This window comes from Oncorhynchus mykiss, chromosome 8 (assembly GCF_013265735.2).
Source record: "Oncorhynchus mykiss isolate Arlee chromosome 8, USDA_OmykA_1.1, whole genome shotgun sequence".
NCBI classification, from domain to species: domain Eukaryota; kingdom Metazoa; phylum Chordata; class Actinopteri; order Salmoniformes; family Salmonidae; genus Oncorhynchus; species Oncorhynchus mykiss.
Window position 1 is genome coordinate 5,125,637 of NC_048572.1, and position 61,460 is coordinate 5,187,096.

The 61,460-nt window shown below is 42.6% G+C and overlaps 1 protein-coding gene across 1 annotated transcript; it reads left to right on the forward strand.

Moving 5' to 3' along the window:
* Window positions 1-3,326: 3,326 nt before the first annotated feature.
* On the forward strand, window positions 3,327-59,157 carry LOC110529279 (YLP motif-containing protein 1). The gene is made up of 26 exons (XM_036986814.1): window positions 3,327-4,124; window positions 7,145-7,372; window positions 7,817-8,008; window positions 8,499-8,699; window positions 9,173-9,335; window positions 9,367-9,509; window positions 14,316-14,495; window positions 14,575-15,223; window positions 15,280-15,301; window positions 15,424-18,390; window positions 23,660-23,804; window positions 24,417-24,546; window positions 25,488-25,589; window positions 25,931-26,111; window positions 26,840-27,021; window positions 29,245-29,405; window positions 31,465-31,527; window positions 34,377-34,496; window positions 36,282-36,458; window positions 38,437-38,520; window positions 38,787-38,870; window positions 39,305-39,388; window positions 53,181-53,232; window positions 54,013-54,119; window positions 54,619-54,809; window positions 56,404-59,157. Exons 1-25 carry the CDS (start codon window positions 3,585-3,587, stop codon window positions 54,763-54,765), a joined length of 7,104 nt encoding a protein of 2,367 aa, XP_036842709.1. The 5' UTR covers window positions 3,327-3,584; the 3' UTR covers window positions 54,766-54,809; window positions 56,404-59,157.
* The last annotated feature ends 2,303 nt before the right edge of the window (window positions 59,158-61,460 follow it).

A 61,460-nucleotide genomic window follows, 5' to 3' on the forward strand; every position in this document is an offset into this window, starting at 1 on the left:
CAGGGAACAGCCAGACGGGGAACAGCCAGACAGCCGGGGAACATCCAGCCAGGGAACATCCAGCCAGCCAGGGAACATCCGGCCAGGGAACATCCAGCCAGGGAACATCCGGCCAGGGAACATCCAGCCAGGGAACATCCAGCCAGGGAACATCCAGCCAGGGATTTCCTATGATCTTCTATGTAGAAGAACCCCTTACAGTATTATAGACACTATGTCCTGGGATTTCCTATGATCTATGTAGAAAAACCCCTTACAGTATTATAGACACTATGACCTGGGATCTCCTATGATCTTCTATGTAGAAAAACCCTTGACTCTCGTGTAGATCGTGAGGGTCATAGAGCAAAACGTGTGCGTGTTTGTGAGTCTCAACTTTTCACAGATGCCTTTTAATAGTTTGTAGCTCAAAACATTCGGACACTACATATGTTTTTGGTTTAAAAAAAAAAATACCTTCAGGATCCATCCCTTGTCTTCCAAACACAGCTCCAGCTCAGCTCCAGTTAATCACACTTGACTAATGATTAGTATGTTGGTTAGGATGAAATCTGATTTTAGGACTTTGTGGCTGTGCCAACTAGCGACCTCTCTGCAGAGCTGCCTCCAGAACAAGAATCATGACGAAAAAACGCTAACCTTCGTAATATTCAGTTCAATAATACGATACACTGGTAGACGTTTTGTTTTGTTGTCCCTGACCTAACTCGAACACGCAACCTTTGTATTGCTAGACTATCGCGGATTACGTCCAACCATCCTCCCTGACCAACCTCCCTACTTTATTTCTGTCTCAAGTAACTAGACCAGTAAGTATCATACGTCTTGGAGGTGCTCCGAAATACATAAAGTATGTTTTGTACGGCTCTGAGTCCAGGCTGCTGTGTCACATTGTGCCAATCATGCTTTATAAAGGAAAGAGCGCAGAGCTCCTCTATAGGGACTCCTCCACCCTCCTCTCCCATCCCTTGATAATGTATCTGCATCTCTCCCTGACTTGTCCTTGCGTCGGGAAGGTCGTCCCGTCATGAGAGTAGAAAGAGCTACATCCCAAATATAACACTAGTCCTTCTATTGTGCATTGTCCCCCACAGGGCTGGTCAACAATAGTGCACTATATAGGGGAATTGTCCCCCACAGGGCTGGTCAACAATAGTGCACTATATAGGGGAATTGTCCCCCACAGGGCTGGTCAACAATAGTGCACTATGTAGGGGAATTGTCCCCCACAGTGCTGGTCAACAGTAGTGCACTATGTAGGGGAATTGTCCCCTACAGTGCTGGTCAACAGTAGTGCACTATGTAGGGGAATTGTCCCCCACAGGGCTGGTCAACAATAGTGCACTATGTAGGGGAATTCTCCCCCACAGAGCTGGTCAACAGTAGTGCACTATGTAGGGGAATTGTCCCCCATAGGGCTAGTCAACAGTAGTGCACTATATAGGGGAATTGTCCCCCACAGTGCTGGTCAACAGTAGTGCACTATGTAGGGGAATTCTCCCCCACAGAGCTGGTCAACAGTAGTGCACTATGTAGGGGAATTGTCCCCCATAGGGCTAGTCAACAGTAGTGCACTATATAGGGGAATTGTCCCCCACAGTGCTGGTCAACAGTAGTGCACTATGTAGGGGAATTCTCCCCCACAGGGCTGGTCAACAATAGTGCACTATGTAGGGGAATTGTCCCCCACAGGGCTGGTCAACAATAGTGCACTATGTAGGGGAATTGTCCCCCACAGAGCTGGTCAACAATAGTGCACTATGTAGGGGAATTGTCCCCCATAGGGCTGGTCAACAGTAGTGCACTATATAGGGGAATTCTCCTCCACAGTGCTGGTCAACAGTAGTGCACTATGTAGGGGAATTGTCCCCCACAGGGCTGGTCAACAGTAGTGCACTATGCAGGGGAATAGGGTGTCATTGGGGGGATCCTTGGATCCTGAATGGGCCATTTCTTCTCCAACACCCCTTTAATGTCATCACTAAAATACGAGGTCATTAGGAGATATTAAAACACTGCTGACAAACTCATTAAGGTGAGACATTAAACGGGGCGGGGGGGTTGATTAATCCTCTTTAACGATTATTTTTAAGTGGTTCTGCTTAGAATTAATACAGATTTACTGGTGGAGCTAATTCTAACTGAGGGCAAAACAGTAACACTGGGTGAAGGGTAGGGTGAAAGTCTGCGGCCGTGCCCCCCCCGTCCTTCCCCGTCCTTCCCCGTCCTTCCCTCTCTCTCTGATGAACTTAAAAAGGCTCAAGGGGAAAACCAAAAGGATTCCCAAACCGTCACAAAGCTCCTATAATTTGTTCATGGTTCAGACTTTTGTGATGGTCATAACAACATAGGCCTGTTATAAAGAAATGCAGGCGTCATGCCCGTTGGTGGCAAAGGGGCACATGCCCCCTCAGATTTGTCCTGTTAAATGTTTTGTTGTCGGTTCTCTGTAATACTAATAGCCATTTAGCAATTTTATGAAGTTAGTTTTACCCAGATTTTAGCAGAGATGCAGAGAAGCATATTTAGTTTCCTAAAAAAAAAACACAGACAGCTCAAGATGTATACTCAGACATGTAGAAAAAGAAACATGTTATTTATTATTACTATTTTTTTTATACATAAAATTATGCAAATTATTATGGCTCTATATTGCAGGGAAAATAGGTTTCAGGTGTTTGAAAAAAATACAAAATTCTCCAATTTACGGCCTGGGGAGGGGGCAAAGTTGTGCCTGTTGTCATAGATTGAGGACTCATCGCGGATATGGATATTGCCAGAGGCTTTCCACCATTTTAAAGTAGTCAACTGGATGGGGATTCCTATGAGTTTGGCACAATCAGCCAATGAAGAAGAAGATAACCGAGGCTTTAAAATGAATATAGCCACAATGTCTTTTATTTATATATGTTTTGCAAATGTTTCTTACTTTTTAACTCTGCATTGTTGGGAACGGGCTCGTAAGTAAGCATTTCAATGTGACAAATATAATTGTATTTTATCCTTCACAGATGCTATAACGGCACAGATACAAAGATGCCTATCTCTACCGCCTGTTGTTCACTGTTATCTGCCCTCTCATCTGCTAGAATGGTCCCATCTGATCTCGCCTTCCATCTTTGGGGACATATTGCCATTGTTAGTGCGGTCACTTGACTATCTTGTCAAATATAATAGACAATCATTGGTTGGACTACTGAAATCTGGCTGTGGCGTATGAGGCTTGTAAATTTATAAAGAAATGTCACCCTCTTGTGGAATGGAAAAATAACCATTTGGGCGAACCGGAAATGATGTGTACAAGACTACATGCCAACCAATCAGCGTTTACGTTTCCCTCCACGACCAGATAGCTTTGTAGCTAAATGATACGGAACCCGAAAACCCACACGAACAACGCATTTAATTTAATTTGTTAGTATTTATTGATACATCAAACGACATCAATAATCAACGTTTGTTTACGGATAACACGCGTGGTAACGTACCACTATCGAGGATAAAGTAGCTTTAAATTGGTATTTTTAACTGCACCATCTTTATGTGAGGACAAAGGCCTACACATTGCTCGCTGCTTCCAAAGCATGTATCCCTCTTGGGGTAGTAACTATGGTGGTGGTGGTGGCGGTGGCGGCCATCAACCACCTTCGCAGCAGCACTTCGGTGCGCCGAGGGGTCAGTCTCCTCAAGGCGAAGGCTTCGGGGGAGGATTCGGGGGCTATGGAGCTGCTACACCCGCAGCTGCACCCGGGTCAACGTTCAACAGCCTGCGGGAGCAGCATCTCCAGCAGATGCAGCAGCTACAACAGCTCCACCATAAACAGCTCCAATCCGTGCTGCACCACGACAGGAACGTAAATGAAAACCCCTATGGCGGCGGCGGTGGTCCTGCGGCCGAGTCGTGGCAAGGCAACTCGGGATATGGGTATGGTTCAACGGGGACCGGTGCCCCTTCCTCATACCAGGAGGAGTATCAGTCCATGCAAGGCCCTTCCCCTTATCAAGATGAGTATCAGTCCATGGAAACCGGGGCGCCAAGCCCACAACTTCAGCCACCGCAGCCCAAAGAGACCCAGCTTCCCCCATCAGAGGAGAACCCACCCCCATCAGAGGCGAACCCACAGGTACCCACTCAGAACAATGGTACACCAGCGACTAAATAGGTAAAGAAGAAAGAATCTTTGGCCCCAAAAGAGTCAAATTTCCGAGATGGAAACTCGGCTCAGGGAGAACGACTACCCCCTCTCATTGAAGCCACGGTGTACTGCAGGCATTGTTAACAGAAAACAGGATCCCCATTATAATTTAATAGAAAAATGGCGATCTTCGTGGTCGTTTTTTTTTTTATTTTTATTAAACGTGTATAATAATAATAACAATTTTCGAAGACAATCATGGTACCAATACTTGTTTCTAATACACGAGATGTATGTCCTTGAACCGTTATTGTAAAATTACACACAAAATAAGTTGTCAAATGTAGTTGCTAATGGCAACCTCCTATACCCCGGTCGGCCTTTAAACTGGGAATGTTATGTCTCCATTGGTGCTGAACAATTAACCAAAATATAGGTTATTTTTCGGTTTTAAAACAACTAATCGACAAAACTTCGATTACATTTTTTTTTTATTCCGTTTTTATTTAGGGTTTTATCTGTGAGCTCAATAAGGATCCAGACTGAACTGTGCGACGTAGCAGGGAGTTGTAGTTTCCAACAAGACAATGTTTTACATAGTTTAGTGTGTGAAACTTGCTAATTAACTACAATGACCATAATCCATTGCACATCTACTTTTCCTGTCCGTGTTTCTTTTATGCAGAGACAGGAATACGCGATCTTGAGGGGATACAGAAAGCAGCTGTTGCTTTAGCTGAATATACATGATCAGTGATTGATAGTTCGCATTCAGAGGTCATAAAAGTTATGCCTTATTTAATTTGAAGAACTACTAAATAGTGATTTTTTGTCAGACAGCAGCTCTATAGAGAGGATGACTTGGAATTAAATAGTCATTCAAATGTAATATACACAACTAAATGATTTATAATTATTTATAATTTATTTAGTGTTGATTACTCTTAATGTTGATCATTTATTATAATAATGCTCATTTTCCTTGATCTCCTTCTTGTTATTATTATAATAATAAGTCATAGCCTACTAATGAGAATGACAAGTAGAGCAGCCTTGTATAACCACCACTGAGCTGTAGGCCTCAGGCTGTAGGCCTCCTGTTTAATCTTAATGCCGCAACTGACTATAGTTTAATACTTATATAGGCTACTGTATCAATCATTAATTTGTTCATGTCATCACACCGCATACGAGTCATTCATGATTTGAAATGCAATCAAGCATTTTAGTTTTAAAATTAAAAATAAAGCGAGCCTTGAATAATCAGCTTAAACCATAAATAAATTGTTCCTTTTTTAGAAATTGCATTCACAAATGAATACGATTGTTCGTATTCTTTGCAGTAATAAAGGCTTAACAAAACAAAAAACGTTACAGCAGACTGGTACGCTTATACTTTATTTAGTGTTTACATTGTTCCGGTCAGAACAATTGTAGTGTAATCTATACCGCACCTGTTTGGCAGACAATAATATACACACAGCACTTGATCCATACCTTCTTTTCCTTGATCTCCAGTATTTTCCACAATTAGTCACAAAATGAATATGCCTTGTCTGTATTTTGTACATGGCAGGAGAGTAACAATTCCAGACAGAATAACCTACACATTTTTTGGGGGGGAGGTGGGGGGGGGGGCGAACTCCAAAAGTCCTCTGATAATATTAGTCTTTTGTGAATCGAGATCCCTGTGGGGTTTTTTTGGAGAGAAATATCTCAGTTTGACAGCTGTTGCTTGCAGTTTGCACAAGAAAACCATAACTGATGGGATGAATTGAACTAAGTGCTGCTCATAAACTATATATGCTATGGACTACAAGCAGCCTATCAACTTTCAGTGAATGCTTTTGTTCATATGTTTTGTGTGTATGAACTGAATATTACCAAAATGCATCAGTAAAAAAAAAAAAAAACATTGAGCCTATTTAATGCAACTGTTGCTGTTAATAGATCGCAAAGCGGCAGCATTCAACTGACCTAAAGGTTTGGAAATGATGCGATGGCTTTCTCATCCATAGGCTTCAAAATGCATCTCAAGTGCAATTGCACTGTTTAGCTCGCATCTGAAGGCTGGGGGACATTTAGGATGTACTGTGGATCGCTAAAATATCCTAAAATCCTGGCTTCTACACCTGCATTGCTTGCGGTTTGGGGTTTTAGGCTGGGTTTCTGTACAGCACTTTGAGATATCAGCTGATGTACGAAGGGCTATATAAATACATTTGATTTGATTTGATGATTATGATCACACTTCCTCAATTCAAATATGATGGCGACACTATATGAACGATGGTTTGGTTTGGTTTAGAAACTTGGGAACCAAGATGTCGTTCTCAGTGTGGCCCCATCACCTTGACATGCTGAAATACAGTATCTTCACACCTAGAATTAAAAACCTGCAGGTTTCTGTCAAAACTGTCAACTTATTGAAAATAAAATAAGAATTACATGGGGGGCAGTTTTGGTGGTGGTGGTGGTGGTGGTGGGGGGGGGGGGGGGGGGGACTAAAATCGTCTTCTGGAATAACGGACATTCTGGAGCAATAATTACATCACCAACCTAGTAATACTAGTCCATTGTGAATAGGTCTTTGGTCGCGTGCATGTGTCACGTAAAGAGAGCACGGCTTGAGGGAATAGGGAATATTTTTCCTAAAATAGTTGATTTGATTAAAACACACCGGATGTGTCTATAGATGGGGGGGGGGGGGGGGGGAAATACCCGTTCTAACATTTTTTTGACCAATCGATTGGTCGAAAGAACAGAAGGCTATTGGTCGACCAAGGTTTTTTGCTGTTGCCGGGGACAGCCCTAGGCCAATGACCATAGATCTTTATGCTGTTCCGTCAACTCCTATCTGCGGCCAAGCTAGTTTCTCACAGTGTTGTGATGAGATCTCGTCTACCTGCACAAGCTGTCATCACGTCTCAAGAGAAGCGCTGTGTCGCCAGAACACCATGCTAACCAGAATGTCTGATGTTGATATGATGCTTGTTGTTGTCGTCCAGGAGCAGCAGCAGTATTGGTACAAGCAGCATCTCCAGAACTTGCAGAGGCTGAAAGCAGAGAAGGCCAAACAGGGCCAGGGTGATGGCCCGGCACCCCCACCTCCCAACCCCCAGCCCCACTCGGCGGCAGCCGCTCCTCCCCCTCCAACGGAACCACCCAAGAACGCCCCTCCACCACCACCTCCAAAAGAGGAGCCCCCACCACCACCTCCACCCGATGACGCAAAGGTATGGAGAAACCTGACTGTTTCACATGTCTGAGATAGACTGTGATTAGTATTGTAGGTGAGCGTCTTGGTCTATCATAGACATAGCTACAATTTACAGGATCTCATGAGAATGAGAAGTTTTCAAACATTCCTGTGCAATATCGTCCGAACATACTCCGATGATGAGCTGTAACAATTCAATGATATGCCAGGTATTCACGTATCGGTTTCTCAATGTCATTGGGGGGGGGGGAGACAACTAAATGAATATATTGGGTAAACCTCTGTCCTTGAAGTGCAGTGTGGAGACAGAAAGATGTGACCTGATGAAGACGTGCCTCTGTGGAAGATCTAAGAACGTAGCCAATAGGCTAACTCAAATGTTTTTGTATTTAACAGTGTCTTTGAGATTCCTGCTGTAATAAAAAGGGCTATACAAATCTAGTATCCTCTCCTCCTGCAGCCTGCCCCCACGACCCAGGACCCAGTAGAGGTGGCCCGCCTGCAGCAGCTTCAGAGTGCAGCGGCCCAGTGGCAGCAGGCCCAGCAGCAGAGAGCGGGCTACCAGTACCAAGCCCTGATGCAGCACCATGCTCAGCTACAGACCATCCTCAACCAGTACCAGCAGTGTATCCAACAACCTGCTCAGCTAGAGGTATCTCTATTGACATTTGTTTTAAGCTTTTTTTTTTTGTTATTTATTTTTTTACTCAACGAAAATGTTCATGATTCAAGATTCTTCCCCTCCTTTTTTAAAATTTTTTAAAATTAATTTTTAAATATCTATTTTTTTTTTTAGAATATGGCTGAAGTTGTGATCAGTTCTGTGCTAATTTCAATCCGTCTCATCATTATAGTAATGAACTTTATTTGCGCAGCGTCTTGCATGGATACAATACAGTTTGCGTGTTTGTAGAACATGTTATCCTAGCATGCTCCTCACAACGTGTGTGTTGTCTGTTTGCTGTCGGGGGTTATTTTTGAAAGCAAAATTCTAATTTCCTTTCGAAAGATGGACAATTTAAATAAGCCGATTCTATTCTCTGAGATGTCCTCTTCTTTATATCAGGCCTATGCACGAGGCAAATTTCCACATTGTTTGGACAACAGTTTTTCTCAAACCCCCCCTCCCCTCCCCCGTGTAGACGATGTCTATGGCCATGCAGCTGAGTCACTATGAGACGCAGCAGAAGCAGTTTGGCCCGGTGTTTGGAGACTGGGGCCGCACCTTCAGCCAATGGCAAGAGCAGTTCCAGTCCTACCCACATAAAGACCAGCTACAGAACTACGAGTTACAGTGGAAACAGTGGCAGGAACAGATGAACTCTACCTCAGCACACCTACAGGTACAACCTGACAAACTCCACCTCAGCACACCTACAGGTACAGTACAACCAGACAAACTCTACCTCAGCACACCTACAGGTACAGTACAACCAGACAAACTCAACCTCAGCACACCTACAGGTACAGTACAACCAGACAAACTCCACCTCAGCACACCTACAGGTACAACCAGACAAACTCTACCTCAGCACACCTACAGGTACAACCTGACAAACTCCACCTCAGCACACCTACAGGTACAGTACAACCAGACAAACTCCACCTCAGCACACCTACAGGTACAGTACAACCAGACAAACTCTACCTCAGCACACCTACAGGTACAGTACAACCAGACAAACTCTACCTCAGCACACCTACAGGTACAACCTGACAAACTCCACCTCAGCACACCTACAGGTACAGTACAACCAGACAAACTCCACCTCAGCACACCTACAGGTACAACCAGACAAACTCTACCTCAGCACAGGTACAGTACAACCAGACAAACTCTACCTCAGCACACCTACAGGTACAGTACAACCAGACAAACTCTACCTCAGCACACCTACAGGTACAACCTGACAAACTCCACCTCAGCACACCTACAGGTACAGTACAACCAGACAAACTCCACCTCAGCACACCTACAGGTACAACCAGACAAACTCTACCTCAGCACAGGTACAGTACAACCAGACAAACTCTACCTCAGCACACCTACAGGTACAGTACAACCAGACAAACTCTACCTCAGCACACCTACAGGTACAGTACAACCAGACAAACTCAACCTCAGCACACCTACAGGTACAGTACAACCAGACAAACTCAACCTCAGCACACCTACAGGTACAGTACAACCAGACAAACTCCACCTCAGCACACCTACAGGTACAGTACAACCAGACAAACTCCACCTCAGCACACCTACAGGTACAGTACAACCAGACAAACTCCACCTCAGCACACCTACAGGTACAGTACAACCAGACAAACTCAACCTCAGCACACCTACAGGTACAGTACAACCAGACAAACTCAACCTCAGCACACCTACAGGTACAGTACAACCAGACAAACTCAACCTCAGCACACCTACAGGTACAGTACAACCAGACAAACTCCACCTCAGCACACCTACAGGTACAGTACAACCTGACAAACTCCACCTCAGCACACCTACAGGTACAACCTGACAAACTCTACCTCAGCACACCTACAGGTACAGTACAACCTGACAAACTCCACCTCAGCACACCTACAGGTACAGTACAACCAGACAAACGCCACCTCAGCACACCTACAGGTACAACCTGACAAACTCCACCTCAGCACACCTACAGGTACAACCTGACAAACTCCACCTCAGCACACCTACAGGTACAGTACAGCCAGACAAACTCCACCTCAGCACACCTACAGGTACAACCAGACAAACTCCACCTCAGCACACCTACAGGTACAGTACAACCAGACAAACTCCACCTCAGCACACCTACAGGTACAGTACAACCAGACAAACTCTACCTCAGCACACCTACAGGTACAGTACAACCAGACAAACTCCACCTCAGCACACCTACAGGTACAGTACAACCAGACAAACTCCACCTCAGCACACCTACAGGTACAGTACAACCAGACAAACTCAACCTCAGCACACCTACAGGTACAGTACAACCAGACAAACTCTACCTCAGCACACCTACAGGTACAGTACAACCAGACAAACTCCACCTCAGCACACCTACAGGTACAGTACAACCAGACAAACTCCACCTCAGCACACCTACAGGTACAGTACAACCAGACAAACTCAACCTCAGCACACCTACAGGTACAGTACAACCAGACAAACTCAACCTCAGCACACCTACAGGTACAGTACAACCAGACAAACTCCACCTCAGCACACCTACAGGTACAACCAGACAAACTCCACCTCAGCACACCTACAGGTACAACCTGACAAACTCCACCTCAGCACACCTACAGGTACAGTACAACCAGACAAACTCCACCTCAGCACACCTACAGGTACAACCAGACAAACTCCACCTCAGCACACCTACAGGTACAACCAGACAAACTCCACCTCAGCACACCTACAGGTACAACCAGACAAACTCCACCTCAGCACACCTACAGGTACAGTACAACCAGACAAACTCCACCTCAGCACACCTACAGGTACAACCAGACAAACTCCACCTCAGCACACCTACAGGTACAGTACAAACAGACAAACTCCACCTCTGTACTGTGTGTGTACCTCCCCTTTGCTTCTATGGCCTTTTCAGTAGGATGTAATGGAACAGGATGTAGAGTAGAACAGGGTTCCCTGACTTGTTCAGTAGGATGTAATGGAACAGGATGTAGAGTAGAACAGGGTTCCCTGACTTGTTCAGTAGGATGTAATGGAACAGGATGTAGAGTAGAACAGGGTTCCCTGACTTGTTCAGTAGGATGTAATGGAACAGGATGTAGAGTAGAACAGGGTTCCCTGACTTGTTCAGTAGGATGTAATGGAACAGGATGTAGAGTAGAACAGGGTTCCCTGACTTGTTCAGTAGGATGTAATGGAACAGGATGTAGAGTAGAACAGGGTTCCCCTGACTTGTTCAGTAGGATGTAATGGAACAGGATGTAGAGTAGAACAGGGTTCCCTGACTTGTTCAGTAGGATGTAATGGAACAGGATGTAGAGTAGAACAGGGTTCCCCTGACTTGTTCAGTAGGATGTAATGGAACAGGATGTAGAGTAGAACAGGGTTCCCTGACTTGTTCAGTAGGATGTAATGGAACAGGATGTAGAGTAGAACAGGGTTCCCTGACTTGTTCAGTAGGATGTAATGGAACAGGATGTAGAGTAGAACAGGGTTCCCTGACTTGTTCAGTAGGATGTAATGGAACAGGATGTAGAGTAGAACAGGGTTCCCTGACTTGTTCAGTAGGATGTAATGGAACAGGATGTAGAGTAGAACAGGGTTCCCTGACTTGTTCAGTAGGATGTAATGGAACAGGATGTAGAGTAGAACAGGGTTCCCTGACTTGTTCAGTAGGATGTAATGGAACAGGATGTAGAGTAGAACAGGGTTCCCCTGACTTGTTCAGTAGGATGTAATGGAACAGGATGTAGAGTAGAACAGGGTTCCCTGACTTGTTCAGTAGGATGTAATGGAACAGGATGTAGAGTAGAACAGGGTTCCCTGACTTGTTCAGTAGGATGTAATGGAACAGGATGTAGAGTAGAACAGGGTTCCCTGACTTGCGGGACGAATTTGGGCCGCAGGTGTTATTTTAATGTCTATCGATGGACATAAAATACCCCAAAAATCAGCTCCAATTGATTTAAATTTGGAAATCTGTTCTGAAATATTACCTCACCTGAAAGAGGAATATAATGTGATTGGATACAAATGTAAGCAAGGTTTTTTTAAATTTTATTTGACCTTTATTTAACCAGGCAAGTCAGTTAAGAACAAATTCTTATTTTCAATGACGGCCTACTGGGGAACAGTGGGTTAACTGCCTTGTTCAGGGGGCAGAACGACAGATTTGTGCCTTGTGTAGTTAATTTTTTTGGGGGGGGGCTGCAGTCTATAAATCATTAGTAATTATGTCCGGCCCCCCTGACCACTCGCTCAAGAAAACATGTGTCCACTGCTGAATCTAGTTCCCTGATGAAGGTGATATCTGTCCTATAGAATAAACACCTGCGTTCAGTCTAGTCGTTGTATTTCCATCTGTGTACGTTGCTGGCTACACCCTAACCAGGTTCATGTAAAAACACTTGATGTAAAATATATATAATTTTTTTTAAATGTGTGTGTGTGTGTATATATATATATACACACAGTGCCTTGCGAAAGTATTCGGCCCCCTTGAACTTTGCGACCTTTTGCCACATTTCAGGCTTCAAACATAAAGAAATAAAACTGTATTTTTTTGTGAAGAATCAACAACAAGTGGGACACAATCATGAAGTGGAACGACATTTATTGGATATTTCAAACTTTTTTAACAAATCAAAAACTGAAAAATTGGGCGTGCAAAATTATTCAGCCCCCTTAAGTTAATACTTTGTAGCGCCACCTTTTGCTGCGATTACAGCTGTAAGTCGCTTGGGGTATGTCTCTATCAGTTTTGCACATCGAGAGACTGACATTTTTTCCCATTCCTCCTTGCAAAACAGCTCGAGCTCAGTGAGGTTGGATGGAGAGCATTTGTGAACAGCAGTTTTCAGTTCTTTCCACATATTCTCGATTGGATTCAGGTCTGGACTTTGACTTGGCCATTCTAACACCTGAATATGTTTATTTTTGAACCATTCCATTGTAGATTTTGCTTTATGTTTTGGATCATTGTCTTGTTGGAAGACAAATCTCCGTCCCAGTCTCAGGTCTTTTGCAGACTCCATCAGGTTTTCTTCCAGAATGGTCCTGTATTTGGCTCCATCCATCTTCCCATCAATTTTAACCATCTTCCCTGTCCCTGCTGAAGAAAAGCAGGCCCAAACCATGATGCTGCCACCACCATGTTTGACAGTGGGGATGGTGTGTTCAGGGTGATGAGCTGTGTTGCTTTTACGCCAAACATAACGTTTTGCATTGTTGCCAAAAAGTTACATTTTGGTTTCATCTGACCAGAGCACCTTCTTCCACATGTTTGGTGTGTCTCCCAGGTTTATGGATATCTTTAAGAAATGGCTTTCTTCTTGCCACTCTTCCATAAAGGCCAGATTTGTGCAATATACGACTGATTGTTGTCCTATGGACAGAGTCTCCCACCTCAGCTGTAGATCTCTGCAGTTCATCCAGAGTGATCATGGGCCTCTTGGCTGCATCTCTGATCAGTCTTCTCCTTGTATGAGCTGAAAGTTTAGAGGGGCGGCCAGGTCTTGGTAGATTTGCAGTGGTCTGATACTCCTTCCATTTCAATATTATCGCTTGCACAGTGCTCCTTGGGATGTTTAAAGCTTGGGAAATCTTTTTGTATCCAAATCCGGCTTTAAACTTCTTCACAACAGTATCTCGGACCTGCCTGGTGTGTTCCTTGTTCTTCATGATGCTCTCTGCGCTTTTAACGGACCTCTGAGACTATCACAGTGCAGGTGCATTTATACGGAGACTTGATTACACACAGGTGGATTGTATTTATCATCATTAGTCATTTAGGTCAACATTGGATCATTCAGAGATCCTCACTGAACTTCTGGAGAGAGTTTGCTGCACTGAAAGTAAAGGGGCTGAATAATTTTGCACGCCCAATTTTTCAGTTTTTGATTTGTTAAAAAAGTTTGAAATATCCAATAAATGTCGTTCCACTTCATGATTGTGTCCCACTTGTTGTTGATTCTTCACAAAAAAATACAGTTTTATATCTTTATGTTTGAAGCCTGAAATGTGGCAAAAAGTCGGCAAGTTCAAGGGGGCCGAATGCTTTCGCAAGGCACTGTGTGTGTGTGTGTGTGTGTGTGTGTGTGTATGTATGTGTATATATATATATATATATATTTATTATATTAAAAAATATATATATTAAATGTATATATATATTTTTTAATATTTTTAAGTGTGTGTATATATATATTATATTTAAAAGGGCTCCTTAAATGTGATTTGATTGCAGGAGAGGGTGACCACCCTGCGAGCCATGCAGCAGCAGTACGGAGGTGGTGGTGGGCAGTACCGCACTGACCAATACAGTAGTAGTGACCGGTATGGTACTGGAGGGTATGGGGACCAGTACAGCCAATATGGTCAGTACCCACACTCTGGACCGGACTCGCAGATTCAACAAGTCCCCATGGTGAGCCCGTCTATGCCGTCCCAGCCAGGTAGCCAGCCCTCGTCCACCTCTGGACCCATGTCCCAGGGCCCTCCACCAGGGCAGCACGGCCCCTCCAACGCCCAACGTGTTGGAACCTCCACAGGAGAATCGCAGCACGGCCTCTCCAATGCCCAACGTGTGGGAACCCCCACAGGAGAACCGCAGCACGACCTCTCCAATGCCCAACGTGTGGGAACCCCCACAGGAGAACCACAGCACGGCCTCTCCAATGCCCAACGTGTGGGAACCCCCACAGGAGAACCGCAGCACGGCCTCTCCAATGCCCAACGTGTGGGAACCCCCACAGGAGAACCACACCACGGCCCTCCACCGGGGCACCAGGGCCCTCCACCAGGGCACCAGGGCCCTCCACCAGGGCACCAGGGTCCTCCACCAGGGCACCAGGGTCCTCCACCAGGGCACCAGGGTCCTCCACCCGGGCACCAGGGCCCTCCACCCGGGCACCAGGGCCCTCCACCCGGGCACCAGGGCCCTCCACCAGGGCACCAGGGCCCTCCACCAGGGCACCAGGGCCCTCCACCAGGGCACCAGGGCCCTCCACCAGGGCACCAGGGCCCTCAGTCAGAGCAGTACAACCTGTCTGGACCCCTTGGTAGAGGGGCAGGCCCAGGAGGGAGAGGGTTGGCCAGACCACCAGGTCCACAAGGAGGACAGCCTCCGTCCTACCAAGGCCCCAGAGGACCAAGGTAACTTGTGTATTCACGACATAATGTTATTAAACCCCCCCCACCCTCTTTACCAGGTCTCCCTTTGGGAGAGATTTTGTTTGTACCTGAAAGTGACAACTTGGATAAAAAAAAATATAAAAAAACACAAGGTTAAATCAAACATTGCCATTTTTCATTTACAGGCTGTTTAAACATTCATGTGTTTTCTTTCCACCCAGGTTTGACGGTCCGAGAGGGAACGGCCCGCGGTTTGACCAGCAGCAGTCCGGTCAACAGCAGAGGTTCAACGCTCCACCGGGTCCCAGGTTCAACCAGCAGCGCCCAAGGTTTGATCAGCTTGGCCCCAGAGGACCAGGGCCTCGGTTCGGACAGCAGGGACCCCACTTCGACCACCCCCCGAGACAGAGCCCCCCAGCCCGCTTTGAAAGGCCCCCGGGTCCCTCGGCACCTTATATCGGCCCACAGCCTAAACCAGACACGGGCAAAGACACCAAACTACCTCAGGGTAAGACTGACATGCCAGCAGGCTCCAAGCCTCCTGGAATTAAACCTACTGGGCCAGCTAAACCAGTAGCAGTCAGTACAACTAAGCAAGGTGCATTGACAGAACCAGGGGATATGTCAGAGGACATGTTGGAGTCCCTTGGGGGCTTCTTCGTCCAAAACGACCCCATCCCTCAGACGAAAGCAGAGGCTGATGCTGCTGCTGCTGCTGCTAGTAAGGACTCCAAAAAGGAAGAGGTGACCCCCCCTGCTGCTGCCGGTGCCAAGCACCCCTCTTCTGTAACCCCGGAAACCGCTTCCCCTGCCAAGAACGCTCTCAAACCAGGTGGACCGGCCGGGCCGTTGAAGACCAACGTCAGTAACAACAACGGGCCTCAGGGACCACAGGGGCCTAAGCCTCACGGACCGGAGCCGCCGAAGACCAACACAATGACCAACCAACCCGCTGGTCTTCTGGGGCTCATGGGCCGTGGTAGAGGGGGACGTGGCCAGCCTCTAGGGCCTGTAAGAGGGGAGGAGGACGGAGGTAGAGGACGAGGGGAGGCGGACGGAGGGATGAGGGGAGGGAGAGGACGAGGGGAGGCGGACGGAGGGATGAGGGGAGGGAGAGGACGAGGGGAGGCGGACGGAGGGATGAGAGGAGGGAGAGGACGAGGGGAGGCGGACGGAGGGATGAGAGGAGGGAGAGGACGAGGGGAGGCGGACGGAGGGATGAGGGGAGGGAGAGGACTAGGAGAGGCGGACGGAGGGATGAGGGGAGGGAGAGGACGAGGGGAGGCGGACGGAGGGATGAGGGGAGGGAGAGGACGAGGGGAGGCGGACGGAGGGTTGAGGGGAGGGAGAGGACGAGGGGAGGCGGACGGAGGGATGAGGGGAGGGCGAGGGGAGGCAGACGGAGGGATGAGGGGAGGGCGAGGGGAGGTGGACGGCGGGATGAGGGGAGGGAGAGGGCGAGGGGAGGCGGACGGAAGGATGAGGGGAGGGAGAGGACGAGGGGAAGCGGACGGCGGGATGAGGGAAGGGAGAGGACGAGGTGGTCTATGGGGACGTGGAGGGAAACAGTCGGGTATCCCAGACTTCAGTCCCAACACAATCCCTCTGGGAGGTGGGAGGACGGAGGACGACATGGAGGGGGTTCCTTACGACTACAGACCTCCTCATGACGAGATGAGATCACAACATGGAGGACCAGAGGAGGACTGGCAGGACTGGCAGCAGGACCCTTCACTGGAGAAACCTGAAGGTCCTCCTCTGCCTGAAGAGGAGATGTGGGTCCCTGAAGAGCACTACTACCCTCCAGAGGACTACTACGAAGACCCAGGGAGAGGAGGTCCCCCTTTGGGGAGAGGAAAGCCTCTAGATGGGCACCACTGGGAGGAAGCAGACCCCCCACCTCCAGAGTACTGGGGAGAGGAAGGAGATCCCTACTGGATGGACCGGAGGCCCCCTCCTCATGGCATGAGAGGAGGCCCCCGAGCCCTGTTCCCCCCTGGGCGTGGTCGCCCCCCACGAGGCAGGCCCGGCTTCATGCACCAGGGTGGTCCCAGACGCCCCCTTCCTCCTCCTCACGGAGCCATAGACCCCCATGAACCTCTCGGATCCCCCATGGATCCTGACGATGACATGGACCCTCTGGGACCCCCGCTGCATCGGGACTACAACCCCAGAGGGCCCATACACCACGATATGATGGAGCGAGACATGAGGGGACGGCCTCCTCCACCTAGAGAGATGATGGACAGAGATCTGATGGGGCCTGGTGGTCATCCTCCATATCACGACATGGAGATGGACCCTGGCTGGCCCCCGGGCCCCGGACGACCCCCCCACCTCGGCAGAGACGGGCCGAGAGGTCCCCCCCCGCCTCCCCATGAGATGATGGAGCGGGGAGGGATGAGGAGGCGTCCGTTGGGACCTCGGGGCGCCCCAATGGGCCGGGGCGTGATGCGGCACCCACCTCGCTCACTCGAGGACTTGGAGGGGTACCCCCATGAGGGGTATGGGGAGGGGTTTGGTGGTCCCGGTGATGATGGGTATGGAAGAACGCTGCCGCCACGTGACTGGCCGGACCACCCCTCACATGAGTACGACTGTGAGGAGGAGTATTATCCCCAGGAGCCTCCTCGTGTTGGGGTGTGGGACAGGGAGAGAGGAGGACCACTACCGGAGAGGGACTATTCTCCCTACCCTTCCCGCGGTCCTCCACCTCCCCCAGACCGTTTCAGAGATGACGAGTGGGCCGATGAGAGAGAGCGAGACCGTCCTCCATACCCCTACGAGGGAGACAGAGAACGTCCTCCATACCCCTACGAGGGAGAAGAGCGTGGAAGAGGAGGAGAGCTTCGAAGTCGAGACTTCCCGGACGACCCTTCGTACAGGCACGATGAACGCTCCTACCCATCCCCTGCTGAATGGGAGAGACCCAGACCACCCCTTCCAGAGAGAAACTACCCCCCAGATTTTGAGGGCCATAGGCCCCATTACGACGGGCGACCCGAGCCCTCTAGATCAGATCAAGGTATCCCTCCATCCACCCCTTCTCAGGTCCCTGCTCCTCCCAGTACTGGACCAGACAGTTCTCAGGAACCAGCTTCACAGGGAACTGGACCGGGCATACTGGCTCTGTCACAACGACAACATGAGATCATCCTGAAAGCTGCCCAGGAGCTGAAGCTTATCAGGTAAATTATAGAGACTCACTGTTTTTCCCCCTAAGATAGAAACTGTCTTTGGGTCTTTCCGTGTACCTGTAATATGTGTGTAATATGTATATATACAGTACCAGTTAAAAGTTTGGACACACCTACTCATTCCAGGGTTTTTCTATATTGTTACTATTTTCTACATTGGAGAATAATAGTGAAGACATCAAAACTATGAAAATTAGCCACCCTCATGTAGTAACCAAAACATTTTTATACAAATCAACATTTATTTTAGAAAAAGTAGCCACCATTTGCCTTGATGACAGCTTTACACACTCTTGGCATTCTCTCAACCAGCTTCAAATCAAATTGTATTTGTCACATGCGCCGAATACATCAGGTGTAGTAGACCTTACCGTGAAATGCTTACTTACAAGCCCTTAATGCAATTCCAGAAATGGAGTTAAGAAAATAATTACTAAATAAAATAAAGTAAGAAAGAAAAAAAAGTAACAAGAAAATTACATAACAATAACGAGGCTATATACATACTGAGTCAATGTGGAGGCTATATACAGGGTATTACGGTACAGAGTCAATGTGGAGGCTATATACAGGGTATTACGGTACAGAGTCAATGTGGAGGCTATATACAGGGGGTACCGGTACAGAGTCAATGTGGAGGCTATATACAGGGTATTACGGTACAGAGTCAATGTGGAGGCTATATACAGGGTATTACGGTACAGAGTCAATGTGGAGGCTATATACAGGGTATTACGGTACAGAGTCAATGTGGAGGCTATATACAGGGTATTACGGTACAGAGTCAATGTGGAGGCTATATACAGGGTATTACGGTACAGAGTCAATGTGGAGGCTATATACAGGGTATTACGGTACAGAGTCAATGTGGAGGCTATATACAGGGTGTTACGGTACAGAGTCAATGTGGAGGCTATATACAGGGTATTACGGTACAGAGTCAATGTGGAGGCTATATACAGGGTATTACGGTACAGAGTCAATGTGGAGGCTATATACAGGGTATTACGGTACAGAGTCAATGTGGAGGCTATATACAGGGTATTACGGTACAGAGTCAATGTGGAGGCTATATACAGGGTGTTACGGTACAGAGTCAATGTGGAGGCTATATACAGGGGGTACCGGTACAGAGTCAATGTGGAGGCTATATACAGGAGGTACTGGTACAGAGTCAATGTGGAGGCTATACACAGGGTATTACGGTACAGAGTCAATGTGGAGGCTATATACAGGGTATTACGGTACAGAGTCAATGTGGAGGCTATATACAGGGTATTACGGTACAGAGTCAATGTGGAGGCTATATACAGGGTGTTACGGTACAGAGTCAATGTGGAGGCTATATACATACTGAGTCAATTGACTGAGTAGCAGCAGTGTAAAAAAAAAAGGGGGTGGTGGGTCAATGTAAATAGTCTGTGTGGCTATTCGATTAATTGTTCAGCACTCTTATGGCTTGGAGGTAGACGCTGTTAAGGAACCTTTGGGTCCTAGACTTGGCGTTCCGGTACCGCGTGCCGTGCGGTAGCAGAGAGACTTGGAGGACTGGAGTCTTTGACGATTTTTAGGGCCTTCCTCTGACACCACCTATTATTTCGGTCCTGGAAGCTTGGCTCCAGTGATGTACTGGGCCGTACACACTACCCTCTGTTTCGCCTAACGGTCAAATGCCGAGCAGTTGCCATAGCAGGCGGTGATGCAACTGGTCAGGATGCTCTTGATGGCGCTGCCAGGTCTCTGACCTCCTTCCTATCGGCTGTCTCATCATTCTCAGAGATCTGTTGTCGTCTGCAAACTTAATAATGGTGTTGGAGTCGTGGGTGACCAAGGGAGTACAGGAGGGACGCATCCCTGGGGGGCCCCGGTGTTGAGGATCAGTGTGTCAGATGTGTTGTTGCCTACTCTTACAACCTGGGGGTGGCCCGTCAGGAAGTTCAGGATCCAGCTGCAGAGGGAGGTGTTTAGTCCCAGGGTCCTTAGCTTAGTGATGAGCTTTGTGGGAACTATGGTGTTGAACGCTGAGCTGTAGTCAATGAACAGTATTCTCACGTAGGTGTTCCTTTTGTCCAGGTGGGAAAGGGCAGTGTGCTGTGCGATTGAGATTGTGTGATCTGTGGATTTGTTGTGGCAGTTTGAATTGGAGTGTGTCTAGTAGAGGTCGACCGATTTATGATTTTTCAACGCCGATACCAATTATTGGAGGACCAAAAAAAGCAGATGCCGCTTAATCAGACAATTATATTTAAAAAAATTAAACATCCTTTTTTATATTTGTAATAATGACAATTACAACAATACTGAATTAACACTTATTTTAATTTAATATAATACATAAAAAAAATCCATTTAGCCTCAAATAAATAATGAAACATGTTGGAAAGTGTTGGAGAAGAAAGTAAGGTGCAATATGTGCCATGTAAGAAAGCTAATGTTTAAGTTCCTTGCCCAGAACATGAGAACAAATGAAAGCTGGTGGTTCCTTTTAACATGAGTCTTCAATATTCCCAGGTAAGAAGTTTTGGGTTGTAGGAATTATAGGACTATTTCTCTCTATACCATTTGTATTTCATTAACCTTTGACTATTCTATGTTCTTAGTATTGCCAGTGTAACAGTATAGCTTCCGTCCCTCTCCTCACTCCTCCCTGGGCTCGGACCAGGAACACAAAGACAACAGCCACCCTCGAAGCAGCGTTACCCATGCAGAGCAAGGGAAAAAACCACTCCCAAGTCTCAGAGCGAGTGCCGTTTGAAATGCTATTAGCGCGCACCCCGCTAACTAGCTAGCCACAATCCGGAAACTATCATCTCGAAAACAAGACCTTTATTCTTTCAGTGAAATATGGAACCGTTCCGTATTTTATCTAACGGGTTGCATCCATCAGTCTAAATATTCCTGTTCCATTGCACAACCTTCAATGTTATGTCATAATTACGTAAAATTCTGGCAAATTAGGCGGCCCAAACTGTTGCATATACACTGACTCTGCGTGCAATGAACGCAAGAGAAGTGACACAATTTCACCTGGTTAATATTGCCATCTAACCTGTATTTCTTTTAGCTAAATATGCAGGTTTAAAACTATATACTTCTGTGTATTGATTTAAAAAGGCATTGATGTTTATGGTTAGGTTCACATTGGAGCAACGATACGCACCGCATCGATTATATGCAACGCAGGACACGCTAGATAAACTAGTAATATAGTAGTTAACTACCGGTAGTGATTATGATTGATTGATTGTTTTTTATGAGACAAGTTTAATACTAGCTAGCAACTTACCTTGGCTTACTGCATTTGCGTAACAGGCCGCCTCCTCGTGGAGTGCAATGTAATCAGGTGGTTAGCGCGTTGGACTAGTTAACTGTAAGGTTGCAAGATTGCTGTGCTGACAAGGTAAAAATCTGTCGTTCTGCCCTTGAACGAGGCAGTTAACCCACCGTTCCTAGGCTGTCATTGAAAATAAGAATGTGTTCTTAACATTAAATAAAGGTGTAAAAAAATATATTTTAAAAATCGGCCAAATCGGTGTCCAAAAATACAGATTTCCGATGGTTATGAAAACTTGAAATCGGCCCTAATTAATCGTCCATTCCAATTAATCGTCCATTCCGATTAATCGGTCGACCCCCAGTGTCTAGGGTTTCCGGGAAGATGTTGTGAGCCGTGACCAGCCTTTCAAAGCACTTCATGGCTACCGACGTAAGGGGAGGTAATCATTTAGGCAGGTTACCTTCGCATTCTTTTGAAAATGTCAGTGAAGACACTTGATGGTTGGTCCACGCATGCTTTGAGTACACATCATGGTAATCTGTCTGTGAATGTTGACCTTTTTAAAGGTTTTGCTCACATCGTCTACGGAGAGCGTGATCACACAGTCGTCTGGAACAGCTGGTGCTCTCATGCATGCTTCAGTGTTGCTTGCCTCGAGGAGGAGGTGTAATGGTGTGGGGATACTTTGCTGGTGACTCTGTCTGTGATTTATGTAGAATACAAGGCACACTTAACCAGCATGGCTACCACAGAATTCTACAGCGATACGCCATCCCATCTGGTTTGTGCTTAGTGGGACTAGCATTTGTTTTTCCACAGGACAACGAACCAACAAACCTCTAGGCTGTGTAAGGGCTACATAACCAAGAAGGAGAGTGATGGAGTGCTGCATCAGATGACCTGGCCTCCACAATCACCTGACCTCAACCCAATTGAGATGGTTTGGGATGAGTTGGACTGCAGAGTGAAGAAAAAGCAGCCAACAAGTGCTCAGCATATGTGGGAACTCCTTCCAAGACTGTTGGAAAAGCATTCCTCATGAAGCTGGTTGAGAGAATACCAAGGGTGTGCAAAGCTGCCATCAAGGCAAAGTGTGGTTACAATGAAGAATCTCAAATATAAAATATATTTTGATTTGTTTAACACTTTTTTGGGTTACTACATGATTCTACCATTAAAATTATAGACTGATCATTTCTTTGTCAGTGGGCAAACGTACAAAATCAGCAGGGGATCAAATACTTTTTTCCCTCGCTCTATACAGACACACACACACACATGTATTATTATTTCGGTAAAGAAAACAATTTTAAAATCCCTGGCCAAACCCTCCCCTAACCTGGTTGACGCTGGGCCTGTTGTGTGCGGCCCTATGGGACTCCCGATCACGGCCGTTTGTGATACAGCCTGTGATCAAACCCGGGTCTGTAGTGACTCTTCTAGCACTGCAATGCTGTGTCACTCAGGAGCAAAATATTGAGTTGAACCACCCCCTTTTGTCCTCGGAAACGCCTCAAATTCTTCGGGGCATGGGCTCTACAAGGTGTCGAAAGCATTCCACAGGGATGCTGGTCCATGTTGACTCCAATGCTTCCCACAGTTGTGTCAAGTTGGCTGGATGTCCTTTGGGTGGTGGACCATTCTTGATACACACGAGAAACTGTTGAGCGTGAAAAACCCAGCAGTGTTACAATTCTTGACACAAACCGGTACGCCTGGCACCTACTACTAAATAAATATATATATTTAATATATTTATAATTTAAATTCAGTAATGTTTTTCACAACTGTTTTTGTGAGAGACCTCTATACTTAGCCTGAGTACTAGTCTATTTGTGCTATCATTCCACTCCTTGTCATGCAATATTTGGCAAATGCGCAGAGTACAAGGTGTGGAATGTTAACACAAAATAGGTTATGGATTCCAGGCTACATGTATGCATATTAGTAAATGTATCACATGTAATTTTTAATACAATGTAGGTCTGTTTCTCTGGTACTGAACAGAGAAATGCAGGAGAATAAGACTGAGGGAGAGGCCCTACCCATCACGTCTGACCCCAAGACGGAGCTCCCTGCTGGGCTACTGGGGCTGGAGATCCCCCCTGAGGTCCGGAGTGCCCTCCAGGTAGGCTAAACTACAACTCATTGTGTCCCTATTCTCTGTATACTTCTTTTGACAAAGCTTCATAGTGTCTATATCGTTTATATATATATCATGTAAGTGTTGGACATTATACAGTGGGGCAAAAAAGTATTTAGTCAGCAACCAATTGTGCAAGTTCTCCCACTTAAAAAGATGAGAGAGGCCTGTAATTTTCATCATAGGTTTACTTCAACTATGACAGACAAAAAAAATCCAGAAAATCACATTGTAGGATTTTTAATTTATTTATTTGCAAATTGTGGTGGAAAACTTTTGACAAGGCTTCATAGTGTCTATATCGTTTCTATATATATATATATATCTCGTGTAACTGTTGGCTGCAGGTCAAATTCGAAACGCGTTTATTTCCAAGCTGTATATTCAAGTAGTTATTATATGTTAAATTCTCACTGTTGCTAGTCACAGTACCGTTGTTGTTTATCTGTCACAGTCTAACAATATATTTGAAGAAGGCTACTTTAATTATTGTCCAGTGTCCATTTTTTTGGGGGGTGGGGCAGTTACAAAAGATAAATATTTACCGTTGTTGTTGTTGTTGTTTATCTGTTACTGCACTGTTTTGTCCTCTCCCAGGCAACCAACCTTATGTCCAGCTTGGCTCCTACTAAATTGACATGGGGAGACACCAAGCCTCCAGATACTGGTTACGTGTCCACGGCTCCTCCAGTCACCCCCAAGACTGTCGACTATGGTCATGGACATGGTAAGGAGAGAAATGAGGAGCAGGGTTTGGGGGGGGGTTCATTTTCCATTTTGTAATTCCAGTCAAGTCAGAAAGTGACCTAAATTCCAGTTACAATTTCAGATGTTCTTAATTTTAAAAGCAATGAAGAGAATTTGGAATTTCAGTGTACTTCCTGAATTGAATGGAATTTATATTTCTCTCTCTCTGTCTCTCTCTCTCTCTGTCTCTCTCTGTCTCTCTCTCTCTCTCTCTCTCTCTCTCTCTCTCTCTCTCTGTCTCTCTCTCTGTCTCTCTCTCTGTCTTTCTCTCTGTCTTTCTCTCTGTCTTTCTCTCTGTCTCTCTCTCTCTCTCTCTCTGTCTCTCTCCCTGTCTCTCTCCCTGTCTCTCTCCCTGTCTCTCTCCCTGTCTCTCTCTCTGTCTCTCTCTCTGTCTCTCTCTCTGTCTCTCTCTCTGTCTCTCTCTCTGTCTCTCTCTCTGTGTCTCTGTCTCTCTCTGTCTCTCTCTCTGTCTCTCTCTCTGTCTCTCTCTCTGTCTCTCTCCCTGTCTCTCTCCCTGTCTCTCTCCCTGTCTCTCTCCCTGTCTCTCTCCCTGTCTCTCTCCCTGTCTCTCTCCCTGTCTCTCTCCCTGTCTCTCTCCCTGTCTCTCTCCCTGTCTCTGTCTCTCTCCCTGTCTCTGTCTCTCTCTGTGTCTCTCTCTCTCTCTGTGTCTCTCTCTCTGTGTCTCTGTGTCTCTGTGTCTCTCTCTGTCTCTCTCTGTCTCTCTCTGTCTCTCTCTGTCTCTCTCTCTGTCTCTCTCTCTGTCTCTCTCTGTCTCTCTCTCTCTGTCTCTCTCTCTCTCTCTCTCTCTCTCTCTCTCTCTCTCTCTCTCTCTCTCTCTCTGTCTCTCTCTCTGTCTCTCTCTCTGTCTCTCTCTCTGTCTGTCTCTGTCTGTCTGTCTCTCTCTCTGTCTCTCTCTCTCAGACCTCGGTGCTGCCACGGTGGAGCGGATCTCTTACGGTGAGAGGATTGTTTTGAGACCCGATCCCTTACCTGACAGAGAGAGGGAGAGGAGCTATGAAAAAGGTGAGTTGATATTAATTCTTGGATGGTGATCGTTTTTTGAGACTCCGTAGCAGCTAATACTCGTTATGATTTTTTTTTCATTTTTTTTTTTTTTTAACATATTGTAGTTGAACACACTTGTCCGTCTGAATAAGAAGGTCTGCTAGGTCACTTAAAAATATGAATGTTATGCGTAACTATCAACAGTGGCAAAATATATGAACCCTCCTTATGTCAATCTGTTGATCCGTTGCTGAAGCTTGCAACGTCAAGGGGGCGATTCCCGCCTGGAAATGTATGGACATGTCTGCTAAATGGTAGATATTATTGTTGTTATACCGATATCCTCCTTTCCCTTATAGAACCCCTGGGCCCCCTGAGAGACCCCTACCACAGAGACCTGTACTACGACAGACGACCGGTGGACCCCTACATGGAGCGCAGGGAGTACAGCAGGGAGAGGGACATGTACAGAGAGAAAGCTCCCATGGACTTTGAAAGAGAACCATACGAGAGGGAACGCTATCCGCCTCGAGATGACAGGTATATCCGGTTCTGATTTAGGAGGGTTTGAGCAATCTGGTTCTGATTTAGGAGGGTTTGAGCTATCTGGTTCTGATTTAGGAGGGTTTGAGCTATCTGGTTCTGATTTAGGAGGGTTTGAGCAATCTGGTTCTGATTTAGGAGGGTTTGAGCTATCTGGTTCCGATTTAGGAGGGTTTGAGCTATCTGGTTCTGATTTAGGAGGGTTTGAGCAATCTGGTTCCGATTTAGGAGGGTTTGAGCTATCTGGTTCTGATTTAGGAGGGTTTGAGCTATCTGGTTCCGATTTAGGAGGGTTTGAGCTATCTGGTTCTGATTTAGGAGGGTTTGAGCTATCTGGTTCCGATTTAGGAGGGTTTGAGCTATCTGGTTCCGATTTAGGAGGGTTTGAGCTATCTGGTTCTGATTTAGGAGGGTTTGAGCTATCTGGTTCTGATTTAGGAGGGTTTGAGCTTAGAAATACAACAACTAGATTGATCAATCAATCAAATATTTTCAGAAAGCCCTTTTTACCTCGGCAGTTGGAGGGCAATACTAAGTAGAACTACCAGGAAATGTGTTCTGTTCTTACTGCTTCAAGCAAACATTTCATTCCGTTATATCACACTGTGACTAGTCCGGCTGGTTGGTGTAGCCTTGTGATTATTGCCTTCTCCAGGGCCCACTCTAAAACTCTTCATAAATGGGTATCCAGATGTGCAGTGTTCTGATCTTGTCTATCTGTCCAGACCACCCCCCGGCCATCCTCCACCTCGCCCGGGCTTCAGGGAGAGGGACATGAGGGAGGGCAGCCGGACCAGTAGAGATGGAGAGGAACCTTATGGAAGGCCTGGGGGTTATGACAGACCTCCGTACGAGCGTGGGCCTGAGCGTGGGCCTGAGCGTTTCGATCATGGTGCTTCACCGTACGGTAAGACGGTCTCGAACAGACATGGTGCAATGCAAATGTCTCTGTATGTGAGTGGGACTGATTTGTACACAGAACAAAAATTACACTGTCCAAAAGAGAAGTCCCTGAAGCTACCAGGCCTTCAGAAAGTATTCACACCCCTTGACTTATTCCACATTTTGTTGTTACAACCTGAATTCAAAATGTGTATAATATTTTTTTTTAAAGCTCTCACCCATCTACACACAATACTCCATAATGATAAAATGAAAACCATGTTTTTAGAAAATGTTGCTAATTTATTGAAAATTTAAATATCTCATTTACTTAAGTATTCACATCCCTGAGTCAATACTTTGTAGAAGCACATTTGGCAGCCATTACAGTTGAGTCTTTTATTGGCACGTCGCTAAGAGATTTACACTCCTGGAATGTGGAACATTTTCCCATTTGTTCTTTTCAAAAATTGATTCAAGCTTTGTCTAATTGGTTGTTGATCGTTGCTAGACAACCATTTTCAGGTCTTGCCATAGATGTACAAGTCAAAATTGTAACTGGGCCCCTCAGGAACATTCAATGTCGTCTTCGTAACCAACTCCAGTGTAGATTGGGCCATGTGTTTTAGGTTATTGTCCTGCTGAAAGGTTTCACAGTGTCTGGTGGATAGCAGACCGAACCAGGTTTTCCTCTAGGATTTTGCCTATGCTTAACTCCTGTCCGTTTCTTTTTTTTTTTAATCCTGAAAAACTCCTCAGTCCTAAACGATTACACGCATACCCATAACATAATGCAGCCATCACTATGCTTGAAAATATCAAGTGTTAAAAAGTTGATTGCTTTGCCACATTTTTTTGCAGTTTTACGTTAGTGCCGTTTTGCAAACAGGATGCATGTTTTGGAATATTTGTATTCTGTACAGGCTTCCTTCTTTTCACTCTGTCCTTTAGGAAAGTGTTTTATTTACAATGTTGTTGATCCATCCTCAGTTTCCTCCTGTCACAGCCATGAATCTATGGAACTGTTTTAAAGTAGCCGTTTTGGGTGAAATCACTGAGGGGTTTCCTTCCTCTCCGGCAACTGAGTTAGGAAGGACGCCTGTATTTTTGTAGTGACTGGGTGTATTGATACACCATCCAAAGTGTAATTAATAACTTCACCATGATCAAAGGGATATTCAATGTCTGCTTTTTTATTTTTTACCCATCTACCAATAGGTGCCCTTCGCTAGGCATTGGAAAGCCTCCCTGGTCTTTGTGGTTGAATCTGTGTTTGAAATTCACTGCTCGACTGAGTGACCTTCTAGATGTATGTGTATGTGTGGGGTACAGTTTTGGAAAACCTGCCTTATCTTTGAGGTTGAATGTGGGGAACATAGATGAGGTGGTCATTAAACAAATCATGTTAAACACTTATTGTTGCACACAGAGTCCATGCAACTTGTTATGCATATTAGTAAGAACATTTAATTTATTTATTTAGGCTTGGCATATGAAAGGGGTTGAAATACTTATTGACTCGAAGACATTTCAGCTTGTAATTTTTTTCATTTTTTTTGTAAAAAAAAAAAGTGTGTGTGTGTGTGTAGTCCAGTGACCTAACAATCTAAATGTAAACCATTTTAAATTCAGGCTGTAACACAACAACATGTTGTATTGAAAGGGAGTGTGAATACTTTTGAAGGCATTTTAAACACATAAAACAAGCAAAAAGGTATTTAAGGCATCTTCCGTTGTCTACGTCTTTTCATGCCACTTGGTTGTGAAGTAATGAAGAGAGTATTAGTATAGTATTAGTAATATTAGTATTAGTATATTAGTATTAGTATATTAGTAGTATTAGTATATTAGTAGTATTAGTATATTAGTAGTATTGGTTATATTAGTAATATTAGTATTAGTATATTAGTAGTATTAGTATATTAGTAGTATTAGTATATTAGTAGTATTAGTAGTATTAGTTGTATTAGTAATATTAGTAGTATTAGTATATTAGTATATTAGTAGTATTAGTATATTGGTAGTATTAGTATATTAGTAGTATTAGTATATTAGTAGTATTAGTAGTATTAGTATATTAGTAGTATTAGTTATATTAGTAATATTAGTAGTATTAGTATGTTACTAATATTAGTATTAGTATATTAGTAATATTAGTATATTAGTAATATAAGTATTAGTAATATTAGTATTAGTAACATTATTATCTGTTTCTTTTTTCTACTGGCTGTCCCGTCCTGTGGTCCAGGCGAACGGAGGAGTTACCCAGAAGAGAGAGGAGGAGGCCCCACGTCGTCCCACCCTCCTCCCCCACCGGCTGCTCCTCCTTCCAGGATCGAGAAGAAACCGGAGACCAAGAACGTGGAGGATCTTCTCAAACTACCAGGCCGAGACACTCGTCCAGAAAGGGTGAAAATAAATGGCTGCTCGCTCAGTCACTCCTAATCACTTTACACTTCACCATAAATGATCTGTTATGTGATGATACTGTAGTGGCCAGATCCGTTATGTGATACTACTGTAGTGGCCAGATCCGTTATGTGATGATACTGTAGTGGCCAGATCCGTTATGTGATGATACTGTAGTGGCCAGATCCGTTATGTGATGATACTGTAGTGGCCAGATCCGTTATGTGATGATACTGTAGTGGCCAGATCCGTTATGTGATGATACTGTAGTGGCCAGATCCGTTATGTGATGATACTGTAGTGGCCAGATCCGTTATGTGATGATACTGTAGTGGCCAGATCTGTAGTGGCTGTAGTGGCCAGATCCGTTATGTGATGATACCGTAGTGGCCATTAACAATCAAAGAATGTCTTCAAACATGGAAGGTAGTCGGCTGGAGGCTAGATCAGGTGGGACCATTCTAGCCAATGAGAGAGCAGATAAACATTTGAACAATGGGTACAACTCCGATGTCACGTGTCCCAACTTTTATATAAGTACACTCGTAACGACGTAAACATTACGAAACATCTATTCGATCATGTAGCAAATAAGTCATTTAAAAAAAATGTTGCGGACCAAATTCGACACTCTCATTGACCTCCACACACAGACACAACAAAAAACCGCCTCGCTTGGTGAGCAGAAAGATAAACTACGTCACCTGTAGATTTGACCCTAGTTATCTTTTTTGGACAGCATTCGTAAATGATTCATACACCTTCACTTTTTTTTTCCACATTTTTGTTACATTACAGCGTTTCTCTAAGAAATGGATTACAAAAAAAATAAAACATAAATCCTCATCAATCTGTACACAATACCCACATCACAAGCTGTGAAGAACTTCACAGGAAGCTGAAAGTGCAAAGGCGATGAGCTTGATGCTCCTTTCCAATCGAGGGTCGTATTCTGGGGACACGATCATCGATGCTCGGCTGCCGTTTGACAAATACAAAGGATGGAACCTCCATTCATACATTTACCCTGGTGGGTTTATACTTTTATAGCTTACATCTGCCAAAGACTTGGGATATGAACAGGAATTATTTTGACAAATGACAGGAGTGGAATGTTAGTTAAATGGTGCCCAGACTACAGACGGGGGGGGGGGGGGGGGGGGGGGGGGTTCTGGGTTGAATCTGGACCCGCATCAGACAGTCCTTGCACATTGAACCCATAGAGATGATTCGACTCATCTTTTTATCTGTTCTCTTATAGTGTCTCTGACATCATTAGCAGTGCCATTGAGTCAATTTTCTTCTTCCCGATTGGCTGATCCCTCCTGATGACCCGGTTGGACATGACTCCCAACAGGTTCATCAGGAGGGTTCAGCCAGTGAAGTTCGAAGTCCCACCCAGTTGACTACATTAAAATGGTGGAAGCCCTCAATGGCGGTGTCCATGCTAATGTTGTTTTGGCCACTAAAGGCATCTGTCATTCTCTGTTTGAAACCCCCGCCCACCGTTGCTGTGTAGCACCGCCCACCTTGCCGTGTAGCACCGCCCACCTTGCCGTGTAGCACCGCCCACCTTGCCGTGTAGCACCGCCCACCTTGCCGTGTAGCATTGCCCACCTTGCCGTGTAGCACCGCCCACCTTGCCGTATAGTGTGTCCCCTGACTTAATTCACCAACTTCCTTATTCAATTCAATACAACTTTATTTACACTTCATTCACTTATTTTCTCATTCAATTTAATACATATTTTCAACATTCATTTAGGATTAAGTGTCTTGCTCATGGGCACATCGACTGATTTTTTTCACCTTGTCAGCTCGGGGATTTGAACCCCAAAAAATGTTTTTGGTTACTGGCCCAATGCTCTTAACCGCTAGGCTACCTGTCCCTCTCAGGGACAGATAAGAAATGTGTTGCCAGGATAATAACATCCTCAACCCGTTAGGCCAATACAAGTACAACATGAGTACACACACATCACATATCCCCCAGTATATTCCCAGATAATTGTCTGCTGCATGAGTGAGTTCCATAACGTCTATAATGGTGTTTTCTCAGATCGTCATCATAATGAGAGGCCTACCAGGAAGTGGTAAAAGTCATGTGGCCAAGCTGATACGGGTGAGTAGAACCTAAAGTTACCATCGTCTTGAGCTTTGCTTTGTCTGTTGTGGTAGTGTTGACTCATCTGGGATTAAATGGTATTTCCTGTCATGCGTTTCCTGTTGACCAGTAGCACAACTGGAAGGGAAGAGTATTGCTCTAAATCAGTGGTTCTCAACCTTTTTTTTGGGGGGGGGGGGGGGTTCTGTACCCCTAAAAACAGTTTGACCTGCCTGAAGTACCACCTCATGCGCGTGCGACCGCCGTGATTCCTAAAGGATGTGTCGCCCATGTCATCGATCCTACGGCACGCCGTTATTTGACCAACAGTCTTCAGTGCATCAGATTTATAAATCATAGGGTTGCCAGGACGAGCTAAAAAAGTTTGCCCAATGAACACTCTCAACCTACCCATATAAGGCCTGAAAACTAGCCCAGTGATTTTTTTTTTTTTTTTTTCACAGTAAGAGTCGAGTTTCCATATTTAGACAATAAACCCTTTTTTCCATAAAGTTATAGAGACAATTTTAAGAAGGAATATCATAGTAGCTTGTAATGACGTTGGAAGACAAATCTGGTTTCCCATTAAAATAGTAATTATTCAGAGCTATGCCATGGATGAATAAAGGAATTTAAAATGTGGCAAAGTGAAAAGATCATTCATCCTGATTTAAACTCGCCAGATCATTTTACATCAATGGATGTCAATTTAACTCATTTTATTGCTACGATTAAGCAATTAGACACAACGGGGTGTGGTATATGGCCAATATACCACGGCTAAGGGCTGTTCTTAACCATGACGCAAAACAGAGTACCTGGATACAGCTGTTAGCTGTGGTATATTGACCATAGACCACAAACCAGAGGTGCCTTATTGCTGTTATAAACTGGTTACCAACGTAATTAGAAATGTAAACACATATATACATATATATTTTCTTTCATACCAGTGTAATATGGTCTGATATACCACGGCTTTCAGCCAATCAGCATTCAGGGCTCGAACCAGGTTTATAATCGTAAATAAATCCCGACAGGAAGAGTTTCAGTGATGAAAGTTGGACAGAGGTTCTCAATCTCTGAGCAAGAAACACTTGGACAATTTTCTAGCGATTGTGCCGTTACGATGTGCCAGATGTTAAGACTACAAACCGTTATAAATTGCTTATTTGTGAGATTGACTTGTCATTTCAGACTAAAATCTGGATTTGTGATTGTAGTTTAACTTTGCCATGGTTTGTGTAGATAAAGGCAGGCAGCTGATTGGCCTACAGCTCATTTCATATAGTCTACAATAGCCTAGAAAAGTTGTAAGATGTAAACTAAATGATTTAGCAGCTTGCTTAGTTCAAATGAACACATTTATTCAAATTAAATAAAAATGTTATTGGTATTGTGTTCCTAGCTCCAACAGTGCAGTAATATCTAACAATTCACAACAATATACACAAATCTAAAGTAAAAGAATAGAAATAAGAAATATAAGACATGCTAACCTCTCACCTTTACAATAACAGGGGAGGTTAGCATTTTATATCATACCCCCAAGACATGCTAACCTCTCACCATTACAATAACAGGGGAGGTTAGCATGTCTTGGGGGTATGATATAACATGCTAACCTCCCCTGTTATTGGTAATGGTGAGAGGTTAGCATGTCTTGGGGGTATGATATAACATGCTAACCTCCCCTGTTATTGGTAATGGTAAGAGGTTGTTTTGGTCTTGTGATATTTGACCATTTGACCATCTCACTCATCATTATTTATATTCTATTCTTATTTCCAATAAAAGTGACTCCAAAATGACACACTACATTATTTAACATGAATTTATATTGGGTACAAAATAATCTGAAACGACCAATCAACATTAACTGTAAACGATCAATCAACATTAACTGTAAACGACCAATCAACATTAACTGTAAATGACCAACATTAACTGTAAACGACCAATCAACATTAACTGTAAATGACCAACATTAACTGTAAATGACCAACCAACATTAACTGTAAATGACCAATCAACATTAACTGTAAATGACCAATCAACATTAACTGTAAATGACCAATCAACATTAACTGTAAACGACCAATCAACATTAACTGTAAATGACCAATCAACATTAACTGTAAACGACCAATCAACATTAACTGTAAATGACCAATCAACATTAACTGTAAACGACCAATCAACATTAACTGTAAATGACCAATCAACATTAACTGTAAATGACCAACATTAACTGTAAATGACCAATCAACATTAACTGTAAATGCATCCAACATGTTTGTCATAACACATTACGTGCTCTGTATATGGGACCAAATACTACACTTTTTACTACTTTACATATAAAAAAGTATTTCGGAAGTGGCAATAATTTTGACCCCTACCTTTTTTTTGAGGAAAACAATTACTACTAGTTAAACAAAATGTATTTCTCGGAGCATTATTACTACATTTTTTGTCAAGGGTGTCAATAATTTCAGACGCCACTGTCCATAGCCTCGTTTGATTGTCCTTATCTCGCAAGCTTTATGAGATCCTATCCTCACAGCAGTCAGGATAACAAATACCTGCCCCTTCATTGTAAACAAACATCGATTTCAATTTCCACAAACCCACCGTTTGTCATCTTCATCTTTTGCCCAAAACACGTCACTTCCTGAAACTTCTCTCACTGAAATACCTTGTCGTCGTTACTAGCTCATAGCAGCTTTATTGAAAAAAGTTTGATTTACTGTGATGTATGGTTGTCCCACCTAGCTAGCTTAAATTGAATGCACTAACTGTAAATCTCTCTGGATAAGAACATCTGCTAAATGACTAAAATGTTAAATGTTGTTGCGTGGGTTAAGGACAAGGAGGTGGAGTGTGGAGGGGCTCCACCCAGAGTGCTGGGGTTAGATGACTACTTCATGACGGAGGTGGAGAAGATGGAGAAGGACCAAGATACAGGGAAACGAGTCAAACTTAAGGTCTGTCCTTTCTGCTTTCCCTCTGACCTACTCACTTAATCCGTTCTGTTCCTATGTGAAGACATTTTAATCCTCTCTGTTCCTGTGTGGAGACATTTTAATCCTCTCTGTTCCTGTGTGGAGACATTTTAATCCTCTCTGTTCCTGTGTGGAGACATTTTAATCCTCTCTGTTCCTGTGTGGAGACATTTTAATCCTCTCTCTTCCTGTGTGGAGACATTTTAATCCTCTCTGTTCTTATGTGAAGACATTTTAATCCTCTCTGAAGACATTTTAATCCTCTCTGTTCCTGTGTGGAGACATTTTAATCCTCTCTGTTCCCCTCTGAAGACATTTTAATCCTCTCTGTTCTTATGTGAAGACATTTTAATCCTCTCTGAAGACATTTTAATCCTCTCTGTTCCTGTGTGGAGACATTTTAATCCTCTCTGAAGACATTTTAATCCTCTCTGTTCCTGTGTGAAGACATTTTAATCCTCTCTGAAGACATTTTAATCCTCTCTGTTCTTATGTGAAGACATTTTAATCCTCTCTGAAGACATTTTAATCCTCTCTGTTCCTGTGTGGAGACATTTTAATCCTCTCTGAAGACATTTTAATCCTCTCTGTTCTTATGTGAAGACATTTTAATCCTCTCTGAAGACATTTTAATCCTCTCTGTTCCTGTGTGGAGACATTTTAATCCTCTCTGAAGACATTTTAATCCTCTCTGTTCCTGTGTGGAGACATTTTAATCCTCTCTGAAGACATTTTAATCCTCTCTGTTCTTATGTGAAGAGATTTTAATCCTCTCTGAAGACATTTTAATCCTCTCTGTTCTTATGTGAAGACATTTTAATCCTCTCTGAAGACATTTTAATCCTCTCTGTTCCTGTGTGGAGACATTTTAATCCTCTCTGAAGACATTTTAATCCTCTCTGTTCTTATGTGAAGACATTTTAATCCTCTCTGAAGACATTTTAATCCTCTCTGTTCCTGTGTGAAGACATTTTAATCCTCTCTGTTCCTGTGTGGAGACATTTTAATCCTCTCTGTTCTTATGTGAAGACATTTTAATCCTCTCTGAAGACATTTTAATCCTCTCTGTTCCTGTGTGGAGACATTTTAATCCTCTCTGTTCCCCTCTGAAGACATTTTAATCCTCTCTGTTCCTGTGTGGAGACATTTTAATCCTCTCTGAAGACATTTTAATCCTCTCTGTTCCTGTGTGAAGACATTTTAATCCTCTCTGAAGACATTTTAATCCTCTCTGTTCCTGTGTGAAGACATTTTAATCCTCTCTGAAGACATTTTAATCCTCTCTGTTCTTATGTGAAGACATTTTAATCCTCTCTGTTCTTATGTGGATACATTTTAATCCTCTCTGTTCCTACTGTATGTTGAGTTCCTGTATGTTCAGTCCTAGCCAATCACTATAGAGCACCACTACTATCTAGTTTAGTCAGATACTATCGCTCTGTTGATAGATGACTGTAGGCCTAAAAGGCTACATTTACACAGGCAGCCTAATTCTGATATTTTTTCCACTAATTGGTCTTTTGACAATTCAGATCGTCTCTTTTCCCAATAATTGGGCAGACGATCCGAATTGGGCTGCCTGTGTAAATGCAGCCAAAGAAGGCCTACGCATATATTACATAATGGCTCACTGAAGCTACATTTGCTCAATGTAGTTTACACAGGCTTTGCCAGGTGATTTTTTTTATTTTTTATTTATTTATTTATGTAATTTTCCTTTATTTACATGTAATGTAATATAAATTCCTAACATTTTCCTTTTGTCAGTGTCTGGAATACGAGTACGAAGCGGAGATGGAAGACACGTACAGGAACAGCATGCTAAAAACATTCAGGAAGACACTAGACGACGGCTTCTTCCCCTTCATCATCATCGACGCCATCAATGACCGGGTTAAATACTTTGATCAGTTCTGGAGTGCTGCAAAGACTAAAGGCTTCGAGGTGAGTTGACGTTTGTTTTCATATCTCGAAATATGAAAAGAGATGTAAACCTACCTACCAATTTGCAAACTAGCATACCGTTTAGAATACATGCCCAAGCCTCCTGAGTTGCACAGCGGTCTAATGCATCGCAGTGCTGAGGCGCCACTATAGCCTCTGGTTCAGGAGACCAATGGGTCTCTAGCCTCTGGTTCTTCTTCCGCGCCCAATTGGGCCAACGTTATCCGGGAATAGGGGAGGGTTTGACCGGCCAGGGTGTCCTTGTCTCATCGTGCTCTAGCGACTCCTTGTGGCGGGCCCGGGCACCTGCAAGCTGACTCCGGTCGTCAGTCGGACGGTGTTGCCTCCGACACATTGGTGCGGCTGGCTTCCGGGGTTAAACGAGCAGTGTGTCAAGAAGCAGTGCGGTTTGGCGGGGTCGTGTTTCGGGGGACACGTGGCTCTCGACTTTCGCCTCTCCCGAGTTCGTAGGGGAGTTTCAGCGATGAGACAAGATCGTAACTACCAATTGGATATCACGAAATTGGGGAGAAAAGGAGGGGGGGTGGGGGGGTAAACAAATTCAAATCAAATGACTTCATTTTAAGTAGTGTCCTAGTGTTGATATTAGAACAGATATTGTATTTTCATGTCGACAATCTACACAAACACTCTTGTCAAAGTGATGAAAAATTCACATTTCTTTAAAGATTAATAGAAATTAAATGACTAAAATATATAGTCGTTGCAAATTTTTCAGCTCCTAAATCTCTAAGAGGGTTTGCACACCTGGATTGTACAATATTTCTTAAAAATTATTCAAGCTCTGTCAAGATGTTGGGGATCATGGTTAGGACAGCCATTTTCATGTCTTGCCATAGATTTTCTAGCAGATTTAAGTCAAAAACTGTAACTTGGTCACTCAGGAACATTCACTGTAGATTTGGCCTTGTGTTTTAAGTTATTGTCCTGCTGAAAGGTGAATTAGTCTCCCAGTGACTAATGGTGTAAAGCAGACTGAAGCAGGTTTTTCGTCTAGGATTTTGCCTGTGCTTAACTCCATCCTGTTTCTTTTTATCCTGAAAACCCACGGTCTTTTCCGATGACAAGTATACCCATACTATGGTGCAGCCAACATCATGCTTGAAAATAAGGAGAAAATCAGTGATGTGTTGTTGGATTCGCCCCAAACTTAAGGCTTTGCATTTAGGACAAAAAGTTTATTCCTGTGTTTTTTTTGCAGTGTTACTTTAATGCATGTTTTGGAAAATGTTTTATTCTATATATTTGTGTTCTTTTCACTCTTGTCATTATTGTGGAGTCACTACAATGTTATTTATTCATCAGTGTTTTACCAGCACAGCCATTGAACTGTCGCTGGTTTAAAATCACCAGTGGCCTCACATGGTGATGTTCCTGAGCAGTTTAATTCCTGTCCTGCAGCTCAGTTTCGATGTGTCTGGGTGGTTTAATATATACGAATTATTAACTTTGACCACGCTTAAAGATATATTCAATATCTGATTTGTCACCCTTCTACCAATCACTGCCCTTTTTGAGTTTTTTTTGAAAAATCTTGCTGGTCCTTTTTTAGTTGCAGCTGTGCTTGATATTGAATACTTGACTGAGGGACCTTTTACAGATGTTTTATGGGTGACAGAGGAAGGGTTAGTCATTCAAAAATCATGGCAACTCCTATTTTTTTTGACACAGTGAGTCCATGTAACTCATGTGATTTGTTAAGCCGAATTTGATTCCTGGACTAATTTAGACTTGCGTAACCAAAAGGGGCCAAATACTTAAGCAACAACTATTTTAGTGTGTTTATTTTTTATTTTGTTTTAGAATTATTATTTTTTTAAATAAATAAAATACAAATTAAATCCATTTTAATCCCACTTTGTAACACAATAAAACGTGAAGAAATCCAAGGGGGGGGGTCTGAATACTTTTGCAAGGCACCGTGTATTATAAACGTGTAAATGTTTTATTTTCTTAGGTGTACTTGGCCGAAATCTCGGCAGACTATCAGACGTGCGCTAAAAGAAACGCCCACGGCCGGAAGATGAGGGACATTCAAAAGGTACTGGGCGTTCTTGCGTCAACAAAGCGCAGAGAGCTCTCCATTATATTATCAATGGCATCAGGTGTCCTATTTCTCAAGGTATTGATAATGACAGTGGTAGACCATACATATGGTGTCTATTCATTTATCTGTACTCTGTATACTTTTATTCAGTGTATGTAATGGGGACAGTCCAGAAGTGTATGTATATATATATATATATATATATTCATTTTCTGGTTTTATATTTGTATTTATAATTTATTTTCTGGTTGTCTATATAGATGTCCAGTAACTGGGAGTCGTCACCCCGTCACATGATGCGGCTGGATGTCCGTTCCCTGCTTCAGGATGCTGCTATTGAGGAGGTATGTCGTTTCGGAAACACACATTTTTATTTCATCAACATGTCGGACTAATGGTTTTCTATTAATTGAGACCTGATGAAATTACTGCTAGGTTCTGGGTTCCTGTTTTTAAGAGTGAACCCTAGTCCTCTCTATGGGCAGAGGACCAGGGAACAAGGTGGTACTACCTGTCGGTGCTATCCGCCGTGATTTCAGATGCACTTTATCCTCTTGTGTGGCTGTAATTGTGTTCTAGAATTCTAGAAGTGTTCTAGAAGTGTTCTAGAAGTGTTCTAGAAGTGTTCTAGAAGCCATTTTAGCAGATGCTCTTTACCCAAAGCGACTTAGTCGGTGCGTACGTACATTTTACCCTGGCGTTTACAAGCGCAGTAATCTACCAACTGAGCTACAGGAGGACCCACACCAAATTCAATAGAAACATTTTGTATTTGAAGGTTGAGATGGAAGACTTCAATCCTGATGATGAGTCGCTGAAGAAGCCCAAGAAGAATAAGGAGGAGGAGGAAGAAGACGTTAAGGTAGGACCCAGTCAGCATGCCCTTATAGGTGGTGTTCAATGTTCCTAAACATGCCCTTACAGCTAACCTCCTGTAGGTTTTCACATCTTATCAACCAGCTAATTATTGGAATCAGGTGTGCTAGATTAGGGTTGAAGTGAAAACCTACAGGATGTTAGTTCTCCAGGAACAGGGTTGGAGAGCCCTGGTGTAAACCTACAGGACAGTAGCTCTCCAGGAACAGGGTTGGAGAGCCCTGGTATAGACCTACAGGACAGTAGCTCTCCAGGAACAGAGTTGGAGAGCCCTGGTATAGACCTACAGGACAGTAGCTCTCCAGGAACAGAGTTGGAGAGCCCTGGTGTAAACCTACAGGACAGTAGCTCTCCAGGAACAGGGCTGGAGATCCCTGGTATAGACCTACAGGACAGTAGCTCTCCAGGAACAGGGCTGGAGATCCCTGGTATAGACCTACAGGACAGTAGCTCTCCAGGAACAGGGCTGGAGATCCCTGGTATAAACCTACAGGATAGTAGCTCTCCAGGAACAGGGTTGGAGATCCCTGATATAAACCTACAGGACAGTAGCTCTTTATACCAGGGTTGGACAGCCCTGGTATAAACCTACAGGACGGTAGCTCTCCACAAACCGGTTTGGAGAGCCCTGGAGTAAACCTACAGGACGGTAGCTCTCCACAAACCGGTTTGGAGAGGCCTGCACCAGAAGCCTGTTAGTCCAGTTGATATGGTCACACTCCATGTTGTTGCAGTGGACAGACATGCTAGGTAGTTTGCAGGTACAGTGGACAGACATGCTAGGTAGTTTGCAGGTACAGGGGACAGACATGCTAGGTAGTTTGCAGGTACAGTGGACAGACATGCTAGGTAGTTTGCAGGTACAGGGGACAGACATGCTAGGTAGTTTGCAGGTACAGTGGACAGACATGCTAGGTAGTTTGCAGGTACAGGGGACAGACATGCTAGGTAGTTTGCAGGTACAGTGGACAGACATGCTAGGTAGTTTGCAGGTACAGTGGACAGACATGCTAGGTAGTTTGCAGGTACAGGGGACAGACATGCTAGGTAGTTTGCAGGTACAGGGGACAGACATGCTAGGTAGTTTGCAGGTACAGGGGACAGACATGCTAGGTAGTTTGCAGGTACAGTGGACAGACATGCTAGGTAGTTTGCAGGTACAGGGGACAGACATGCTAGGTAGTTTGCAGGTACAGTGAACAGACATGCTAGGTAGTTTGCAGGTACAGTGGACAGACATGCTAGGTAGTTTGCAGGTACAGTGAGGGACTTGATGACTTAAGCCCTTGGCTCTTTTAATTAAAGACCATGTCTCTGGTTTACTTTTTTATTTTGGTCTTGTTTGGTTGATTTTTAGTATTCTTTGTGTCCTGAGATTAATCATATATATATATATATATATTTTTTAAATCTCAAAACATGAATGATAACTTTTACAGAAACCTTTGCCAAGTTGAACATCCTATACAGTAATACATAATGCAAGTTTACCAGAGGAAGATCATGAGATTCGGAAATCAAAAATTGAGAAAGCATTGTGGTCTAATGGTTAGTGCCCCTGACTGACCCCGACACACACACACACACACACACACATTTACCAGAGTCAGCACGGGTTTGAATCCGACCCATAACCCTTCTGACTCTGACCTTTCCTGTTGTTTCGTCACTGTTCAATAAAGCCACGAATAACTAAAGGAGTGGGATTTTCCACCCATTTAAAAAAAATATTAAAAAATAAATAGATGAAACATTTCATGGTAACCTTTTGTCGAGGTAATGTGGATTGGATCTGAGGGTAATGGTTGTAAGTGATTTGAAATATCCCTAGATATTTTTTTGATTGTTAATCAAAACAAGCCTAAATTAGTTCTGGATTTCTTCTGTAATCGAACTCTTCTTTGAGTAAGACCAAATCTGTTTGATGCTATGTTGTTACAGTTCCTTACTAGATGGTAAGTATAAGCATAGCTTTTAGAATTAAGATTCAGAGATTTCCATTCAGTTTTTGACACACAATGTGTGATAATCTTGAAAGTCTGATTAGTACATCCTATATAATTTCTACATTTATTGTGGTGTAGTACATAGGAGACCCATGTGAAACTCTATTGTGGTGTAGTATATAGGAGACTCATGTAAAACTCTATTGTGGTGTAGTATATAGGAGACTCATGTAAAACTCTATTGTGGTGTAGTACATAGGAGACCCATGTAAAACTCTATTGTGGTGTAGTACATAGGAGACCCATGTAAAACTCTATTGTGGTGTTGTAGGCCAAACCTCCAAATGGTAGGTCATCAAATTGAATGAAAAATATGAGAAGCTCCTCCTGAAGCATATGAGAGGTTTCACACGAGTCTTTCATCAAACTTGTCCTCTGGAAAACGACTTGCCTACTAGCACTCTGACAATTTTTTATTTTTTTTGTTGTTGTTTGTTTTTAGACTGATATTCAGTATCGTTCCATTTGACATGTGTGGCATCAATCAAAACAATTACACGTGACTTTGTTTTTAGCAACATAATGGTCATTTTTAAAACGGGGTACATTTTAAGATGGCGTAGGCCTACTCTCAATTTAGGTGAATCCATATTCAATCCATATTGAGCTTGATTTGGTCGATTCCCCCCCCCCCCCCCCCCCCCCCCCCCCCCCTATTTTGGGATTCATATTAGCCTACTGATCAACAACATTTATGTAGAAGCATCACTCCTGCATGTCACGCCTGTATGTAAGGACATCATGTAAGTATTGCTGTTAGTTTGACAATAAAAAAATAACATCTATTCAATGCAAAATGGGTCGAACGTAACGCCATGATTTTGTGATCACGGGAAGCTTGTAATATTTAGTAATTTTCCGTTATCTGGAAATATATATATTTTTTCAGCTGTCAAGACCCATCTCTTAATAACTCAGCTGCCAGGATGAAATTCGAAAAAACGACTCAATTGGCTAGTTCAGATGTCTGTCAAGGAAATTGGCGGATTGTAACTTGATCCTACTACTACAATTGGTTAGACGTGAGGCTGTAACTCTGCTCCCCTTTCACATCTCCCTCCAGTATACCTTACTGCTGTTTACTGCTACGATGACAACTCAATGATAATGACATTTGCTACCAAGCCATAAATGTGCATAACATCTAACAAGGAGAGCGAGGGTGGGAAAAATATGAAACAACGATGCTCGTTCTGTCTGAAATGACTCAAATCTGTCCGTAGTTTGATAAGTGAGAATGCACACGCTGATCTACAATTTTCTTGGTCCATAAAACGTACAGGAAGATTCTTAGGTAGCTAAACCTATTGACAACCTTTTATTATTATTTTTATTCAGGCATTTTTAAAACACCTTCTTTCCCTATTACAACCAATCATCTAATCCGACTATCAACTGTCAATTTACGGATGCAATTGTAGCTGGTCAGCTCAACCAGTAAATAGCTAATGTTACACTGTAAACCAGATGGCTCATTGCCGAAGATGGTGCATGTTCAACATGATAACCAGCTAAAGTTAGCGAGCTACGTTGGCTATTAGCTTCTAGCTGATATCTTAGCACTGTTTTTGTTATCTAGCCAGCTAGCTAGCATAGTAGCTAATATAGTTAGCTAGCTAACACCATAGATGAGAGGGTTAGTTATCGTTATCTTTGCTAACAGGTCTTATAGCTATCTGCTTAGCTAGCTAGCCTGCTTATCGCATGCATGTCCGGGCACGTCGAAACAAGTCTTATTATTAGTGAATTAACTAAATTCATATTTGGTTCAGTTCAACCATTTCTCAATGCTGCACCTTTCTGTTGGAGAATAAGATAGCTTGCTGCTGATTTTTCCAGCCAGACATTCCTCAGCATTGTGTAATGCTCAGGCGGTGAGTGGCGGCTGGCATAGCAGCAGTTTTGCTATGTAGAGGGACTCAAAGCCGATAGAGAACGGCCGATTTAATCTAGAAAAAGGACACTTATCGTCCCGGACGATTTTATCATTCGTTCTCTAATTTCTGATGCAAATAACGGATATGACTTGATAATATTCCACCGCCCAGTTGATAACAATTTGTGAAGCTATTTTTATTTTTTTACAAACAGATGTTTTTCTCTTTTTGTATTTAGCAAATAAAGGAACAAAATGTTCCTCCTGAAACCCTTTTCAATCCAACTCTTTATAACTGGTCTGATTCCTCTGATTTAATTTTCCAGGTGTTTTAATTGAATCAATCTCTTAGTGTATATAATTAATCTCAACCTGCACCAGAATCACACAGCTGAAACGCCCAAGGGGGAGGTCTTCAGAAACGATTTATTATTAAGATGATTCGTTAGATAGTCTATTTACAAAAAAATATTATCTCAACAATTGTTAATATTTTACTGAGTTACAGTTCATATAAGGAAATCAGTCAATTGAAATAAATTCAGTAAGCCCTAATCTATGAATTTCAAGTGACTGGGAAAACAGATATGCATCTGTTGGTCACTCATACAGTATATATATATATATATATATAAAAAAAAGGTAGGTGTGGATCAGAAAACCAGTCTGTGTCTGGTGTGACCACCATTTACCTTGGGCAGTGCAACACATCTCCTTCGCATTGAGTTGATCAGGATGTTGACTGTTACCTGTGGAATGTTGTCCCACTCCTCTTTTAATGGCCCGTGCGAAGTTGCTGGATATTGGCGAGAACTGGAACACGGTGGCATACACGTGGATCCAGAGCATCCCAAACATGCTCAATGCGTGAAAAGTCTGCTGAGTATGCAGGCCATGGAAGAACCGGGACGTTTCCAGGCATTCTGTACAGATCCTTGCGACATGGGGCCGTGAAGTGTCGTGGTGGATGAATGGCACGACAATGAGCCTCACTTCTCCAGTGTGCCAGTGGCCATCGAAAGGTGAGCATTTTGTACACCAAAGTCGGTTACGACGCTGAACTGCAGTCAGGTCAAGATCCTGGTGAGGACGACGAGCACACACATGAGCTTCCCTGATATGGTTTCTAACAGTTTGTGCAGAAATTATTTAGTTGTGCAAACCCACAATTTAATCAGCTGTCCGGGTGGCTGGTCTCAGACCACCTTGCAGGTGAAGAAGCTGGATGTGGAGGTCCTGAGCTGGTGTGGTTACACGTGGTCTGCGTTTGTGAGGCCGGTTGGACGTACTGACAAATTCTCTTTCAAAAAGATGTTTGACGGTGGCTCATGGTAGAGAAATTAACACAAAATTCTCTGGCAACAGCTCTGGTGGACATTCCTGCAGTCAGAATGCTAATTGCACGCTCAGCCACGCTCCCGCAACTACACAGACACCTGTGGCATTGTTGTGTGATAAAACTGCACATTTTAGTGGCATTTTATTGACCCCAGCCCAAGGTGCACCTGTGTAATGATCATGCTGTTTAATCAGCTTCTTGATATGCCACACCTGTCAGGTGGATGGATTATCTTGGCAAAGAAGACATGCTCACAAACAGGGATATAAACACATGTGTGCACAAAATTTGAGAGAAATACACTTTTTTGTACATATGGAACATTTCTAGGATATTTTATTTAAGCTCATGAAACATGAGACCAACACTTAACATGTTTCTATTTTTATTCAGTGTATTAGAAATTGTTACAGCTACAGTACACCAGGAAACAACTCTCACTCAGAAGTTGAATGGGATTGGACATTAGGAAATATCATTCTACAGGCTTTTGGGTCAATTCCATTTCAATTCCGAAAGTAAACCAAATTCCACATTTCAGTGTACTTTCTGAATTGAAATAGAATTTACCCCAAACCTGCTGGAAGTCACTCCTCCATTAGCTTTGTGTTGTTAGTAACAAGGTATCCTCATCCCTATTGATACAGAATAAAGACAGAGTGAAGTCTGGTGGACGAGGTTAGACGCAAGGGGATTGTCTGTCAGAGCGCATTTTCGGCATGCCGTGGTAATTTCGTCAGCACTGTATCGGTAGGGGAAGTGACTGCCCTTACTGAAAAGCAGGCTTCTGGCGAACGGCTGTGTCAAACTTTTCACCAATTTTCTCATTTTTCCAATGCAAATTAGTTTTGTGGCAAACTGTTGCGGTAAAATTGCAACTTGTGTGAACTTCTGGTAAACCATTCTGGGAAAACTTGTGACGAACATTCTACTGTTTGCAGCAAATTTGCTGCAAACTCAGTACGAATATGTAAGTTAATTCAGGTTTTTGGTTACTGTGTGTTATTAACAACATTGAAATGCATCTACAAAACCAAATCACACACAATTTTAAATGAATAAATGCAGAGAACTAAACATATTAAATGTGGTAAACATTCAATGTTTTCAATGTCGTAACAGATCGATATCATCAGTTGATGACGTTGCTAAGCTTCTTATTGAAACTGTCATTCTCTATATGTCTTTCAGCAAGGAAACAATGTTTCTGCCTTGTATAAAATGCTATTTAAACAAAACTATGGATTTAGGCCTACTAAATGTACCTTTTTTAAATATGTGGGGGCCAACAGTTCCTAGAGTACAATATTTGTCTCTAGCCAAGCCTCAACACAATTGATTTCAACTAACTACTTATGATATTCAATCTCAACTGGGGGACGTCATCATTAAGAGCCAGTTGTCTACTACTGTAGTTGTCTTTTCTTCCTGACTCAAGTTGTATATGGCTTGGGTGGAAGTAAAGCAACATAAAATGGCAATTCATATAATATTTCCTAAATGAATTGGGTGGAAGTAAAGCAATTAACACACATTTCTCTGTCTTCAGTTTGATTGAAAGCTTTCATCTGTATTTTTCCCTTGTAACTGAAAGATCGGAGGAACATCACATGATGAAGATGAGCTAACTACTAGTTTAAAGCAATTAAATATTGAATTGTTACAAAGAATGAAAGAATGGACTACATTTATGAGAATAGTACATGCATTTACTTAACCTTATCAAGCTTGAAGACCATGCTTTTTTGAGTTATAAATGAGTATGATTGAGTGCATCCCGAACATCTTTCCAGGGTGTCGATACATCCTTCTCCCAATACAGCCTCTTCCCACATTACGGGTAGGGAGAGGGTATCCGTCTGCAAAAGTAAAATCTCGCTTTGATGTCAAGTCAGCTCATATTGTTGGTACCTTAGCTGTTGTGCTAGCTAACATGCTACTGCACAATGTATTGACATGCATATTGATTTTAAAAGACAAACGTATTCACCTAAAACGTGTTTGGGCAAATCGTTAGCTAGGTAGCTTTCACATTATTTGTGAAAAAATGTGATCGCTAAAGTTAGCTAGCTTAGCGCTAGCCAATTGGTGGCGCTGACTGATTTTGAAACTGGGATCAACAAAATGTTTCACTCTATCCTATAAAACATGACATTGCTAACCAAGCATCAATTAGCTAACATAATTTAAGTATATTAGGAAGTTTAATTAAGTTAGACACTCACTGGACAACTTTGGTAGGTAGGTAGCTAGCTAGCTAGATAGCTTGGTTTCCATTTCCCAATCCCCCTGATTGGTCATCAACGGTTACTGGTCTCGGAACTCATGTTCACCAGAAACGGCTTCCGGGACACTATTTGCCACTATTGGCAATAGATATTGTTGCCACAGGTTTGCATCAGACTCCAGTACAATATTGAGCTGTTTTTTGGCCAGAAAACAACCTCTGGCAATAAATATTATTGTTGCCAGAAGTTTGCCACAATTTCCCCAACTAGTAGCAAAAAAAAAACTGTCTACATTTTGTGGCACACCATGTAGTTTGCAGCACATTTGCCACAAAGTAGCTTTGTGTAAGTGTGATTTTGAATATCAAAACATTTGAAGCATATTAAAGTAGTATTTATTAAGCCGTATCAGAGGCTAACATTCTGAGGATTTCAAAATGTAGCATATAAAAAGTGTAAGAAGGCTTCACTTCAGTTTGCTACTTTTACTATATATATATTGATGTTGTACTTTCCAACTTGTTTAACTGGGCTGTAGCTGTGCTCTAGTACTAGCTGTGCTCTAGTACTAGCTGTGCTCTGGTACTAGCTGTGCTCTAGTACTAGCTGTGCTCTAGTACTAGCTGTGCTCTAGTACTAGCTGTGCTCTGGTACTAGCTGTGCTCTGGTACTAGCTGTGCTCTAGTACTAGCTGTGCTCTGGTACTAGCTGTGCTCTGGTACTAGCTGTGCTCTGGTACTAGCTGTGCTCTGGTACTAGCTGTGCTCTAGTACTAGCTGTGCTCTGGTACTAGCTGTGCTCTGGTACTAGCTGTGCTCTGGTACTAGCTGTGCTCTAGTACTAGCTGTGCTCTAGTACTAACTGTGCTCTGGTACTAGCTGTGCTCTGGTACTAGCTGTGCTCTGGTACTAGCTGTGCTCTGGTACTAGCTGTGCTCTGGTACTAGCTGTGCTCTGGTACAAGCTGTGCTCTGGTACTAGCTGTAATAAATGGGATTACGACAACAATTCTTAGATAAATTGACTAAATTCATAATGTGTTTTTTTTTTAATACATAGTTTTGGACCTAAACACAAAATGTAAACGTTAGACTTATCACAATGGTACGTTTTTTAAGATTAAAACGCTTCATGTTTTTATTGTTGGCTCTTGTCCTTTGAAACGTACTATAGTTAGAGCAAGTTTCTACATACCTGTTATTAAGGAAATGGCTATATCCACTACAGCTTCCTGTTATTAAGGAAATGGCTATATCCACTACAGCTTCCTGTTATTAAGGAAATGGCTATATCTACTACAGCTTCCTGTTATTAAGGAAATGGCTATATCCACTACAGCTTCCTGTTATTAAGGAAATGGCTATATTCACTACAGCTTCCTGTTATTAAGGAAATGGCTATATCCACTACAGCTTCCTGTTATTAAGGAAATGGCTATATCTACTACAGCTTCCTGTTATTAAGGAAATGGCTATATTCACTACAGCTTCCTGTTATTAAGGAAATGGCTATATCCACTACAGCTTCCTGTAATTAAGGAAATGGCTATATCCACTACAGCTTCCTGTTATTAAGGAAATGGCTATATTCACTACAGCTTCCTGTTATTAAGGAAATGGCTATATCTACTACAGGCATCTGTTATTAAGGAAATGGCTATATCTACTACAGGCATCTGTTATTAAGGAAATGGCTATATCCACTACAGGCATCTGTTATTAAGGAAATGGCTATATTCACTACAGGCATCTGTTATTAAGGAAATGGCTATATCTACTACAGGCATCTGTTATTAAGGAAATGGCTATATCTACTACAGGCATCTGTTATTAAGGAAATGGCTATATCTACTACAGCTTCCTGTTATTAAGGAAATGGCTATATCTATTACAGCTTCCTGTTATTAAGGAAATGGCTATATCCACTACAGCTTCCTGTTATTAAGGAAATGGCTATATCTACTACAGGCATCTGTTATTAAGGAAATGGCTATATCTACTACAGGCATCTGTTATTAAGGAAATGGCTATATCTACTACAGGCATCTGTTATTAAGGAAATGGCTATATCTACTACAGGCATCTGTTATTAAGGAAATGGCTATATCTACTACAGGCATCTGTTATTAAGGAAATGGCTATATCTACTACAGCTTCCTGTTATTAAGGAAATGGCTATATCTATTACAGCTTCCTGTTATTAAGGAAATGGCTATATCCACTACAGCTTCCTGTTATTAAGGAAATGGCTATATCTACTACAGCTTCCTGTTATTAAGGAAATGGCTATATCTACTACAGCTTCCTGTTATTAAGGAAATGGCTATATCCACTACAGCTTCCTGTTATTAAGGAAATGGCTATATTCACTACAGCTTCCTGTTATTAAGGAAATGGCTATATCTACTACAGGCATCTGTTATTAAGGAAATGGCTATATTCACTACAGGCATCTGTTATTAAGGAAATGGCTATATTCACTACAGGCATCTGTTATTAAGGAAATGGCTATATCTATTACAGCTTCCTGTTATTAAGGAAATGGTTATATCCACTACAGCTTCCTGTTATTAAGGAAATGGCTATATCCACTACAGCTTCCTGTTATTAAGGAAATGGCTATATTCACTACAGGCATCTGTTATTAAGGAAATGGCTATATCTACTACAGGCATCTGTTATTAAGGAAATGGCTATATTCACTACAGGCATCTGTTATTAAGGAAATGGCTATATTCACTACAGGCATCTGTTATTAAGGAAATGGTTATATCTACTACAGCTTCCTGTTATTAAGGAAATGGCTATATTCACTACAGGCATCTGTTATTAAGGAAATGGCTATATTCACTACAGGCATCTGTTATTAAGGAAATGGCTATAATCACTACAGGCATCTGTTATTAAGGAAATGGCTATATTCACTACAGGCATCTGTTATTAAGGAAATGGCTATATCTACTACAGGCATCTGTTATTAAGGAAATGGCTATATTCACTACAGGCATCTGTTATTAAGGAAATGGCTATATTCACTACAGGCATCTGTTATTAAGGAAATGGCTATATCTACTACAGGCATCTGTTATTAAGGAAATGGCTATATCTACTACAGGCATCTGTTATTAAGGAAATGGCTATATCTACTACAGGCATCTGTTATTAAGGAAATGGCTATATTCACTACAGGCATCTGTTATTAAGGAAATGGCTATATCTACTACAGGCATCTGTTATTAAGGAAATGGCTATATTCACTACAGGCATCTGTTATTAAGGAAATGGTTATATCCACGACAGGCATCTGTTATTAAGGAAATGGCTATATTCACTACAGGCATCTGTTATTAAGGAAATGGCTATATTCACTACAGGCATCTGTTATTAAGGAAATGGCTATATTCACTACAGGCATCTGTTATTAAGGAAATGGCTATATTCACTACAGGCATCTGTTATTAAGGAAATGGCTATATCTACTACAGGCATCTGTTATTAAGGAAATGGCTATATTCACTACAGGCACCTGTTATTAAGGAAATGGCTATATTCACTACAGGCATCTGTTATTAAGGAAATGGTTATATCCACGACAGGCATCTGTTATTAAGGAAATGGCTATATCTACTACAGGCACCTGTTATTAAGGAAATGGCTATATTCACTACATTCATCTGTAATTAAGGAAATGGCTATATCCACCTGTTATTAAGGAAATGGCTATATTCACTACAGGCATCTGTTATTAAGGAAATGGCTATATTCACTACAGGCATCTGTTATTAAGGAAATGGCTATATTCACTACATTCATCTGTAATTAAGGAAATGGCTATATCCACCTGTTATTAAGGAAATGGCTATATTCACTACAGGCATCTGTTATTAAGGAAATGGCTATATTCACTACAGGCATCTGTTATTAAGGAAATGGCTATATTCACTACAGGCATCTGTTATTAAGGAAATGGCTATATTCACTACAGGCATCTGTAATTAAGGAAATGGCTATATTCACTACAGGCATCTGTTATTAAGGAAATGGCTATATTCACTATAGGCATCTGTTATTAAGGAAATGGCTATATTCACTACAGGCATCTGTTATTAAGGAAATGGCTATATCCACTACAGCTTCCTGTTATTAAGGAAATGGCTATAATCACGACAGGCATCTGTTATTAAGGAAATGGCTATATTCACTACAGGCATCTGTTATTAAGGAAATGGCTATATTCACTACAGGCACCTGTTATTAAGGAAATGGCTATATCCACGACAGGCATCTGTTATTAAGGAAATGGCTATATTCACTACAGGCATCTGTTATTAAGGAAATGGCTATATTCACTACAGGCATCTGTTATTAAGGAAATGGCTATATCCACTACAGCTTCCTGTTATTAAGGAAATGGCTATAATCACGACAGGCATCTGTTATTAAGGAAATGGCTATATCCACGACAGGCATCTGTTATTAAGGAAATGGCTATATCCACTACAGCTTCCTGTTATTAAGGAAATGGCTATATCTACTACAGGCATCTGTTATTAAGGAAATGGCTATATCCACTACAGCTTCCTGTTATTAAGGAAATGGCTACATTCAATACAGGCATCTGTTATTAAGGAAATGGCTATATTCACTATAGGCATCTGTTATTAAGGAAATGGCTATATTCACTATAGGCATCTGTTATTAAGGAAATGGCTACATTCACTACAGGCATCTGTTATTAAGGAAATGGCTACATTCACTACAGGCATCTGTTATTAAGGAAATGGCTATATCTACTACAGCTTCCTGTTATTAAGGAAATGGCTACATTCACCTGTTATTAAGGAAATGGCTATATCCACTACAGCTTCCTATAATTAAGGAAATGGTTATATCTACTACAGGCATCTGTAATTAAGAAATTGCTATATCTACTACAGGCATCTGTAATTAAGGAAATGGCTATATCCACCTGTAATTAAGGAAATTGCTATAATTCACTACAGGCATCTGTAATTAAGGAAATTGCTATAATTCACTACAGGCATCTGTAATTAAGGAAATGGCTATATCCACTACAGTCATCTGTTTTTAAGGAAATGGCTATATCCACTACAGGCATCTGTAATTAAGGAAATGGCTATATCCACTATAGGCATCTGTTATTAAGGAAATGGCTATATCTACTACAGGCATCTGTTATTAAGGAAATGGCTATATTCACTACAGGCATCTGTTATTAAGGAAATGGCTATATCTACTACAGGCATCTGTTATTAAGGAAATGGCTATATTCACTACAGGCATCTGTAATTAAGGAAATGGCTATATCTACTACAGCTTCCTGTTATTAAGGAAATGGCTATATCTACTACAGGCATCTGTTATTAAGGAAATGGCTATATTCACTACAGGCATCTGTTATTAAGGAAATGGCTATATCTACTACAGGCATCTGTTATTAAGGAAATGGCTATATTCACTACAGGCATCTGTTTTTAAGGAAATGGCTATATTCACTACAGGCATCTGTTATTAAGGAAATGGCTATATTCACTACAGGCATCTGTTATTAAGGAAATGGCTATATCTACTACAGGCATCTGTTATTAAGGAAATGGCTATATCTACTACAGGCATCTGTTATTAAGGAAATGGCTATATCTACTACAGGCATCTGTAATTAAGGAAATGGTTTTCTTTTCTAACATGCGTTTAGAACTGAATAGTTTTTTAGTCAGAATTCACTTATTGCTTCATTTATTTACAAAATACTTCATAATCAAAGACTGGTAAGGTCCAACTTGTGTATACCAGTGTTGTTAATGCCTAACTAGTAGACTAGCTAATATTTTTATTTAGTTGGGCCACTAGGCAATATAATGAAATGAGTTGTTTCAACTTGGTGTCCTACCAAAGTGGAACCACGATAAACACAAAAAAGGTGTCCATGAAAATGCAGTTGTTGCTCTTGCAGTAGGCTAGCTCTCGTGTATCAACTAGCTGGCTTCTGAAGTCATAACTGTCTCTGAAATGCTTTGATCGTGGCTTCATACCGAAGGCACGTCCTCTCAGCTGAGGTGTCATAATGACATCTGACATTGTTTGCATGCCAACATCTTTTTAAAAGCTATTTCATGCCGTCTCATGTCGTGTCATTCTTGCGATTGTCGTGATTGTACTGGTATTGTTTGATTAACCTAACTGTTTGAACGCCTTGTCTCCCGTCACCGAAACCCTTCCCCACACCCTCCCTCCCTCCCTCCCTCTCTCTCTCCTCCTGACCCCTAGCGCCGAGGCCTAACCGTTGCAGTCTCTTCTCTGTATAATTTAGGGTTACATTCCACAAAGCAAATGGGAGATGGACACTTCTGATGCGAAACTAGGTAGGTATTCTGTCTTACTAATGTACATGATGTTCACTAACAACTCTAGCTTCCAGAAAATGTTCTTGTTGCGCCACAGTGATATGCTCTTCAACTCCTTGATCTAAGCCATTGGTTTTCAAAACTCTCGTCGGGGGGACCCCCCCTCCCCCAGACGTTTCACAATTTTGTTGTAGCCCTAAACTAGCTCACCTGATTTTAAGTAGTTCATTGTCTTGATAACTAGTTGGCAAGTTGAATCAGGTGTGCTAGCTCTGGAATGGTTCAAATGAATGGAACGGCTGGGGATCCCCAAAAAGAGAGGTTTGACACTTGTTGCCCAAACAGTTTCCAGTCTCCTTTTAGCAGACATGCTGAATACAAATGATCTGATCAAAACACACAGGTGTGATCAAAATAGTGCATTTCAAATAAGTAACATCAACTCATATTTACAATTACAATTACCATTTACGCTTGCTTTAAACTGTGCACACAGTTTGAAGGGCAAAAAAAAATACATGTGCTCAATTCTCCTTCAATATCAAAATGAGAGGAGGCGACTCTTTGATTTAAGGGGATCCTTGGTAATAAAACCGGACAACATGTAACCTTTCCTTAAAGAACATTCTAAATATTTATAGACAGAAAAAAAAAAGAACATGGCAATAATACAGAATCTAAGGAAGCGCGCGGTCATCGTCGTCACGGTGACCCGCGATACCGGTTGAAGTAGCGATAGTGTTTTTTTTTTTTTTGCTGGGTCGTGAGGTGACGTGGCGAGCGCTCTTCTCCTTACAGACAAGCTGGACGGCCTGGTGATGGGGGGGAAGAGGAAGAGGGAGGGAGACGACTTTCAGCTAACGGACGACTACGCCACACGCCACTCTGAGCCTGGCAAGAAGAGGGTAAAGTATTTTATATATTTAGGTTCTTGCCTTACCTGTTTCTCTTTAACGAACCAGGAAATATTTGATTCTTTGACATTTCCCAAAACATCTCCATCAGTGTTGCGTCTTATTTATTATATTGTTTTATATAACCTTTATTTATTATATTGTTTTATATGACCTTTATTTATTTAGGTAACTTCTTATTTACAATGGCAGCCTGACTGACTATAGAGATATGTGATCGTTTGGCCAGTCACAACATCTCTATAATCCAAGGCGCCTGGAGAAATTCATCACAAAATCTGGATTATCTATTGGTGAAAAATGTTGGTTTTGATCGTGGTTTGGGTGTGCTCCTTAAATACTCTTTCACAAATTTTACTAGAATATTTAACTTGAAATGCAAATGTCAGACCAGCTAGCTAGCATGAACATAGCATAGCCTACACCTCGTCCAATCATGACCCATTTCCTGCTCATGACCCCGCTGGATGTTTTCCTTCCTGTCGTCTAGGTTCGCTGGGCTGACCTCGAAGAGCAGAAGGATGCGGAGCGCAAGCGTGATATCGGCTTTGTGGTGGGTCAAACAGACTGGGAGAAAATCACCGACCAGAGTGGACAGATAGCTCAGAGAGCTCTCAACCGCACTAAGTATTTCTAGTAACAGGAGATCATTGCCCTCACCCCCTGCTTCCTGGTTTATAGGTATGTCCATTACATTCTGTTCATCATCTAATTTGATACAGTATTGTTGTGTTTTTTGGAGGGGCATTGATGTAATGATGTGTCTTTTGTTTATTACAGTTAGGAGAGAGGGGGCTAGTAGTTATTTTGACCCTCATTTGGGAGTTATGAAACACATGTTCTATGTGAAAGCATCCAACAAAATGTGATTTTGATTTGAAGTAACTACTATTTTTTTGGGGAGAAAAGCGATGACTTAAATCTTGACCAATGAGAATGCATCTACACTGAACAAAAAAATAAACGCAACCTGCAACAATTTTCAAAGATTTGACTGAGTTACAGTTTATATGAGGAACTCGAGTCAATTTAAATAAATTCATTAGGCCCTAATCAATGGATTTCACATGACTGGGAATACAGATATGCATCTGTTGGTCACGGATACCGTTGGTCACGGATACATAAACAATGGGCCTCAAGATGTCGTCACGGTATCTCTCTGCATTCCAATTGCAATCGATAAAATGCAATTGTGTTCATTGTCTGTAGCTTATGCCTGCCCCATACCATAACCCCACCGCCACCATGTGGCCCTCTGTTCATAACGTTAACATCAGAAAACCGCTCGCCCACACAACGCCATGCACGCTGTCTGTCATCTGCCCGGTACAGTTGAAACCGGGATTCACCTGTGATGAGCACACTTCTCCAGCGTGCCAGAGGCCATCGAAGGTGAGCATTTGCCCACTGAAGTCAGTTACGACACCGATCAGGTCAAGACCCCGGTGAGGACGACGAGCACGCAGGTGAGCTTCCCTGAGACAGTTCCTGACAGTTTTTGGAGAACTTCTTCGGTTGTGTAAACCCACAGTTTCTCAGACCATCCCGCAGGTGAAGAAGCTGGATGTGGAGGTCCTGGGCTGGTGTGGTTACACCTGGTCTGAAGTTGTGAAGCCGGTTGGACGTACTGCCAAATTCTCTAAAACGATGTTGGAGGCGGCTTATGGTAGAGAAATTTAACTGGCAACAATTAAATTATCTGGCAACAGCTCTGGTGGACATTCCTGCAGTCAGCATGACAATTGTACGCTCCCTCAAAACTTGAGACAAATGTGGCATTGTGTTGTGACAAAACTGCACATTTTAGTGGCCATGAGTCCCCAGCACATGTGTAATGATCATGCTGTTGAATCAGTTTCTTGATGTGCCACCTGATCAGGAGGATGTATTATCTCGGCAAAAGAGAGATGCTCGCTAACAGGGATGTAAACAAATTTGTGCACAAGATTTGAGAGGAATAAGCTTTTTTTTGTGCAAATGGAACCTTTTCTGGGATCTTTTATTTCACAGTTTTTACATGTTGCGTTTTATTTTTGCTCAGTGTAGTTAAATTGTTACAATTTAATTACGCGTAACAAAACACAGTTTTTTTTTTTCATCCGTTATATTATGTTTTCCTAATTTTGGAAGATGTATTGTTATTGTAAGATCATTCATTGAAAAGTCCATTTGGATGGATGTAGCAATTGCAGATTACCCTTTTTTTTTTTTTAAATATGCAACATATATATATATTTAAATCAGTTTTCTTCTCTTTTTTTTTCTCCTCTAGGTCTGCAGACTGAATATCAGACACACTCTACAGGCCGGCGTTTAGGAAATCCATAGCTGTTTATTCCATTATTAGAATACAGGATATAGCTTTTCTGTTGACATTCTTGATGTTCATTTAGAATTATGTGTAGTTTTTATTTTCTTTCATCCTATGCTTTTCGATTGGTAAGTTGTTTTTGTTTTTGCACCAGTGTGCTTCTCATTTTATACTGTACAAGCTGTAACGTCTACGTGTATGTTAGCGCTGTTGCTTATTTTAAGAAAATAAACTAAAAGAAAAACAATAAAAGGTTTCACACACACAAAAACAAGCAGGAGAGTCTCGTGTGAGTGGTCATATGGGCTACGTCATGGAGAGTCTTCTGTGATGTCTGTTTTCATGTGAACCACATTCAGTAGAACCTCAAAGATACAAACCTAATTTTATGGTGACATATTTTTTTTTGGTCTCTTTTTTTTTATATTTTTCTCAAAGTTACGAACATTTCAGTATTTCAAAAACAACCTGCATTTCCCGCTGTGTTCGTATCTCTAAGGTCCTACTGTGTTACAGGAAGTATGTAGCATAGGTTAGAGTGGCGGAACAGGAAGGTTCTTGGTTCAAGCCCTGAGCCTAGCGAGGAAGTGGAAACTGGACTGCTGGTGTCTGAGTCACTGGCTGCCCATTGTGCCCATGAGCAAGGAACTCTCAAACTGCTACACGGAGGCTGCACTGTGTCTTACCCTTTGCCTCTCAGTGCATGTGTGTGTCGGGGGGTGGGGGGGGGGTAACGCAAAATGAAATGAGTTTTCAGTACTCAATCAAACCACATAGTATCACTGTCTTTAATTTGATTTTAATTCAAAAATCTGTTACCTCATTGCATTTCACATAATTTAATCTCCTAAACTTTAAGAAAGTTCACACTCATTGTTTCTTGCAACAAATAAAATACTGAATTGAAAGTCCAGTATATATTTTGTGCCGTTACATGATCTTACAAATAAATAAACAATCCACGACAGTCACGCAGAATCACCTTGCTTGTGAAACACAACCAAAAATCTAAAAGTTTCTGATAATGGTAAATTCTACACTATCAACTTGCTAACTGAGGCAAACGACGTGTTCCTGATAGGTATCGAGCCAAAAAAGAAACTAAACCATCAATGGTCACCTCTCTCTTTTTTTTTTTACAGTAGGCTCTCGTCAGCAATATTCAAGCATTACCGGGCCCTAACTCCACTAAGGGGCTTTCTCCTCCTTCTGTATTCTCGTCACATGACTTTTATTCCTCTTGCTAATTGGACTGAAATAAATTCTGACTACACAGATATAATCCAGACTGTCTGTCTTGTTTCTGACCTGTCAATCTGAGATTATCATGCAACGGTTATATGATCCTGTTGAGTGAATATTGTCAATTATGACCAATCTGAGAGGAATCCTGTAGTTGTGAATGGTTGTTGAATGGCATACTGTACCAAATGTTCTGTACTGTAGCTCAAAGCCTGCAATCCCAAATGACTCCCTATTCCCATTCATTGTGCACTACTTTTTTTGACCAGAGCCCATAGGGGCTGTCTCTGCGCTGCCACCTGTTTCACTGTATAGAAGGACATACTTCTCTTTTTAAAATTTAAACAACTGGTCTATACTCTTAGTGCCCAAAAAAAACGGTTTTAGCATGGTCCATTGAGGACTATCACCATTTTGAAGTAGTCAAATTGGGTGGGACCTTCCTATGGGTTAAGGAAGGATCACACAATTGTATTCTGGTCATCACGAGAGATCAGACAAATAAGTTAACTTGTGAGGAAATGTTCCATAACTCCAGGTGGCAGTACGTCACCAACCTCGTCTCTATACCTGTACAAACAACACACTCCAGGTGGCGGTACGTCACCAACCTCGTCTCTGTACCTGTACAAACAACACACTCCAGGTGGCAGTACGTCACCAACCTCGTCTCTATACCTGTACAAACAACACACTCCAGGTGGCAGTACGTCACCAACCTCGTCTCTATACCTGTACAAACAACACACTCCAGGTGGCAGTACGTCACCAACCTCGTCTCTATACCTGTACAAACAACACACTCCAGGTGGCGGTACGTCACCCTTTCAGTTTGTTTACCTACTCATAGAAGTTGTAGAAGATAAAAGGTACAACTTTTTTTTTTTTTTAAATAGAGATGGCCTCAATGGCGCTGCCCGTGCGCTCACAGACGCTATAATGGGACAAATACAACGCTGCGATCTCTATACATCTTCTTTGCCCCAGGGATAGCTATTGTCCTATTGCTGTGTGACGCGATTTTACTGAAGATACACAAGATCTAGATTACATGCCTCTGAAACATCTGCTTTGAGTGAAAATCAACAGATGTTGCTGGCTATGAAGATATCACCTGAACACCCGTTGAAGACCTTGTTCAATTAGCATAGCCGATATGGAGCTTAGACGTTTCCTGGGCAATGGCTGGAACTTTCAGCAGAGCGACGTCAAGGTGAGTAATATTGAATTAAAAAAATGTGGTTAGTTACAGAATGTTTCTAATACTAAAATACCTAACAAAGCACATTTCTACCAATCAATATGTAGTAGCTAATGGATATTTAGACTGAACAAAAATATTAATGCATCATGCAACAATTTCCAAAGATTTTACTTAGATTATATAAGGAAATTAGTTAATTTAAATAAATTCATTTGGCTCTGATCTATGGATTTCACATGACTGGGAATACAGATAATGCATCTGTTGGTCACAGATACCTTTAAAATAATAAAATAAATAATGGGCCTCACAACGGGCCTCGAGATTGTCATCACGGTATCTCTGCATTCAAATTGCCAACAATTTAAATTAAAATTGTTGTTCGTTGTCCGTAGCCTGCCCATACCATAACCTTCGCCGCCGCCATGGGGCACTCTGTCCACAACGTTGACATCAGCAAACCATACACGTTGTGGGGCCGGGTGGACGTACTGACAAATTATCTAAAACGACGTTGGAGGCGGCTTATGGTAGAGAAATGAACATTAAATTATCTGACAACAGCTCTGGTGGACATTCCTGCAGTCAGCATGCCAACTACACGCTCCCTCAAAACTTGAGACATCTGTGGCATTGTGTTTTGGGACAAAACTGCACATTTTAGAGTGGCCTTTTATCCCCAGCACAAGGTGCTCCTGTGTAATGATCATGCGGGATTATCTTGGCAACAGAGAAATGCTCACTAACAGGGATGTAAACAAATGTGTGGACAACATTTTATAGGAAACATGTTTTTTTTGTGTGTATGGAGCATTTCTGGGATCTTTTATTTCAGCTGAAACATGGGACCAACACTTCACATGTCACGTTTTAATTTTCTTGTTCAGTGTCATTCAACCGTCTTTCATTTCAGCTGTATGAAGTGAAATGGGATTTTTCTACAGTGTTTTACAACTATATATTGTTACTCTACAGTCATGGCCAAACGTTTTGAGAATAACACAAATATTAATTTCCACCAAGTTTGCTGCTTCAGTGTCTGTAGATATTTTTGTCAGATGTTACTATGGAATACTGAAGTATAATTACAAGCATTTCATAAGTGTCAAATGCTTTTATTGACAATTACATGAAGTTGATGCAAAGAGTCAATATTTGCAGTGTTGACCCCTTTAAGACCTCTGCAATCTGCCCTGGCATGCTGTCAATTAACTTCTGGGCCACATCCTGACTAATGGCAGCTCATTCTTGCATAATCAATGCTTTGAGTTTGTCAGAATTTGTGGGGTTTTGTTTGTCCACCCGCCTCTTGAGGATTGACCACAAGTTCTCAAGGGGATTAAGGTCTGGGGAGTTTCTTGGCCACTGACCCAAAATATCAATGTTTTGTTCTCTGAGCCACTTAGTTATCACTTTTGCCTTCTGGCAAGGTGCTACAACATGCTGGAAAAGGCATTGTTCGTCACCAAACTGTTCCTGGATGGTTGGGAGAAGTTGCTCTCTGAGGATGTGTTGGTACCATTCTTTATTCATGGCTGTGTTCTTAGGCAAAATTGTGAATGAGCCCACTCCCTTGGCTGAGAAGCAACCCCACACATGAATGGTCTCAGGATGCTTTACTGTTGGCATGACACAGGACTGAAGGTAGCGGTCACCTTGTCTTCTCCGGACAAGCTTTTTTACGGATGCCCCAAACAATCGGAAAGGGGATTCAGAGAAAATGTCTTTACCCCAGTCCTCAGCAGACCAATCCCTGTACCTTTTGCAGAATATCAGTCTGTCCCTGATGTTTTTCCAGGAGAGAAGTGGCTTCTTTGCTGCCCTTCTTGACACCAGGCCATCCTCCAAAAGTCTTCGCCTCGCTGTGCGTGCAGATGCACTCACACCTGCCTGCTGCCAATTCCTGAGCAAGCTCTGTACTGGTGGTGCCCCGATCCCGCAGCTGAATCAACTTTAGGAGACGATCCTGGCGCTTGCTGGACTTTCTTGGGCGCCCTGAAGCCACCTTCACAACAATTGAACCGCTCTCCTTAAAGTTCTTGATGATCCGATAAATGGTTGATTTTAGGTGCAATCTTACTGGCAGGAATATCCTTGCCTGTGAAGCCCTTTTTGTGCAAAGCAATGATGACGGCACCTGTTTCCTTGCAGGTTACCATGGTTGACAGAGGAAGAACAATGATTCCAAGCACCACCCTCCTTTTGAAGCTTCCAGTCTGTTATTCAAACTCAATCAGCATGATCTCCAGCCTTATCCTCGTCAACACTCACACCTGTGTTAACGAGAGAATCACTGACATGTCAGCTGGTCCTTTTGTGGCAGGGCTGAAATGCAGTGGAAATGTTTTGTTGGGGGATTCAGTTAATTTGCATGGCAAAGAGGAACATTGCAATTATGTGCAATTCATCTGATCACTCTTCATAACATTCTGGAGTATATGCAAATTGCCATCATACAAATGAGGCAGCAGACTTTGAAAATGTATGTGTCATTCTCAAAACATTTGGCCACTGACTGTATACATGTCACATCAATTGCAACATTTTTTTTTTTTGTTGTAAAAACCTAAAT

Excerpts from the sequence above, each read along its gene's own strand:
- LOC110529279 (XM_036986814.1), top strand. The coding sequence starts at position 3,585 with ATGTATCCCTCTTGGGGTAGTAACTATGGTGGTGGTGGTGGCGGTGGC. Across the intron at positions 8,700-9,172 it reads CTACCTCAGCACACCTACAG|GTACAGTACAACCAGACAAA; the intron begins GTACAACCTGAC and ends ACCTCAGCACAG. Across the intron at positions 25,590-25,930 it reads GGAGAGGAGCTATGAAAAAG|AACCCCTGGGCCCCCTGAGA; the intron begins GTGAGTTGATAT and ends TTTCCCTTATAG.